The following is a 72,089-nucleotide window of genomic DNA, read 5'->3' on the forward strand; positions in this document are numbered from 1 at the left end:
GCTAGAGCTAAACCACGAGGATTATTAGAGTACGTCATGTGTGAAAGCATCTAGGCCCCTAGTTGGATTTCGGTGATTAATGTCAATACAAGATTACTATGACTAACGTGTGTTTTGCAGAGGCAATTAAGTTAGGTCATGGTAATGGAGATCGATTGGGCAATCGAGGTTGTCATGCCCCTACGATGGAAATCGTTTCGGTTTTCAAAGGATGGACGACAAGGTTAAGGATAACTAGTTCTAAGTGTCGATTGAAGTTGGAGAGACACTTAGAGTAGTTTAGGACTTTGTTTTTTCCTTTGGCCGTACTATGAAGGGGGGTATGAACGGGTAGCTTGACCTAGTTGAGTCTAGTGAGTTAGGTGTGGTGCACACTTGTTAAAACTAGCTCTAGGTAGCTCCTATGAATGCCTAAGATCCTTTGGAGCAAACTTCATTCACATATGTTCGGAAGTTGGAAGTGAATGGAGGGTCAAATACTGACCGGACGCTGGCTCCGGTGCGACCGGACGCTGGCCGCAGGGTCCGGTCAGTTCATTTGACCGAGAAGATCAAGTCTGGTGTGACCGGACGCTGGGAGGTCATGTGACCGGACGCTGAGGGCCAGCGTCCGGTCAACTCCAGTAAGGGTCCAGACTTGGAAAAGTGTGACCGGACGCGTCCGGTCAGTGTGACCGGACCCTGAGTATCCAGCGTCCGGTCGTTTACAGTAAGCATCCAAGAGCGACCGGACGCGTCCGGTCGGTACTGACCGGACCCTGACAGCGTCCGGTCATCACTTGAATGCTGGTTCGCGGGTTGAACTGACCGGAGCGTCCGGTCATCACGACCGGAGCGTCCGGTCATCCCGCAGAAGCTCATAACGGTTAGTTTTTCAGGCTGGCTTATAAATAGAAGCTCCACTCGTGAGTGGAGTATCCTTTGCTCATTCCAACAGCTGAGAAACACGTTTGTGAGTGCCAAGAAGAGCAAGATCCTAGTGAGGTGTTTGTGATTTGAGAATCCAAGAGAGTAGCCTCACTAGCAAATCAAGAGTAGCAAAGTGTGCATCCATCTTCTCATTAGGCTTCGCGTGGTCAAGTGAGAGTTCGTGCTTGTTACTCTTGGTGATCGCCATCACCTAGACGGCTTGGTGGTGATTGGGAGTTTGGTGTTCACCCGGCGGAGCTTGTGGGTGACCCAACTCAAGTTGTGAGCGGCTTTGGGTGATTCGCCGCGACGGAGTGTCGAAGAATCAACCCGTAGAGAGCACTTGATCCTTGCGCGGATCAAGGGGGAGCTACACCCTTGCGCGGGTGCTCCAACGAGGACTAGTGGGGAGTGGCGACTCTCCGATACCTCGGCAAAACATCGCCGCGTTCCTTTCTCTCTCTACTTACTTTGAGCACTTACTTTGAGTATTTACTTTGAGCAATTCAATACTTGTTTTACATCCATAGAATTGCTTGCTAGAGTAAGTTTGGAACATAGGTTGAGAGGTTGTTGTGCATTAGTTTGATATAAACACTTTTCTAGGCACAAGGGGTTAATTGGGCTATCCGTAGGATTTGATTATTGCAAGAGAATTTAGAATTAGCCCAATTCACCCCCCCTCTTGGGCATCTTGATCCTTTCAATTGGTATCAGAGCCTCGTGCTCACGTTTTTAAGCTTAATCGCTTAGAGCAAGATGTCTCACGGGGATGGACCTCCTCCTATCTTTGAGGGAGATGATTTTCCATATTGGAAAATCCGCATGGAGGCATACTTAGAAGCTCTAGATGTTGGAATTCTTAGAGCCGCCTCTCAAGGGTTCCCCGCACCTAGGAATGCCGCACAACTTCAAGGCGATGAAGTGAATTATGAGAAATGGAATGCAAAGGCTCGCAACACCATTTTTAGAGGCCTTTGCAAAGAGGTGTTCAATCGTGTAAGGAACCACAAAGACGCCCATGCTCTATGGTCGGACGTTTGTGCGCTCCATGAGGGAACCAAGAGTGAGCGTGAGGAACGCTATCATCTTGTGATTAAAAAGCTAAATTCTTTTGAGATGTTTCCCAAAGAAAGTGCTAATGAGATGTATTCTCGATTAAATGTTCTTGTAGAGGAAGTCAATGGGCTTGGACTTACTCAAATGTCACCATCCGATGTTGTGAGAAAAATCTTGAGTGTCCTCCCCATTGATAAATATGGGCACATTGTGACCGTGCTACATCAAGGTGATCTTTCCACCGCTACACCGACACAAATCTTGGGAAAGATCAATGCTCATGAGATGTACATGCACATCACACCACAAGATGGCTCATCCTCTACAAAGAAGAAAGAGAAGGACTTAGCATTCAAAGCTAGCCAAGACAAGGGCAAAGCAAGACTTGAGTATGAGAGCTCAAGTGATGAAGATGATGAAGAAAGCCTTGCCCTCATGGTGAAGAAGACCACCAAGATGCTAAAAAGGCTAAACAAGAGTGGCATCAAGTTTGATGGCAAGAAGAAGAAGTTCTTCACAAGCTCAAGAAGAAAGCCAATCTCCGAGATGGATTGCTACAATTGTGGCGAACTTGGCCATCTAGCTCATCAATGCACAAAGCCCAAGAAAGACAAGTTCAAGAACAAGGGCAAGAAAGATGATTCAAGTGATGAAGATGAAAAGAAGAAGAACAAGCCATACAAGAAGAGAGATGGCAAAAAGAGGGACTTCTACAAGAAGAAGAAGAGTGGCAAGGCCTACATTGTCGGTGATTGGCTCACGGACATTGATTCATCAAGTGGATCATCCGATGATGATAGTGACGATGAAAAGGTGGCCGCCATTGCTATTGATCTTGCATCTTCACCGCCACCATCGCCATCATCCTCTACACACCTATGCCTTATGGCCAAAGGTGAACGCAAGGTAACTAAGAGTGATGATAGTAGTGATGATGAACATGCTAGTGATGATGATAGTGATAGCGATGATGATGACTCACCTACATATGATGATCTTGTCAAAATACTAAGAAAATATACTAAGATCATTAGAAAGAGTAGAGCTACAAATGAAAAACTTGATGCTAAAAATGATTCACTCTTAGCTAAGTGTGATACATTAGAAAAGGCTAATGATGAGCTCAAAGAAACAAATGATTCTATATCATCCAAACTCAAGGAGCTCAAATCTTCTAAGAAAGAGCTTAAAGATAAAAATGATAAACTTGAGTGGGTGCACAATGAGCTTGTCACTAGTCACCATAAGCTAAAAGATGAATATACAACTCTAAAGATCAATTATGATACCCTTATTATTGCACAAGAATTCTTACCAAATGAGCCACATGATGCTACTAACCATGTTGTTAAGATTGATATAGCTACCTCATGTGATGATTTAATTGATGAAAGCATTGAGCATGGATCTAGTAGCAAGGGCAAGCAAGTGGTTGAGTGCAATGACTATGATGAGTATGTCAAGCTCAAGAGTGACAATGAGAAGCTCATGAAAGATCTTGAAGAGATGAAAAGTCACAACACCATTGTGCTAGAAACTCTTGATCATGACAAAGAGGTGATCCTTGAGAATGAGAAGCTAAAAGAAGAAATCAAGAAACTCAAGGAGGAGAAGAACAATGATATTCTCAAGGAAGAGAACAAGAAGCTCAAGATGGAGAAAGAGCATCTCAAAGTGGGATTGAGCAAGTTTGCTAGAGGCAAGCATCTCCAAAGTGAGCTACTCATGAATACCGTCATGAAGATGGATAGAAGTGGCATTGGATATATGGCAAGTGTAGAGAAGAAGAAGGCTCAAGCTCAACACCAACAATCAAAGCCAAAGCCAAAGCCAAAGAGATGTTTTGAGTGTGGACAAGAAGGTCACTTTGCTCATGAGTGTCAAACTCCACCACCACAACCCTTGCCCAAGCATGCTAGACCCTTTGCTTTCAATGCTCACTACATGCTTAGAAAAGATTCGAGTGGAAAGATGAAAGTCATGTTCTTAGGTCCCCCCAACAAGAGTAGGCCTAAGAAAGTTTGGGTGGCTAAGTCACTTGTTGAGAAGGTGAAGGGCCCTCAACAAGCTTGGATCCCTAAAGCTTGAATCTCTTGTGTGTAGGTGAACTACAAGACCGGTGGAAGTCATTGGGTTATTGATAGTGGTTGCACTCAACATATGACCGGTGATCCTCGTATGTTCACCTCACTAGATGAAGAGGTAGATGGACAAGAGAAAATAACATTTGGAGATAATTCAAAGGGCAAGGTTAAAGGATTGGGCAAAGTGGCAATATCAAATGATCATTCCATCTCCAATGTGCTCTATGTTGCTTCATTGAGCTTCAACTTGCTATCCGTTGGGCAATTGTGTGATCTTGGCTTTCAATGCTTATTCACCGAGAAGGAGGTGGTTGTATCCAAGGTAGATGACAATCAAGTGATATTCAATGGATTTAGATACAACAACTTATATCTAGTTGACTTCACCTCCGAAGATGCAAACTTGAAGACTTGCCTATTCACCAAAACAACACTTGGGTGGCTATGGCATAGAAGACTTGCTCATGTTGGGATGAGCTCACTCAAGAAGCTTATGAAGAATGATTTGGTGAGAGGGTTGAAGGATGTGAAGTTTGAGAAGGACAAGCTTTGTAGTGCATGTCAAGCCGGCAAGCAAGTTGCAAACACTCATCCAACCAAAGCTTTCATGTCAACCACAAGAGTGCTAGAACTCCTACACATGGATTTATTTGGACCAACAACATACAAGAGTTTGGGAGGAAATCTCTATTGTCTTGTGATTGTGGATGACTATTCAAGATATACATGGGTGTTCTTCCTTCATGACAAATCCGAAGTTGCATCTTGTTTCAAGAAGTTTGCCAAGAGAGCTCAAAATGAATTTGAAGTGAAGCTCAAGAAGATAAGAAGTGACAATGGCAAAGAGTTTGACAACACAAATATAGAAGCTTATTGTGATGAAGTTGGAATCAAACATGAAGTCTCCGCAACCTATACTCCTCAACAAAATGGTGTAGTTGAGAGGAAGAACCGGACTTTGATCACTCTTGCAAGGACAATGCTAGATGAGTACAACACCCCCGAAGCTCTATGGGCGGAAGCAATCAACACCGCATGTTATGCATCCAACCGCCTATTTCTTCAAAAGTTCCTTGTCAAGACTCCATATGAGTTGCTCAATGGGAAGAAGCCGGACGTCTCCTTCTTTAGGGTGTTTGGTTGCAAGTGCTACATCTACAAGAAGCGGCAACACCTAGGGAAGTTTCAAAGGCGTTGTGATATAGGTTTTCTTGTTGGTTACTCATTGAAGTCCAAAGCATATAGAGTATTTAATCATGCCACCGGCTTGGTTGAAGAAACATATGATGTGGAATTTGATGAATCTAACGGCTCCCAAGGAGCACATGAGAATCTTGATGATGTAGGTGATGAACCATTGAGGGAGGCTATGAAGAATATTCCGGTGGGAGACATCAAGCCAAAAGATGATGAAGATGATGTACAAGTCATTAATCAACCCTCTTCATCAAATGTACCACAAGATGGTGAAAAAGTTGGGAGAGTAGAAAATGAAGATACTCATATCTCCCATGAGCAAATGGTGGTACAAGCACAAGATGTTGATGCTCCACAACCTCCTCCTCAAGTGGTCAATAGAAGAAATACACCTCTCCTACAAGATCATCCACAAGATCTCATCATAGGGAGTCCAACAAAGGGGGTGATGACTCGATCTCAAAAGCTTACTTCATTTATTGCTCATCACTCTTTTGTCTCTTGCTATGAGCCTACCAAGGTAGAAGATGCTCTTAAAGATCCGGATTGGATCAATGCCATGCATGAAGAGTTGAACAACTTCACTCGCAATGAAGTTTGGAATCTTGAAGAGCGACCAAAAGATGCAAGAGTCATTGGAACAAAGTGGGTGTTCCGCAACAAGCAAGATGATCAAGGTGTTGTTGTGAGGAACAAGGCAAGACTAGTGGCAAAGGGGTTCTCTCAAGTTGAAGGTTTAGATTTTGGAGAAACCTTTGCACCGGTTGCAAGATTAGAAGCCATCCGTATCCTTCTTGCATATGCATCACATCATGAAATGAAACTATATCAAATGGATGTGAAAAGTGCATTCTTAAATGGCTTTATTAATGAACTAGTCTATGTTGATCAACCTCCCGGGTTTGAAGACCCTAGATATCCTAATCATGTTTATAGGTTGTCCAAGGCACTATATGGGCTTAAGCAAGCCCCAAGAGCTTGGTATGAGCGCCTTCGGGACTTCCTTATTGAGAAGGGCTTCACCATTGGGAAGGTCGACACCACACTATTCACCAAGAAGCTTGATGGGCATATCTTCATTTGTCAAGTATATGTTGATGATATCATCTTTGGATCATCAAATGAAGACTCATGCAAAGAATTTGGTGAATTGATGTCTAAGGAGTTCGAGATGTCAATGATTGGTGAGCTTACATTCTTTCTTGGTTTTCAAGTCAAGCAAATGAAAGAAGGCATATTCATCTCTCAAGAGAAATACACAAAAGATCTTCTCAAGAGATTCAAGATGGATGAATGTAAGCCAATCAAGACCCCAATGCCTACCAATGGACATCTCGACCTAGATGAGGGAGGTAACTCGGTTGATCAAACTCTCTACCGTTCTATGATTGGTAGCTTGTTATATTTAACCGCATCTAGGCCCGACATCATGTTTAGTGTGTGTATGTGTGCTAGATTTCAAGCTAGTCCTAAGGAAACACATTTAATTGCCGTAAAAAGAATCCTTAGGTATCTTAAGCACACACCAAGCATTGGCCTTTGGTATCCCAAAGGAGCTTTATTTGAATTAATTGGCTATTCCGATTCGGACTACGCCGGATGCAAAGTTGATAGAAAGAGCACATCCGGAGGGTGCCATTTGCTTGGTAGATCACTTGTGTCTTGGTCCTCCAAGAAACAAAATAGTGTGGCTTTGTCCACCGCCGAAGCGGAATACATTGCCGCGGGTGCTTGTTGTGCACAAATATTATACATGAAACAAACTTTACTAGACTATGGAGTAGTTCTAGAGAAAGTACCTCTTTTGTGCGACAATGAAAGTGCGGTAAAACTTGCAAATAATCCGGTTCAACACTCTCGCACCAAGCATATAGATATCCGCCATCACTTTCTAAGAGATCATGTAGCTAAAAATGATATATCACTAGAAGGTGTAAGATCCGAAGATCAATTAGCGGATATCTTCACTAAACCGCTAGATGAAGCTACATTTTGTAGATTGCGGAACTGAGCTCAATGTACTTGATTTTAGTAACTTCACTAAAAATTGAGCTTGTGTTGTCCCTTGCATTCATTGTAATATACAACATGTTTAATTTGTAGGCAATGCATATAGGGCTTGTCTAACATGGTTAAGATAACCGCCGAAAAGCGTGTGAAGAAGCTTAACCTTGGATCAAACTTGACAAGCAACTAGATTTACTTACAAGCATTACATATGCATGAATGTTGTTTTGTCGTTTTGTTCCATTTGCCCTCTTGTTGCCTATTTTCTTAAAAAGAATTATAGCCTAAGGCAAAATATTTTGAAAAATATGAGGGTTTGAGAGAGGTCACTCACATCAGTCCCAATTGGTGTTTATTTGGATCTTATTCAAGTTGGGACTTGATTGGGAACAGGCAGCGCGAAGGAAGGTTGAAGGATTGCTGTAAAAGGTGCACCGGACGCTGCACCGGACGCTGCTGTCCAGCGTCCGGTCAGTTCACAGGAGGTGAACTACTGATTGAAGGAGTGACCGGACGCTGCGTCTGTGCGTCCGGTCAGGAAGGGTTCTGCGTCCGGTCGATCGAAGGAAGGACAAGCAGTACTGACCGGACCCTGCCTGCGTCCGGTCATGGACCACCGGACGCGTCCGGTCGCGATTTCAGAGGATTCGGACCTCTCTGGAATCGACCGGACGCTGGGTGGTAGCGTCCGGTCGCTACCACCGGAGCGTCCGGTCAGTGGATCTCGCGCATCTTAAGGACTCTTTTCCCCGTTTCCTTTTCTGTCACGTTCTTGGGGGTTACTTAACCGCGTCCTCTGTCACCCGCCGTGACCTAGCCCAAGCCGCCGCCGTGCCCTAGCCCGAGCAGCCGCGCCGCCGCAGCCTCGCCGAGTCGCCGCCGTCCCTCGCGCCACCGCGCTCGGTCCCCTCGCCAAGCCGCGCCGCCGTCCCGCGGGCCTCCGCGCCTGCTCAGTGCCGCGCCTCTGCAGCGCCCCAGGGCCCGCTGCCGAGCTGCGCGCCCCGGCCTCGCGCGTCACCGAGCCCCGCGCCTGCTCGCCTCCACGCCGTGCTCCAGGCTTCTCGCGCCCTAGCTCGTCGCTCCATCGTTGCCTCTTGCGCCGATCTGTTGATCATCAATTTGTGAGCCCTAGCCCTACTATCTCCTTTGTTTAGTACGAAATTTTTTTTTCTCAATCTTGATCTATACAATGGTGACCTAGATCAATTTGTAGTCTCTGATTCACCATTACATTCAGGACTTTCACCCTAACCCTAGCCCGGTTCCGAGGATCCCCCGCGTGACATCTTACCTCTTCTCGGTTCGCTGATCGTCAGGTAGAAAGCCATTCGATTCAATTTCGCATCTACATTGCTTTCTCTGCTAGGTTTTCGCATCTATTAGACATATGGTATTTATTTGTATATCCATCTATTCTATCGTGCAGCGAGTCGGTTCCGTTGTGGTTCAATTGGCAGTTGGCAGTCAACTCGGAGCCAAGCTCGCGAGTAAGGATCGAGGCCAAGCCTCGAAAGCGACAGTTTGACAGTTGATCTTCATCAGCGTCAGTTCACCATCTTGTCAGTTCAGATGGCTCGCACCAAGAATGTTGGTGGTGGCCCAGGTGATGATGATCGGAGGCCCCCGCCTCGTCAGCCAGCCGGATCCAAGGGCAAATCAACCAAGCAAGTAACATCCAAGAAGCGGAAGTACCCCGACGCAGAGACAGCCAGAGCAGCAGCTGTTGCAGAGGCCGCAGAGCGTGCCGAGAGAGGTGGCACCCGCAGCGGAATTGTCATTGCAGATCAGCCAGTTTCACCCGCAGTCAGAGCTGCGATTGAGGAGGTTGAGCGTCGTCATGGTAGTCCAGCTAGGGACTGCCACGTTTGCAGGACGACGGGTTGCCATTGAGGAGGGTCCGTCAGCACAGCAGCAGCCTCCACCAGCAGAGCCTCAGCTAGCCCAGGAGACTCAGGAGAGTCAGGAGACCGAGCCGGCACCTCAGCTACGCCGCTCGAGTCGTACCAGTGCTGCAGTTCCACCGAGGCCAGCTACACGGCGCAGGGGTTCACGCCCTCCGCCCAGACCACAGGGTCCGCCTCCAGTGGTTCACCTCGACTTGAGGGCCGCTACAGCCAGGCAGGTTCAGCAGCTGCGGTTTGTTGAGTTTGAGGTTTGGTTCCCTCCGAGGAGGGATGAGAGAGCAGCTGAGGGGTTCTACACGCCACTGCAGGAGGATTTCTACAATGCATATCTAAACAGTGGGGCAGTGTTCAGATCACAGAGGGTCTGTCCGATAGAGTCCATTGTGGCAGCAGCCGGAGAGGGCATTCGGCAATACTTGTCATATTTGCCAGGACTGTCAGATCTGATTGGACGGACAGGGATATATGTACCTTCTTGGGTTCGTCAGTTTTATGCCTCGCTCTACATCGATCCTCATCACAGATTCATTCACTTTGCCTTCAACGGCAAAGACTATAGAGTGACGAGTAGCAGGGCCAGAGAGATACTGAGACTACAGGAGCAGCCTGTAAGGATGCATGAGGTTTGCTATGGACATCAGGAGCCTCCCAGGCGTCCTCATGGAGGGTTGGTGCCCCCTACAGACTTAGTGCGCCATTGCTTCAAGGAGCCGTTTGGTGAGGGGTCGAGCAGGAACCCCAGTGACTTGACTCCTACAGCGAGGATACTAGAGGCCATCATCAGGAGGACACTGCTTCCCAGGTTGGGATACAGGGAGGGCCTGACTCGCTTACAGCTCTGGCTTCTCAATGCCATCATGCAGATGACAGTGTTTGACATCTGGGACCTCCTTCTTTCAGAGATGGAGGATACTATAGCTGAGGGATTCAAGGGTCGCAGGCAGCTTCCCTATGCTCACTGGATCACTGTTCCTCATCCGCAGAGTTGTGATTGATAAGCCCCCTGGCATGATGGATGAGTATACAGGTGCCACTACAGAGTTCCCAGCTTACAACCTGTCACAGAGGATCAGACACGCCACTCCTCAGGCACCCAGTCAGCCTAGCCATCGCCCCGATGTGCCAGAGTCTGCAGCTCAGCAGGACGAGATCATCAGAGGGATTGCAGCCACTGAGGAGGAGGAGCTAGAGGCACAGCAGGGAGTGAGTGAGTACAGTGACAGCTCTGACGACGACTACCAGCCTATACCTCAGATGCCTCCACGCAGACACGATGCAGAGGCCGGTAGCTCCAGTTCTGCTCCACCTGCTCCACAGACAGACCCCGCTCTCATTGCTATTCTTGAGCGGATGCAGCAGGATCAGACACGACAGGCACAGGAGACAGCTACAAACTTCGCTCAGTTTCAGGCTCGTCAGGACGAGTTTCAGCGGCAGCAGCAGCTCCTTCAGCACCAGCAGTTACTTATGCAGCAGCAGCTCATGGGATTCATGCAGCATGTAGTGACAGCCATTGGGATTCCACTGCCACAGACTTCGCCCCAGCTTGCACAGCCTCCTACCACTTCGACGACTCCAGCAGTACAGCCCATCGGGCTTCAGAGTCAGGGACAGCCTCCAGCTCAGTTTACTTCACCTCCTGTACAGGTGTCCCAGTGGTTAGCTTCACCTGGTGTAGCCCCGCAGTTCACTCCTTATCACACGGGTTTCTCACCAGAGCAGACTTCCTCGCTATTCGTGCCTGAGTCGTCAGTCTCCAGGAGTCTTGGAGCATCATTCAGCGAGTTGACCGGCATGCCTACTCCGCCTCACATGCATACTGCCGGTCCGTCTACAGCAGCTCCAGCTATCATGACTACTCAGAGGCTCCCCTCGTCTGTCGCCTCGTCAGATCCTACGACAGACATACTTGCAGCTTCACAGGCAGCACCAGCCCCAGCTCAGACCCAGACCGCTTCAGCGACACTTCCTGCTTCAGAGGGTCAGTCAGTTCAGAGCTCAGGGTCAGATGATGATGGCGCCCAGTTCCACCTTGCTCCACGTACTTCAGCGCCCGACTCGTCCGCTGCAGCCCCGCCGACCGACCCTTAGGTTTTGGTGTTTGACGCCAAAGGGGGAGAGGGTTTGAGTATGTAGACTTAGGGGGAGCGAGTTTTAGGGGGAGCTAGTTATCTAGTATTAGCTTATTATATACATTTGGAGTTTTATTTGTGTGATACACTATTACTTATGCATTCGTGTGTTTTCTTTCATGCATACTATTATATATACATGTGATAGTGCTATCTACATGATTGTGATATTTGACATATGTGATTTCTACTTTGCTTTATCTATATGTCATATCACTTGTGGAATGCTCATTTGCTTTTGCTTCCGCGTTTTTACTTCGAAGCAAATGAGCTTTGTTATTTGTACTCATGCTTAATTCATATCCTTTGAGTACATTGTGTTGGCTTGGGTCATATAAGCTTGACTAACTCTTTTGTTCTTATTGACAAAAGCTTATATGAACCAAGCCCGTCAAAAACCTCACTCCATAACATACTCGAGGTGGTATTGTCATCAATCACCAAAAAGGGGGAGATTGAAAGCATCTAGGCCCCTAGTTGGATTTCGGTGATTAATGTCAATACAAGATTACTATGACTAACGTGTGTTTTGCAGAGGCAATTAAGTTAGGTCATGGTAATGGAGATCGATTGGGCAATCGAGGTTGTCATGCCCCTACGATGGAAATCGTTTCGGTTTTCAAAGGATGGACGACAAGGTTAAGGATAACTAGTTCTAAGTGTCGATTGAAGTTGGAGAGACACTTAGAGTAGTTTAGGACTTTGTTTTTTCCTTTGGCCGTACTATGAAGGGGGGTATGAACGGGTAGCTTGACCTAGTTGAGTCTAGTGAGTTAGGTGTGGTGCACACTTGTTAAAACTAGCTCTAGGTAGCTCCTATGAATGCCTAAGATCCTTTGGAGCAAACTTCATTCACATATGTTCGGAAGTTGGAAGTGAATGGAGGGTCAAATACTGACCGGACGCTGGCTCCGGTGCGACCGGACGCTGGCCGCAGGGTCCGGTCAGTTCATTTGACCGAGAAGATCAAGTCTGGTGTGACCGGACGCTGGGAGGTCATGTGACCGGACGCTGAGGGCCAGCGTCCGGTCAACTCCAGTAAGGGTCCAGACTTGGAAAAGTGTGACCGGACGCGTCCGGTCAGTATGACCGGACCCTGAGTATCCATGCGTCCGGTCGTTTACAGTAAGCATCCAAGAGCGACCGGACGCGTCCGGTCGGTACTGACCGGACCCTGACAGCGTCCGGTCATCACTTGAATGCTGGTTCGCGGGTTGAACTGACCGGAGCGTCCGGTCATCACGACCGGAGCGTCCGGTCATCCCGCAGAAGCTCATAACGGTTAGTTTTTCAGGCTGGCTTATAAATAGAAGCTCCACTCGTGAGTGGAGCATCCTTTGCTCATTCCAACAGCTGAGAAACACGTTTGTGAGTGCCAAGAAGAGCAAGATCCTAGTGAGGTGTTTGTGATTTGAGAATCCAAGAGAGTAGCCTCACTAGCAAATCAAGAGTAGCAAAGTGTGCATCCATCTTCTCATTAGGCTTCGCGTGGTCAAGTGAGAGTTCGTGCTTGTTACTCTTGGTGATCGCCATCACCTAGACGGCTTGGTGGTGATTGGGAGTTTGGTGTTCACCCGGCGGAGTTTGTGGGTGACCCAACTCAAGTTGTGAGCGGCTTTGGGTGATTCGCCGCGACGGAGTGTCGAAGAATCAACCCGTAGAGAGCACTTGATCCTTGCGCGGATCAAGGGGGAGCTACACCCTTGCGCGGGTGCTCCAACGAGGACTAGTGGGGAGTGGCGACTCTCCGATACCTCGGCAAAACATCGCCGCGTTCCTTTCTCTCTCTACTTACTTTGAGCACTTACTTTGAGTATTTACTTTGAGCAATTCAATACTTGTTTTACATCCATAGAATTGCTTGCTAAAGTAAGTTTGGAACATAGGTTGAGAGGTTGTTGTGCATTAGTTTGATATAAACACTTTTCTAGGCACAAGGGGTTAATTGGGCTATCCGTAGGATTTGATTATTGCAAGAGAATTTAAAATTAGCCCAATTCACCCCCCCTCTTGGGCATCTTGATCCTTTCACATGGGACCGAGCTAGCTATGAGTGGAAGAAACTTTGTTTTATGTATACATTATTAGCGTGTGATGACTTTGGTAGACTACAACAAATATTGCTTTTTTCATGCGGCAGATTTATGTCAACCGCCTATACTAAAAAAGTTACACTGGCGGCTGACTTAAACGAACCGTCAGTGAAAATTCTTTAACACTGGTGGATTGTTTACTTCAACAGCCAGTGTAAATATTATTATCACTGACGGTTGTTTTAGAGGAACCGCAGGTACAAATATATTAATACAAGCGCATCTTAACTAACCGTCAGTAGTATTTTTGTTTTCCACTGGCGTTTTCACATTGGCGGTGGGTTCAAACCATAGTAGAAATGCCTCTGGAACCACCGGTGCTCCAGTGTACTAGTGTACGGTCAGCTGTGAACATCAAATATTAGTTTATATAAGATTTGTCTATGTCGACAATATTATATAATAGATAGCCACCCTGTGCCATATCCATATACCATAACATCTATAGTCCATGTGAGGTTAACATGAGTGTTAGATGCCGCAAAATAGTAGTTGGCTTTTATCTTTCCTCGTGTTTTCTCTACTACCATACAAGAAAACTTATAATATAGACAGAGTTTTTTAGTTAGGTGATCTGTATTGTTAGAGCCTCTCTGTCACATAAGAGGAAAAGAAAAGGACAATTAGACGGCAACAGGATAATAGATCGTGGTGGGTGGGATAGGGATAACGACAATTAGGGTCCCTATCCAAATGTGTGGACGTTGTCGAGGGATCGCAATTCACAACTGCACAACACGAGCAATGAGCAGCATGCAGCAACTGTACTTGGTAAATGAATCAATTTTTCCCCACGGTTGAATCTGTCCTATAAACAGGGAGGGTCCTGGCACTGGCTGTGGCGGGGCAAAGGTGACCGGCCGGAAGCACACACGGCACTGAAGCAAGACTGCTTGCACGGAGAGATCGAGCAGTTATGGGAGGCAACAAGGGCAGCCGCAGCGCACTTGCTGTGCTCCTGGTCCTGGTGGTGGCCTTGGGCTTCTTCGCCGGGCAGTCCTCGGCACGTAGCTGGATTGACTTCGCCAGTCTCATCCAAGGAGGTATCATCTCTAAGCATTGATCCACATCTTCACAAAACAAAAATGCTGATCCATCTGCCGATCTATTCAGTCTTCTGAAACGCTTTCCTTTGTCATACGTGTTGGCCAGGAGCGGCGGCGGAATCGCAGGACGAACTCTGCAAGGAGTGCGACTGTCCCTTAACCGGTGGCTGCGTGTGCTACGACACCTTTGCTTCGTGCCCCAGCTTCTGCTCTGGTTGCTGGTGCTCCAAGCAGAAGAGTGAATGCCAATGCGTTAACTATGTCGAGAAGAATTGGTGTGCATCACCAACGCCAACGGTGCAGAAGAAACCGGTCACCTATGCCCTCTACTGACCAGCGCGTTCCTCCCGGCCGGCCACCTAGCGACCTAGCGTTGCGCCCGGCTGGGCTGTACGCCCGTGTCGACTGGATGCCGAGCGAAGTTAGTACACGTGTACTTTTGCTTTGGTTTTGGTCATAAATAAACAGCTTCAGCTCATCCATCATGTGCGTCTGTGTTGTTCTTGAGAGTGGAGGGTTCAATAAAGCATGCATCATGTGTATCTCTCCGATCCTCTAGTCTATGCTAATCTTATTCAGACCGCTAGCATAGTGATATAGTATTATCCTAAATGATAAATGATAAGTAGTTTGTCGCTTACCATTTAGCTATTATTCAGCCTAAGCAGACACTTAAAGCGACAAAACGGTTGTTTAGATGGGATAAATAACCTATTACAAAGAAACAACGGATCACTGTGTAGCATTTAAAAGGTACACAAACAAGCTAAACGATTGTTTAGGCGAACATCGACGTAAAGTAAAACCGATGCAGTACTCCTCAATACATGTGTGTATGCAAGGAAGAAAAACTGAAAATTGCTTAGTGTTCAGTTTCTGTGTTAAGGAAGAAACTTTTTTTTTTGTTTCTTTTAAGCACGCACACAAACTATCGCGTGATAGCTGTAGCTCGTGCTCGTGGCAGAGCGCGCGACCTTTCAGGACCTGCCATCTGCGTGCGGATGGACTAAGATCCTGTTTGGGAGGACTTCTGTGGTTCCGGCTCCGCGCTACAACAACCGGCGAAGCCGAAGTTAAAGACAAATTCAGCTCCACGTTGGTTTGAGGAAGAGATAGAAAAGTGGCTCCATACTATAGTGCTCGATATAGTGAATTTGGAGCCGGACCGAAGCACTGATGAGCCAATGCCAAATGACCCCTAATTAGCGTGGTTCAACGTTGGTTTATTAGGGCACTCCTAATGCATCGTTTCTTTGCCATTAATTACTCTGCAACGTTGGCATTTTTATGACACAGGTCGCGCTGCAATTCGCGGCCTAGTCATGGCCTCAGCATGTTGCTGCATCCATGCACGCACCACACCATGTGTCGTTGGCTGCCAAGGCCACGCATTTGCACGACCACACATCAACAATCCCCGAGTGCCACGCATGCGAGAACAAGCACCAGCACGACGTAGACTGCCACGAGATGTCGAGGTGGCGGACTCTTCTATCAAACGCTCAGTGAAGTGGGACTACTTTGAAGTGTGTGCTCCTCGGCCCAAAACCAACGCTACCTGAATATTGCAAGGAAACGCTTCTCGAAGGCCGTCCGTTCGTCCGGACGGATCCCGCACTTGTCCACGCCGTCCCCGCCCACGTAGCCCGTTCGTTTTGCCCGTGGGATAGACCCCGCCCTCGTCCATGCCGCTCCCGCTTACGCCCCCATAGCCCGCCTGCGCTGCGCACAGCGCGCTCGACGCGCTAGACGCTCGCTAGCTCGCTCCCGGACTTGCGCCTCCCATCGCGGCTGCGCTCCATCCGTATGCCTCTGCCTCTGTCGAGGTCCGTACCGTCGACGGGCTTCACATCGGCGACCTCCGCGCCACTCTGCAGCTTCGAGCTCTGCGCCGCGTCAACGAGCCTCCATTCGTCCAACAAGCAAGCAGATGCTACGCTGAAAGCGCATGTTGCACTAGTATGTTTCAAGTGTTTCTGATGTTTCAGAGCTATGTTGCAAGTGTTGTATATCGATGTTGCAAAAGTAAATCGGGATGTTGCACATGTTGTAATGGCTATACACGTATATTTCAAGTGTATGTTCCAAATGTTTTATCTGTTCCAGACGAATGTTGTAAGTGTTTTGTCTTGCAAAAGTAGATATGGATGTTGCATACGCATGCACATTGCAGACATATGTTTCAGTGTGTTCTCAGGTGTTTCATATGTATGTTTGCAACTGTTTTGTCTGGATGTTGCATATGTTGTAATGGTTTCAAATATTTTTCAGGCGTTTTCGTAAGTGTTTCAGACACTCGTTTCAAAGTGTTTCATCTATCTTCATTTGTATGCTGCAACTGTTACATTTGGATGTTTTAAAAGTAGATCGAAGATTGCACATGGAATGCTCGTGAGAAACGATCAACGGACGACATCCAAGGCGGTGTGGACAACGTCTAGACGGCGCTAGCTCATTGCTGGTGCGCTCCCTCACGAGCTCGATGCGGTAGGCGCTCCTTCAATGGGGAGCGTCCGGATGGCAGCGGTCTGATCGGACGTCCGGAGTAGGCGTGGGGTGGTAGTAGGGATGAAAACGGTACAGATATTTTCCGACCGTATTCGAAACCGAATCCGTTTAGAGGAGTTGAGATCTGTCTATATCCGAGCCCGGATATCCAACATCCGATACCATATGCGTATTCGAATACTCAAATCGCATATTTATAATGTCAATATCCAATCGTATCCTATCCGATATAGTTGACACTATCCGTATTCGAATCCGAATCCGAATCCGGACAGAAATACAAAAACAAATATAATATGAGTGATATCCATTCGTATCCGATTTCATCCTCAGGTGGTAGACGCGTCGCTGGGCTCGGACCAGCCGTAGGCTAACCCGCCACGGAGACGACGCGCTCTTGCGTTGCACGTGCGGTCCGGGATCGAAAACAATTACCGGGCCTTCCAAGATGGGCCTAATTCGAGAATGGTATGGGCCCGGTCAATGCCAACTTTGCCAGGTCCAGTTCAAACGGAAACACGAGCAGAAGAGAGTTTGGCAGGAGGCCGGGGAGCTTCTCGTGAAGCACGGGTCCTGTCAGCTGTGTTGTGTCCGTACCCCCTAGTTCCAGCGAACCGCGGAACATTCCGGACCATTTTGGACGTCAGATCGAATTCAGTCAAATGGAACCGGTAAATCGTTGTGCACCGTATCTTTGATTTTTCTTGAGCCGTTTCTGGGGGTTTCTGGTCGAGGACTCGGCCACCTATTAAAGATAGAGATGCTCCCGTGCAGCGGTCCAGCTTTGCATTGCATATCCCTATCCTTCGCTTTGGTGCTTACCTTGCTCTCCTGACTAGTACTACTTGCTTCGACAGATCATAGCTCTGGTCAGTGATCTCGGGTGCGAAGCTTGCTGTAAGCCTGTACAGCTCGAGAGCGAATGTCGCCGCTGGCGCCGCCGACGTCGCCGGAGCCGGAACCGCCGTTCCGGCCGCGGGAGAAGATCCTGGAGAAGCAGAGGTACTTCCAGAGCGTCCACAAGCCGACGTACCTCAAGGGCCAGTACGACGTGATCACCTCCGTCGCCATCCCGCTCGCCCTCGCAGTCTCCAGCATGTACCTCGTTGTAAGTAGCGCGCCGCACTAGCCGCTAATACCCATCCCGCGTTCTCGACCTCGCCTCTCATTATCTGGATGCCAAGAACAAAGAAAAAAAATTGTTGCATTTTGGAGGACTCTTGCATGTATCTGTGCTGATCGACCGACGTCTTGATGTTTGGTGCAGGGGCGAGGCATCTACAACATGTCCCACGGCATAGGGAAGAAGGAGTGAGCTCTCGTACATGCATGAAATGGCGGTCGCGCTTCATCGGTGAACTGTTGTCTCTGGTATTACTGTATATACTGTAAATATAGTGAGTACTCGAATGTGATTTGGAAAGAAAGAAAAAAACACTGTGTGAAACACTCGAAGGCCGTGTGTCCTGTGTCCAAGTCCGAGAGTGATGCCTTTGACAGAGGAGTTTGATTGCAACAGGAGCTTGTATTGATCAGATTAAGAAGAATCTAAGCCGTTGAGCGAATAATTGAAGCATAAGACCTTGTTAACGATCGAGTGACCAATCACGCATAACTTAATCTCGACAGATCACATGACACTAACGGGATTCTACCAATTGTTCTGTATCTGCCAGAGCAGCCAGACATAATCCAATGTGTTTGTTGATTGCGACGAACTCCGGAACTCGCGATCCGCTAATCATACTGAGACGAAGCAGATTAGATTTGCGCAGATTAGAGAATTAGACTATTTATTAATCCACATTCAATAGCATAAGAAAAACAAGAGACGAAACATCGGTGGGTGGGTGTAAATTGTAATCGGTGCCCCTAGAATCAGTAGTTCAGCACCTCCGCCGGAGGTCGACGACGACGACGCTAACGTTATCCGTGCTCCGGCGCGCGAGCGCGACCTTTACAAGCAGCAGGGCCGCGTCGGAGCACGCCCTGTCGGAGTCGACCTTGTCCACGCCCTTCACCGCGCTGGCACCGTCGCCTTCCCGCCCTGCACGCCGTTCGGCCGCGCGCCAGGCGGCGACGGTGGGCCGTTGCTACGGAAGCAGGCCCGGACGACGTCGCACGCCATCTCGTTGGTCACCACGTCCCACAGCCCGTCGCTCGCCAGGATCAGGCACTCGTCGTCGTCCGTGCGCTCCGTCACCGTCACCTCAGGCTCCGCCGTCACGAACGGCTTCAGGTAGCCGTCACCTGCGCGCCCAAACAGTTTCAAACTAAGCACGGCCGTCCGAATGGCAAATTGCATTCTTAGCGATTGTTTGGACAGAGAGCTCAGGTTTCGAAGAAAAGCGCGCGACGCTCACCGATGGCTCGAGACATGGCAAGGACGCCAAGCACTCTTGCGCCGTCCCAGTAGATGACGCGGCCACCCGCCTCCTGGATGCGCTCTAGCTCGTCGTGCCGGTCAGGCTGAAGCAAACGGATAAGGTAAGAAGAACACGAAACAGCAGGCGATCGAGCAAGGCGGTGCCCGGTGAGGTGAGACGACAAGTGTCGTACTCGTGCGAGCAATTAAGGATGCAAAAGCTTACTTTGTGGTCGACCGATAGGGGCACGGGGACGCCGGCGTGGGAAAGGACAGCGCGGGAGTCGCCGGCGTTGGCGACGACTACGCTGGTGGGGCTGACAACCGCGATGACAGCGGTTTAGCCCGCGTGGTTGCACCGCGCGGGCTTCTGCAGCTCACAGCGGCAGGCGAGGCCGCAGTTGCTGCTGCGGCTCGCGGCTTCATCATCCATCCGCGCGAACCCCTTCTTCATCACCTCTTCCCAGGCCGGCTCCGCCGCTGCCGCCGTGGCACTGTTGCCGGAGCCCGCCTTCTTGTACTCGTCCGCGACCAGCGCGTGCATCCTGTCCTGGCACATCCAGGCCACCTGATGGGCACAAGAACACCACCCGCTCAGCAGTCAGCACCACTTGACACGCATTCGCTTATGAGTTATGACACGAGGTGGGCGCCATACATGGCAGCAACCGTGACCGTCAAAGACGCCGTAGAAATGGTGCTTGCCAGAGGAGGGGTCGGCGGCGCCGTGCAGGAAGTCCGGCCTGATGGACACGGCATCCTCCATCTCGCGACGGAGGCCACAGACGGAGGTGACGCCGTACCTCGGCCGCCAAGTCGAGCCGAACCCCGTCGCCCGGGGTCTCTGGCACGAGCGCGCGGGCGCCGCGCACGCCACCCTCCGCCGCTTGCCGCACCGTGTGGTCGTGCCACTGGCACCGCCACCACCCTCGTCCGCGGGCGGCGTGGAGCTTTCTATAAATAATAATAATAAAAACTTCCAAGTGATGAGCGCTTAAAAAAAATAGATTCACAGTGGCTACAGACCTCGTTATTCCGACTTCAGAACATCTTTTCACATAGATCGAGAAAACCTCTAGTCCTATCTCACCTATACACGGTGGCATGGTACCTCTGTAAGATGAGCTGATCACAAACTTTGTTTTGGATGTGGGTAGATGAGGGAATTTTTTTCTCCACCAGGTAGCTGTGGCCGAAGCCACGAGAGTAAGTACGTCAAGACTCAAACTCTGACCACCCCGGTAGAGGTACTTGAGCCTGCGCAGACCATTAGATCAATGAGCCATTCCCAAGCGCTTAAAAAAACTCCATCATCATGAGACCACTATTTTTATAAAAAAAAGTGATATGAAAGCAAGCATATATACCGGGACATGAGAGAGAATGCATATAGGGCATGTTTGGTTGCAACCCTAGATCATTTGCTTGGGACAGGATGCTGCCTGCATGTTGCCTGTGAATGCTTTTGCTTTTCCCTGGTCAGGCAGCTAGAAGGATGGTTGTTTGGTTCAAACGTGTTGCCTGGAGAGTAGGACCGTGGGCCCCCTAGCTCATTAATAGAGAGTAGTCATCTATATATAAGAACTTTAATTTTGAGGGGTGTCACATCTCGTGCACTGTTCATCACCATTCTCACAGACTCAGATTCCTGTTGGTCAACAGTATCGGGCGTGCTACTGTTCACCCGGCGCCCGATGAGTTTCTTTTTTTTCCTTTTTCCCGAAAAACGAACAATGTCAACCCCATAAAAAAATTCCCCATTTTTTCCCCACCTCCTTACCATGCGAAGCATGGGCACCCACGCTAGTATTAATTGAAGCCCAAGCAAACGCATGCAACACCAGGCGATCGATTTTGGTTGCCGTGTAGGAGAAGGAGTTGCCTGGTGGAGGCTAATGTCCAGGACACCGACCAAACAACTTCCAGGCAGGGTACAAGCAACAACCAGTTCAGACAAAATTGATTCAGGGTTGGAACCAAACATGCCTATACTTGGCCAAACGGGCCGTCCGGCATGGTATGGGCACGGGCACGGGCATGGTCAGACACGGCACGGCTAGGCACGGCACTACGCGACACGGTAGGTTAGCCGTGCCGTGCCTATTAGTGCCGCCGTGCCGAAGTATCGATCCAGACACGACACTATAAGTGCTTAGGCGTGCCGTGCTATGCCACTGAGCACGACGGCACTGCAGTGCTCGTGCCGGCACGGGCACTAAAGTGTCTGACCCCTCAATTGACTCAGAATGAGCACATGACTTCAACAAAATTGAGATAGACAAGCAGATATGTCACTTTATTTATTGAATTGAGATCAAACTTACAATAAACATCACATAACTTGCATTCCACAGCACAGTTAACACAAACACAGACAGAGATAACAAAATAACAGTTTATAGGGAGCTTTAGTGCAATGGCTGCCTCATTAAAAATTTGTCTAGGTAAAACTCACCATTGTGAGAAACCCTGGACAGAGAAAAAGAGTACAGCCCAGGTCCAATTATAAAGTTTATTGTCCTTACATCAAAGTCCAGTCCATAATATTACAGTCCCATTACATAAATGATAAATATTCAAGATAAAGTTCTTCAAATGCTTCTTCAAGCTCCTTGTCCTCCACCATGTGTTGCAGCCTTGCTTCTGCAACCTCCCGATCTTTGATGCAGGTCAGCATCTCCACCATTTTAGGCTTTAGCTTCCTCCGTCGCTCCTCGATGATCCTGGCAGTCATACTAAAAGTGGATTATGAAGATATGATGGACACAGAAACAGTTAAAAACATCTTTAGCCATGATTGACAGCACTGGATATGTGAATTTGTGCTTATGCCACCAGTTCAAGATGTTAAAATCATCATCTAACTAGTTCATAGTGTCACAGTCCAAGTAAGAAACAAGTTCAGAAGCATTAGAAGCTGAAGAACTTGCAGCATGCAGGAGGGCAGTTGCAGAGGTATCTCTAGCCATGCTTAGAGTAGCACCTAGAGGATGCATACCACCAGCAGAACCACAAACATCATCATCATCATCATAAATTTCATCCCAAGTAGATCTTTTCTTACTAGATAGGTTAGGAGGGGCAGTCCTCCTCAACCTAACAGATCCATATTTCTCCTCATACTTATTGTAGACATCAGTAAGTCGAGCTCTAGTATCCAACTGGTAAGTAGTATAATCTGTACTAGTAAGGTTACCCAACCTCCTAAGCACTCTATTAAAACCTTTCATTTTAGCTCTAGGGTCCAGGATGAATGCAAAAGAATAAAGCAAAGGTATGTCCCTCTAGTATTTATTATATTTGTCTATCATAGGTTGAACCATAGGTCTGATGTGACTATCATTAGCATAATTCTTTAGGTGTATAGCAATCTTAATAAGATAATGAATCATAAGTGAAGATATAGAATAGTACACACCAGATAATGCAACTGTAGAATCATAAAACAGTTCAAGAAATTTAAGCACTTTTTTTGCCATAGCCCAATGGTCATCAGTTAAAAGCAACTGATCACCTTCAGCCCTAGGATATTTAGCATGCATGAAAGTAGTGAATGGGGCCTTATGAGGAAACAAATGCTTAAGCATTAGATATATAGAATTCCACCTAACTTCTATGTCCAACTGAAACTTTCTAGGCCTAACACCAGTGGCAATGCAGTAACTTTTATATGCAGCAATTCCTTGGTTAGATGAGTTTAAAAATTATATTGTAGTTCTAAATGTTTCAATCAAAGGCTTAAGAGCCTCAAGTGCCTCCTTAACAATCAGATTGATAATATGACATGCACAACACTGATGCAAGAACATTGAATTAACTGTAGTAAGGGATGATACATTGTCTGATTGTGATTCAACAGGATCATCTACAACCTCAATACCAAGATATTTAGACAGCACAGGTCTAAGTTTACGCATGGCCGATACATTAGATGATGCATTGTCCAAAGTAACAGCAAACACTTTTTCAGTCAAACCATAATCAGCAAGCACAGATGCAACACGATCAGCAATGTTTTGTCTATTATGGGAACAATCAATAAGCCTAAGACCAAGCACTCTCTTCTCTAGTTGCCAATTAGAGTTTATGTAGTGAGCAACAACACTAAGGTAGTCCTTTTTGGCATTACCGGACCAAATATCAGAGGTTAGACACACACAATTAACACCAGTAGAACTAACAGTCTCAACAAGCTTAGCCTTGCAATTAGTGAAGTATTTTAGCATCTCTAGTGGTGGTTTTCCTAGAGACTAGAACATATTTAGGATTATGAGCAGTTTTAATGTACTCTTCAAATGCATCAGATTCTCCTAAAGAGACATGAACATCAAGCCTAGCAAGCAATTGAACTAGTTGAGTATGAGCAACAATAGGACAGTACTCCCAATTACACATACTACCATCAGGATTAAAAGAGATCTATGACTAAGACATGCGAGTTTTTTCACGCCTCCTAGGGCATTTATCCCTATGCCGGGTGAGGTGACCAGTGCCACCACTAGAGAGCGCAGAGTATTCCTTAGAGCAATGGATGCACTTAGCTCCATACCTGACTTTCTTACCATTCACTTTTTTGAAGAGCTTCTTAAAATTTAGCCACACTACCGAGGTAGACGGACATGAGCGCTTGGCGCTATTCTCATCCCCGTCCCCTTCCCCGACGTTTGCTGGCCTGCCTTCTTGATCAACGCCAACATCGATGGGAGCTTGAATGCTATGGCCAAATAGCTCCTAGGGATCCTCGCGTAGGTCATCCTCGTCATCATCTCCGGCCAACTAGCACAACCACCTCTCTTGGTTGGTACCGACCTCAACCGTGTCATCGTCGGATCCAGCCATCGTCACGCGTCGGTGCCCCGGTTCCTCAATGGCTTTAGAAAAACAAAGAGGTAGTACAGATCTAGTGTTAGGGTTAGGGTTAGTCATACCTTCATAGCCGGAGCACTAGAATCGCCGGCGACGTCGATGAAGCACGGATTCGGTGAGGTCGACGACGGTGACGACTGTTGACATGGAGATGACTAGTAGGATGAGGCTACAATGATGAAGCAAGATCAAGAAGAGGGGTATACATGGTTGTGCCATGTGCCAGTGCCGATTAGCGGTGGCTCAAGAGGCCACCGGAGGGTGAGAACAAGAGAGGAGGTTGGAGGCAAGAGAGGAGAGGAGAGTCACCATCGCTGTGTCGCAGACACAGAGGAGAGAGCGAGAGAGGAGAGAAACACAAGAGAGAGAGAGAGAGAGCGCTGGTGAAAAATGAATTAGGGTTTGGGTGGATACGGGGCAATGGAGGCGAGGCCGATTATATACCCCTCTCCCTCCAATGGGCAGATCCAACGGTGGACAGGAGCGGGGGAGGGGCATCAACGGCTCAGAGGCAGTCGTGCCACAGCCATGCCTTGCCTTTAACCGTGCTATGCCTAGGCCAGCACTGCGGGCCAACATTGTGGCCTAGGCACATCACTACAACTGGGCTGTACCAAGCATGAGAACGATTGGAGTGGGCCGGGCTTCTTAGTTCCATGCCTGGGCCGACCTGTAGTGCCCATGCCAGATGGCCATCTATAGGGACGCATCAAACCCGCAAGGGACTTGCTAGTGCTCGGACATTCAATTCGGGCGCTAGCGTCCGGACGATGCCCGTATAGGGAGCAAGCGAGCGCCTAGCGCATCGAGCTCGTGACGGAGCGCAATAGCAGTGGGTGTAGGGTCGAGATGGTAGACTAGAGGGGGGGTGAATAGTCCTTTCTAAAAATAATTGTGTTGGCTAACCGAGATAAATACAGAATTAAAACTATTAGTCTAGCCAAGACTACACCCTTCTATCTAAGTTTCAAGCATCTTACAAAGATCCTAAATAGGCAACAAAGGTGCCGGGCTAGCTAGAGCTCACCTAGCAATCCTAGCTTGCAAGGTCAAACAAACCTATGCAACTAGTACTTCAAGCAACCAGGGGAGCTCCTATACAATCTAGTAAGCAAAGGCACAAAGCTCCTAACAAGGTTACTAAAACCAAATTAGTTATGCAAGGGAGCTACTTTTATGCTACACAAGCAAGAAGGTAACTAGCAAGCTACACAAGCTAATAACTAATTACAAGAGCAACTACACAATCACAATGTATATGAAAGTAATTACAAGCTTGTGTAAAGGGACTGCAAACCAACAGGAAGAATAAAGTTGACACGATGATTTTATCCCAAGGTTCACGTACTTGCCAACACGCTAGTCCTCATTGAGACAAGCTCCAAGGTTGCCCGCAAGTCACACTCTCCCACGTGGAGTGCTTACCACAAGCTCTAGCACTTGACACGGACGAACCACATTTTGCCCTTCGCGTCTCGCTCTACTAGAGTTGCTTTTCATGGCTCCCATGGGGTGAACATAATCCCCCTCACAATCACTTCTCTAGAGCACTGCACAATCTTCTATGTGTACTTTAATGGAGACCACCACCAAGCCGTCTAGGAGGTGGCAACCTCCAAGAGTAACAAGCACCATTGGCTTACAACACGATCACCGAGTGCCACTCAATGCAATCACACTAGAATCACTCACTAGCTCTTGATTCGCAATCTAGGAAGCACAAGTGAGTTGGAGGGCTCCCAAGCACTCTCAAGCATGTACACAAAGTCCCCCTAGGTGCTCAACCTCAGCCATGGCTAGGACACCCCTATATTTATAGCGCAAAGGCCAAAAATAGCCGTTACACCCTTTTGCGCATCGACCGGACGCACATGCGCAGAGACCGGACGCGTACGGTCGCATGCGTCCGGTCGCTCCAACACTGCCACATGTCACAACTGTTTAAAAATAGCCATTGCCACCCAACGGTTCTCTTTGTGCAAGCTTGCACACATGATTAGACGCGCATGCAAGTCATGATCGGACGCGCATGCCACAACGTCCGGTCGTGGTCCAAAACCACACCGAGAGCTCCCAAACATGACAGGACGCGTCCGGTCACCCATGACCGGATGCGCCACCATGTCTGCTCGCCGCCATGTGCCTGTGCCATCCCATGAACAATGTTTAGCGCGTGTCCAATCGCCTGGTCGAGCCAGCGTCCGGTTGCTTGCAGCCACTGCCTTCGCTTCGGGTCACTTGACCGGATGCGTCCAGTCATCCCAAACCCAGCGTTCGGTCACCACGACTACTCATTTCTTTCACTTCACGCGGTGCCTTCTTTCACTTGGTCAACAAAGCAAGCATGCAGCCACACACTTCCTCTCTTTGGCTTAGAGTGCATGCAATGCTTGTCTATTTTTACCCTTCTCAAAGTGCATGCAATGAAAGAGAAGCCAAGCACACACAAGGCTCCCTCTCTCTCTTTGTAATGCATGTGTGCTCTCCTCCAATCATTTTAGCACACTTTTCTTCTCTATTTTCATCTCCTTTACAAATGTGCCAACACTACCAAGTGTACACCATCATTTGCAAGCGTGTTAGCATTTTCACAACCATTTTTAAGGAGTTAATCACTTAATTCACCACGGCACTCGATCCTAGCAATGATGCAAAGTTAGATCACTCGAGTGACACTAGATGACCGATATATAAACAAGTTTGCCCCTCTTGATAGTATGGCCATCTATCCTAAATTCGGTCATAAACTTATCTACACACCTATGACCGGTGAAATGAAATACCCTAGGTTATACCTTTGCCTTGCGCATTCCATTTCATCTCCTCCAATGTTGATGCAACACATGCACCAACCAATCACAAATGATATGATCCACTTCATATCATCATGTGACCATATTAGTTCATCGATCTTGACTTCACTTGCTCTTCACCGTTGCTTCGGTCCATCGGCGCCAAGTCATCACTCAACTTGCCCTTCACACTTGCAACCAGTCTATCGAGCCAAGCCTTGTCTTGATCTTCTCCACCTTAGTCACATGACTCAATGTCATGTCTCATATGCAATGAGCTCCTTCATCACATATGTGAGCCTTGCAACAAATCCAAGCCATCTTCACCATCATGGCATGAGTTGCTCACACAAGTATACCTATGGACTAATCACCTGTGTATCTCACATTAAACACAATTAGTCCACCTAGGTTGTCACTCAATTACTAAAATCAAACAAGGACCTTTCAATCTCTCCCTTTTTTATAATTGATGACAACTCTACAAAGATATGAAAATTAATCTCAAATGGATTCATGTTGCTTGCCCAAGCAATTTTACCATGTGTAAATGATTTTGGACAAGTACCACAAACCCGAAGTGATAGTATTAGCTCCCCCTACATATGTGCTAGAGTGTTTGGTTTGAAGCTCGCACATATGCATAAATTGGAATTGTAGGAGAGTAACTACTACCAAATGATGCTAATGTATATAGAATAAACCTTTAAAGCGTGATACCAATCAGAGTTGCACTTTTAACACCATCCTTAGCACCATGAGTAGCTAGACAACATAAACACTAGAGACCTCATGAGATCAACATTATAAGCAAGGTTCTAGTACCACATGTAGAAATACAAGTCTAACTATCATCCTATGCATGCTAGTTATCAAATCATCATTTAAGTTCAACAACTAGCATACACCACACAAACATGCATATCAAATTTGAAACTTATGCAATGCAAGCAAGCATATGACTATGCTCATATCAAATGCAATCAATCAAAAGTTCATCAGCCTGCTCTCCCTACATGTGTGCTTCTCTTATCCAAGAATTTTGATCCTTCTTCATTCTTCAATGTTGCTCCCTCTTTGTCCATTGTCTATGTCCAACTTCTACTCCATCCCATGATGCATTTACATATCTTTGTTCCAACTTCTCCCCCTTTGTCATCAATTTCCATAAAAGGTGTGCTTCTTATTGATGCAAAGACTTGCATTGGTGTAGATGGTTGAGGCTTGAATCTTGTATTTTTGATGGACACTTCCAAATATTGGAATGACACCACTTGTATAGCTCTTAAGATACCACATATAGGATCTTTGACCTTGATACCAATTGGTGGGGCACCTCTCCCTATGTCATAGCATGGGTCATCCAATAATCTTGAGCTCTTGTGGATGAGGAAAGCATTCTTCATTTGATGATCACTTAAGGTTGAGGATCACTTGTGGAACCACCATCTTGCATGATTGACACCATGTGTAGAAATGTGATACCACATGTATAATTGATTTGTCAATAAAAATTATTTCTTGAACATTTGCTATCTTCATAAGTACCACTTGTAGGATATCACTTATGAGTTGTTCTATACACCACTTGTGAATACTTGATGATATATTTGAGTCTAGATACCACTTGAAAAACTACATATCCATTTGCATTGTTGTCTTATGTTTGTACTCTTGTCACTTATCATGAGCTTCTCAGTTGACTTGAACTAAAATGGTTTGCCTAGGCTTCCAAGTCTGGTTTGAACCCTCTCTAAGCTTCTTCACACTTATTTGGAGGTTATCTTATCGAGGTTGTACTTGTCACTTGTTGGCAATCCAAATTAAATCAACTACTTGGGTTCACTAGCTCGTGAACAAACTCATACTCGTACCACTAGATCAATTAACCATTCAAGAAATAGTGGTAGGCTATGAATTTTAAAATTTCATTTGTCATGCATGATCCTAACAAGCATGTTCTATATGCACTAACCACATACTAGTAAGGGATGAAATGATCATGCGCATTACAATGATACATTTGCTATCTTGGAGTAGAGGATAGTCATATAGATTCTAATTCATTACTTTATTAGCAATGTGAAGTCTAATTTATAGCTTGGTGAAGACCAATCATCATAGATAGAGTCCATTCTTCACCCATATGATTTAAGAACCACTAATGATCAAGTGCACTTTCTTGTTGTGGTTGGCTTACTTCTTCATTTCATCTTTGCTTGTATGAGAGCATCAATGTGAGAATACCACTTGAAATATTATGACTAGCTCTCTTTTGGGTTTTGCTTGCTTTTCTTGATCAACCATTTTGATTGCTTCAACTAATCATCTCAAATGTTCATCAGAACACCACTTCCATGTTAGTCTTCCAAGCACCACATTTGATTTACCTACAAAAGGCGGCGCGTCCTTACACTAGGGAGAAGTTACTTCTTTCCAAAGAACCATTCTTGACACTCACTTGAAATATCTTGATTGATTGATCCAAGTGAAGGACTTAACTGGATGATTAACCTTGAATCCTTCTTTTAAGTCCTTTTCTTTTCACTTGTTTAAGTCATTTTCTTTCTATCAAATGATTTCCAATTGTCACTAGAACTTAAACTTCATCTTCATCTTGAGTTTGATCTTAATCTTCCAATTTGAGTACTAAATGTGTGCCAAGTACACTCCATAATCAAATGGCCTTGTACTATTTGCTTGTCAAGCTTCTAGCTCATCTCAAAATCAAGCTTAGGCTCCTCAACCACTTATAAACATGTTTCCAACTTAAGGACCTTTCAATCAAAGTGATTCTTGATTAATTCAATAGTTGTCACTTTTCTGATAGATTCTGTTCCCTTTAAATAAAAATACATATCTCCCAATCTACAAACCCAAATGCCACAAAATTTGGTGGAGATGTGCTTTACTAAGTCATCTAGTGTTTGTAAAAATTTGGGATTCATTTGACTTCTAAATTACTACCAGATTTTAATTCTTCCACCACTGCTACATGCTAAAAACTGCGGCACTATGGCTAACAAGATCCACTCCAAAACCAAAGCATCTCTTATCTAATTCTCATGAAATTTGTACATAATTTAATACCTTAAGTCACAGAATGCATACCAAATTTCAAGCCAATCCAAATAGATTTGATCACTCAAACTTAGACTTGATCTCAGCTAGCTCAGATTTTCAATAAATAACAGATTTCAACACTTGAGATATTCTTCAACAAATGTGAATCAAACTTGAAACTAGCTTGTTTGAATACTTTCACAAGACATATATCCATTCAATCCACTTACTAATTGTCATATTATGAACTTATCCAACACAAATCAATCCAAACTTGATTAATAATCATTTAATCCATTCAATCATCTCATAGCATGCAACATTTGCATATTTATCCAATTCAATCAACTTATATGCACCCAAATGAAATAGATCAATTAGAGGTGTACCTTTATAGGTCATGATCATCCACTAGCATGCTTCAACTCAAATATGCAAGCCATCAAATATTTTCAATAAATCACCACAACTTGAATTATAGCACATGTATGTTGTAGCACTTGGACTTCACTCAATTTTCATTTGGCATTGGGTTTGGATGTGCACTAAGCTTCATAACTTGATTTAATACATGATGGACAATAAGAAACCCATTGAATCAAGCCTCCAATGCCATGGTACCTACAAACATTTATTCATTTTTTATGGTACCCAAACTTATTTGGGTCCTCTCAAAGTTAGGAGTAACATACTTAGACATAGCCTTATTATGAGTGGCGGGATGTTTTGCAATAGCAACTATAGAGATACCATTACCATCTTTTCTAAGCACAATATTATCATCAATTGAAATAGGCTTAGAATTATTACCTAGGGGACATGAATTACCCATGTGTTCCCTTTCCCGACATGAGTAGCAAACTCCCTTTGATTGAGCCTTTTCTTCTTGCTCATGTGTTGCTTCTCATTGTCTTGCCTCTCATGGGTTGCTTGAACCTTCTACTCAAGTTTGGTAGGACACTTTGAGGCAAAGTGTCCCATAACTTCTCATTTTGATTCTTGCTCATCATCTTGGCATCTTGAATAAGCATTGGATGCCTTGCTCTTCCACCTCTTCTTGTTTTCTTTTTCTTCATCATCAAGTCACCACCATCTTCATGGTTGATCTTGATTTGCTCTTGGGGTGTCTTTTCTTGCTCAACTTGTGGCTTTAGTTGAGGCTTCACTTGTTGCTTCACCAGTTTCTTGGTTGGGCACATTGAGTTGAGATGTCCCCATGTGTGGCACTTGAAGCACTTGACATGCTTTAGCCTCTCTTCTTCTTTCTTCAACTTGAGTTTCTCTTCATTGGGGTAACCATTTGCAAGATGTCCCACTTCATGGTATTTGAAGCACTTAAAATGAGATAGCCTATTTTGTTCTTGCTTCTTCATCTTTCTTTCTCTTTTTTCTTTCCCCCTTGGTCATGCTCTTGTTGAATCCAATGTCACTCATTTCACCATAGCTTCTTTTGTTGTTCAACATATGCTCAAAGGTGATTTTGGTGTTATAGCACCTCTCTAGCTTCTTGCTCAATTTCTTCACTTCACTTTTGAGCTCATTGTTCTCCTTCAAAAGGTTAGTCTCACAAGACATGAAAGTAGAACGAGCATCTATAATTGAAGAACATGGCAAATCAAATAAATTATCACAAGAGGTGGATACATGCTTCTTGCATACATCACAAGGGTTAGCAACAATATGTGATTGATCAATTGACCCATGTGATAAGCTCTCACTAGTTTTAGATTTTTCATTTGAAAGCTCTATAGTGAGAAAAGCATGGTCTTATACCAAGTTATCATGAGCAACACTAAGTTCCTCATGAGCCAATTTTAGCTCCTCATGTGAACAAGTAGTAACATAAAGTAGATACTTTTGTTGTTCACATGTTTTCTTTAGAAAAGAGCTTTCATTTTTCAATTTCTTAGTTTTAGCCATCTCTTTTTCTAAAACTTTGATCATGCAACCATATCTATCTAGAAGCTCCTCATATGAATCAAGATCAATCATATTTGCATTAGATACCTTAGTATCACCTTGTGACATGAAGCAATGTGATGTAGTTAGAGAGCTTGAAGAAACATTACTCTCATAGCCCAAGCATGATCCATCATCATCACCATCAATCTTGTTAAGTGATCTTGTGGTAGAATCATCATCATCATAATCATCACATGACCATGAGGTGGAGCAATATTCCACAATCACCAAATCATGGTCATGCTCAACACACTCATGCATCTCCTCCTTGGTCTCATCCTCATCGTCGGAGACCGTCCCATATTTCTCATTGAGATAACTCCATATCTCATGGGCGGTCTTCGTGTCAATGATCTCTCCGAATATGCTATCATCCAAAGATTTATACATGATGTCAATAGCTTAGGTGTTGAGATCTAGATATTTCTCTTGTGCTTGAGTTAGATTCTCTTCATCCAACACATGAGAAAAGCCTACATTTACCATCCACCATATTTAAGGGTAAATAAACTTTAAATTGCATATCATCCAATTTTTGCACCGTGCAAAGTGTGTGCCATAAAAAATATATGGACAATCAACATCTAGCCCACAAGTCGCCATCCTTTCGGGTCGGTGAAGACCACAAATGAGAGACCTAGCTCCGATACCACATATAGGGTCGAGACGATGGACTAGAGGAGGGGTGAATAGTCCTTTCTAAAAATAATCACGTTGGCTAACCGAGATAAATACGGAATTAAAACTATCAGTCTAGCCAAGACTACACCCCTCTATCGAAGTTTTAAGCACCTTACAAAGATCCTAAATAGGCAACAAAGGTGCCGGGCTAGCTAGAGCTCACCTAACAATTCTAGCTTGCAAGGTCACATAAACCTATGCAACTAGTACTTCAAGCAACCAGGAGAGCTCCTACACAATCTAGTAAGCAAAAGTACAAAGCTCCTAAGCTCACTAGCAATGCTCAATAATAAGGCTACATAAGCCAAATTAGAGAGCGCAAATCACTTAGCTACACAAACTAAGCAATGTAACTAACAATGTTACTAAAACCAAATTAGTTATGCAAGGGAGCTACTTCGATGCTACACAAGCAAGAAGGTAACTAGCAAACTACACAAGCTAATAACTAATTACAAGAGCAACTACACAAGCACAATGTATATGAAAGTAATTGCAAGCTTGTGTAAAGGGATTGCAAACCAATGGGAAGAACAAGGTTGACACAATGATTTTATCCTGAGGTTCACGTGCTTGCCAACACGTTAGTCCCCGTTGAGACAAGCTCCAAGGTTGTTGTCGGTCCTCTTGCTAGTGGTGACCCACAAGTCACACTCTCCCACGTGGAGTGCTTACCACAAGCTCTAGCATTTTACATGGTCAAACCACTTGTCGCTCTTCGCGTCTCGCTCTACTAGAATTGCTCTTTCGTGGCTCCCGCGGGGTGAGCACAATCACTTCTCTGGAGCACCGCACAATCTTCTTTGCATGCTTCGACGAAGACCACCACCAAGCCATCTAGGAGGTGGCAACCTCTAAGAGTAACAAGCACCACCGGCTTGCAACATGATCACCTAGTACCACTCAATTCAATCTCTCAATGCAATCACACTAGAATCCTCACTAGCTCTTGATTCACAATCTAACAAGCACAACTGAGTTGGAGAGCTCCCAAGCACTCTCAAGCATGGCCACAAAGTCCCCCTAGGTTCTCAACCTCAGCCATGGCTGAGACACCCCTCTATTTATATCCCAAAGGCCAAAAATAGTCGTTACACCTTTTTGCGCATTGACCGAACGCACATGCACAGAGACCGAACACGTCCGGTCGCCCTAATGCCACCATGTGTCACGACCGTTTAAAAATAGCCATTGCTACCCAACGGTTCTCTTCATGCATGCTTGCACACATGATTGAATGCGCATGCAAGTCATGACTGGACTCACATGCCACAGCGTCCGGTCATGGTCCAAAACCACACCGAGAGCTCCCAGACACGACCGGTCACATCTGGTCACCCATGACCAGACATGCCACTATGTCCGCTCACCGCCATGCGCTTGTGCCATCCTATGAATAGTGTTTGGCATGCGTCTGATCACCTGGTCGAGCCAGCATTTGGTCGCATGTAGCCACTGCCTTCACATTGGGTCACTTGATCGGACGCGTCCGGTCATCCCGAACTAAAAGTGCATTTGCCCCCTATGTGGGTTTGGGTGTATTGATGACATCCAAATTAGAGACTAATGTGATCTTAATGAGATATGTCACAACAATTAGTCCCATGAAAGATTCAAAGAGTTGATAAAGATGAAATGGTATCCCTCAATTCTTGAAGTGGTAAAAGGCGTCGAACTCAAAGCGGATCTTCAAGTTTACATTTTATGCTTTTGAGTTTAGGTATGTCGTACTATAAAGAAGGATGCAAACTTAGTTGGTCTGAGGAAGATAGAGTTTTCAAGTATAAAAATAAAATCAAAAGAGAGACACTCTAGCACTTCATGAGCACGTAGAATAGTTTTTGGTGACTTTTGATGTTGGAAGTCCCGACGTAAGTTGGAACTCCCGACCGTCGAAAGTCATGACTCTCACCAGAAGTCCTGACACTAGTTACTTAGCCTATGTGGTGACTGTGGCCGTCGAAAGCCTGACGTGAGTCAGGAGTCCCGACACCTAGACAATTGGCTGCCCTTTAGACTGCGCGCGTCGGAAGTCCCGACGTACGTCGGGAGTTCTGACCATCAGAAGTCCCGATGTACACCAGGAGTTCCGACGTTGACGTGTTCGTAATGACTTTGACCTTGCATGAATAGTGTTTTCTTCAGAGGTCGAAAGTCCCGTATCTGCATCGGAAGTCACGATGTAGATCTGAACGGTTAGATTTCTACTATGAGTATAAATAGTCCTCTCCTCTTTTCTAACCGTTACTCACTCATTCATTGCAAGATTCTCATGTACAAAACAGCTCTCAAGCATTCCAAGCTCCCCTCTACTCTCCCCTTTGCTCCTAACTTCGATTCCCCAAGGTTTTGAGTGATAGAAGAGTAGAGTGAGTGAGAAAATCACTTTGGCAAGCTTGAACACTCGATTTCTTCAAGCCAGATGGATTTGCGTCTATTAGTCTTGGGGCTTTGCCTCTAGCCGGCTAGGCATCGCCCAAGAGCTTCCATCTTATGGAAGAGCCTTGGAAAGTTTGTATTACCCTCGATTTCTTAGTGGAAACCTCGAGTGATCTTTGTGGTTGCTTTGAGAGAGGCAAGGAGGTAAAAGAGACTTCGACCTTTGTGGTCACCTCAACAATGAGGATGTAAGAGCTCCTTTGTGGGGTTGCCAAACCTTAGGATAAATCCTTGTGTTCTGTGTGCTTGTTGTTGTTGAGACTTGTGCTATCACTTTTGTTCTTGTGTGTCTCTCCCTCCCCAAAGATTTTCTTAGGGTTTGGACTCGATCTACGGAGTCATGACCTTTTGGTGTCAAATGAGCAACCCCAATGTGTTACCTTACCACTAGGAAGTGGGGTTGTAAGTTATTGAAGTCACAAAGTTCATTTTAGCACTTGTAGTACATTTCTCGTAGGCGTCGGGACTTCTGCCAGTTTACGCCGGAACTTCTGACTACGTTAGGAGTTCCGACCCAAACTGTCGGGACTTCCGACAGTTGCTGACAAGTGACCTTGTGTTTTGTGTAGAATTTTTTAGATACGTCTATTCACCTCCCCCCTCTAGGCATTGTTTAGATCCTTACTATTAGTATCAGAGCAAGGTCTTCTTTTAGCGCTTCACCACGTGAGAAGAAACAATGTCGGAGTCTGACAAGATGCAAGTCGATGCCGATGAGATGGCCAAGAAGATAGCTGAAGAGTTAATGGCTGCTCAAGTCAAGTTTTTCCAAGATGAAATGAAGAAAATGCAAGATGAGATGAGCAAGATGAAGGAAGAATTAAGCAAGAAGGTAGATGATGCAAAAAGTGGAAAGAATGATGCAACAAGTGGCAAGAATGAAGCAAACAAAGATGTCGCTAGTGATGTTGGAGCCGGTGAGCATGCTCATGGAAAGGGAATATATTCAAACATGAACTTTAACTATGGACAACTCATCAAAGGTTCACCTCTACATAGTCCTTTCGTCAACATTGGCAAGCCACCTCACTTTGATGGAACAAGATACACCGATTGGTCTTACAAGATGAAGATGCATCTCATCACCGCAAGACTTTGGGAAGTTGTGGATGTTGGTGTGATGATTCCTACCAATGAAGATAGAGAGATAACTCTGAAAGAAGTGCACAATCTCCATCAAAATGCACAAGTCATAGCATTGCTTGTGTCAAGTCTAGGTTCGGATGAGTTTAGAAAGGTGAATGGAATGGAAAGTGCAAAGCAAATTTGGGATATTTTGAAAGTGTCATTTGACGGAGATAAGAGTGTGAGAAAAACAAACATTGAGCTACTTCATGGTGAATTGGAAATATTTATGTTCTTGCAAAATGAAACAACACAATCCATGTTTGATAGGCTGATGGCATTGGTCAACCGCATAAGAGCTCTTGAAAGCACCGAATGGGATGACAACAAGGTTGCTAGAAAGATGTTGAGAACCTATAGAGCCAAGAACAACATGCTAGCGTCCGTGATCGTGGAAAGGCCTGGTTATGATGAGATGACACCCAAGAAGTTCTTTCAAAGCACAAGCATCATGAGTGTCCAGATGAAGATGCATTCAATGCTCACAATCAAAATCCTAATGCAATGGGATACAACAAGAATGCAGTAGTTTACACCAAAATTTAGAGAGAAAAGCACGGGAGCTTGAAACTTCCAAAAGCATGCCAATCAAGGAATCGATTATATAAGAATCGATATCACCTGATTCAGATAAGACTCTAGAGTCGGATCTCTTTGGATGATGTCAGTAGATAGCGATGATGAGCTACGATTGGCGCCAAGAAACTACATATCAAACTCTACAAAAAGGGAAAGATTAGGGTTATCTTAAATTAGGAATGTTTTCTTCTATGCCGAAGATTGTAATGAGTCGTGCTCGAGTAGGATTCATGTTTAGGCTCCGGGTATAAATATCAAACCCCGACTATTGTATAGGACACAATCAATCAAATACAAGTTACTTACTTTTTTCAGCTCCGACCACCCCTTAGGAGTAGGAGTAGAGTAGATCTCGGTGAGTTCTTCAGCAAGTACGGCTGCATCAATCCGGTCGACCTCCACTGCTTGTCTGTAAGTACCGTCATGGTTTATACTTCTGTTCATACGGCTGCATCAATCCGGTCGACCTCCATTGTGACTCTAGTATAAGCTAGTTATCGACTCTTGTCTAGTTCAAGTAAGGCTGCATCGATCCGGTTGACCTCCACTGCTCGAACTAGATTAAGGTCAAGTTATCGGCTCTATCCAATGGTGGCGTTCCTTCAGATAGATTCATTAAGTTACCGATATTACTTATTGCTTTCATTATTTATTTAATTATAGCAATATCACTTCGCCCAGTTGGGATTGATCTAGATCGGCCTTATATCCTTTTTAACCCATCGTTTGTTAATCCAAATTTGATCTAATCTGCACTCTAAATGATGAGTTATGTTTTATCGGCTGTTTTATGTCAATCTTCATCACGCATAGCGTGCGGTTAAGGCGTGTTTTGTCTTGAGTAGATCTATTGGCTAATGAAAACCGTTTCATGGCCCGTTATCATGGCCTGTGTGATTCTACCTCACACCTCACTGTTAGCACCATAGAGTGGGGATTGTTACTCAGTAGATTTGTTCCTAATTGGGCATGACCTTAACTATGCGCTATGCCTGAATCTGCTGTTTTAGCCGATATTGAGTGCTTTCACGAACAGTTCACGTCATGAGACCATTGAAGTAAAGATAGGTTGAAAGATGTGTTAGCCCCATGATCTTGTTATTGTATTACGGCCTACATGATTCTGCCTCATGCCCCACTGATATTAGTAATAAGTTAGGGTCATCAAATCTAGTGTTGTTTCTACGGCCTGCATGATTCTGCCTCATGCCCCACTGGACATAGCGATAGATAAGATCTAATATGTTCATTAGATTTATATTTATTAAATGGTTAAATGATGATAAACTATTTCTTTTATATAAAGAGGGATTCGGTTACTTGTTGTCATTGGCTTAGCATAAATTAATCATTATTGACATCCTTTTGCCATTGACTAATGTTTGTCTAAATAATGAGATGTATCCTAAGCGATAATCGATTTACCTTCCATAATTTCATGAGCCTTAATCAATTTATTCTTATGAGTATGCTGGAATCAACTCTTTAGTCGATTTCCTTCTATATCGGCTCTCAGAGCCGCACATTCGCAACTGTCTGGCAACACCGATATGTTCTGCCTTAAATTACTGATTAGCTTTCTCTCTTTGTCAATTGTAGGGTCAAATTGACTAGCATGTCTCAGGAGGAGTGCATAGGATCGACCATCCCTGTGCTGAAGCTAGGCGGATCTCCAGCTCTATTGAGCGGACCCTTCTAGCTTGCTCGTGTGCCCTCGGCATGGGATGAAATTTCATGTTGACACACGTTCTTGGCACGCTCGGTGTGACCCCATAATCATCATGGAGGTTCACAACAACAATGACATCCTTATGGTACATTATGAAGATCTACCTGATGGAGATAAAGATGTCATCGGTAAAGCTATAGAAGAATTTTAGAACAAGTGTTTGTTGTCCTACATGAAAACACGTGACAACATAATTGTTCAAAAATATCCACTACCAAGAGTTCTATTACATGGGCAGACAGATACAGTTGAAGCTGAAGACAGGCGTTTCTTTACGAAAATTGTAAACAAATCTGTTCATGATGCCAAATCAAGCCATAATGAAGCTTTCTTGGACACATTCCACAATGCCATGAAAGAGGCAATTCATGGGTTTCCAGTTGGTCAAGTTGGATTGGCTTATTACAACATTCCACATCTGTTGACCCAAAGGACTAATCAAGTCGGTACCGGCCATCAAGAAGCAGCACCAGCTGGTAATGATGATGTCTAGGCAGTTTAGGGTTCATCTGAACAAGCTCAAGGTACTACTATGAATCAGACACAGTATAATCCTAGATCGTCAGTGCAACATGTGCAATAGCCGATGGGGTAAGGTCAGAACTAGATGATTAATTTTAGCACATCTGGCCACATACCGTCGTCGGCTCAAAAAATAGCACTATCAATTCAAAAGAGTCGTAGAGATATAGATCCTCATGTCTACAATCAGAGACTTCAAGCAACAAACTAGCAAAGGACCTAGCAGATAGAGATTCCACAAGGGTATCATTATGGCACAGATTATAATACCCTTCATATGATTCCGAATCTAGGGTATCAAGGCACATGGGATTTCAATCCATAGATGGGTCAGCAGGTGTAGAGAAATCCAAATTCACATGCTGACGAGTTGCTGCTAAAGGTGATCGAGATGATGAAGAACTAGTTCGGTCTGAAGCCAAAAGGGCTAACCTTTTTATACCAACGCCCATAACCAGAATGGTATGATTTGGTCGCTCTTCCTATAAATTATAGGCTTCTAGAGTTTGCTAAGTTCACTGGCCAAGACAGTACAAGCACAATAGAACATGTCAGTCGGTATCTTACACAATTGGGCAAGGCATCAGTTGAGGAGGCCCATCGAGTTTGTTTTTTCTCCCTATCACTGTCAGGACCAGCCTTCACTTGGTTTTCATCGCTGCCAGTCAACTCCATTGCCAATTGGACTGACCTGGAGATAAAATTTCATACATATTTTTATACTAGGACTGAAGAAAAGAAGATTACCGATTTAACAACTATAAGACAGAAGACTAATGAATTGGGCACTGAGTTTCTTCAGAGGTTCCGAGAGACTAGAAATTTATGCTTCTCATTAAACTTGGCTGATGATCAGCTAGCTGCTTTAGCCGTTCAAGGAATGCTGCCAATGTGAAAAGAAAAACTGCTGGGACAAGAATTTGACAACTTAGGTCAATTGGCTCAACGAGTGACAGCGCTCAATAGCCAATTTCAAAGTATGCATAGAGATACCCAATTCCAGAAGAGTACCACAGTGGTCGAAGCTTATAATCCATACTCAGTCGATGACGGCTATGAAGATAAAGAAGAAGAGGTTGCTATGGCTGAATGGAATTGGGGCAAAAAGACAGTAATGGTGTCAAATCCTTAGGGAAGAGGAGTCGAAGAGAGCTATGACTTTGATGTCACCAAATCAGACAAACTCTTTGATTTTTTGCTTGAGAAGGGACAGATCAAGTTGCCCAATAATCATGTTATGTTGCCCCCTAATCAATTGAAGAATAAGAAGTTATGCAAGTTTCATAACGCTACTTCTCATTCCGCTAATGAATGTAGAATTTTCTGGCAGCATATACAGAGGGCTATTTAGCAAGGAATGCTCAAATTTGATACGCCTTGAAAAATGAAAGTTGATGATAATCCTTTCCTAGGAGATCAAAACATGGTCGATGCTAGGCTGCTCAAAGGAAAGACTAAGGTCCTAACATCAACCAAATCAAGGAAAGCTGGAACAATCGATCCTAAGATGCAAATATCGACTAACGAGTATAGAGAGATTAGAAAACGTCATGACAAGCAAAAGAGTCAATATGAGCAGGAAGAAACATCAAAAGAAGGGGCGACAAAGCCGTGAGTTATATATCGAATTCTATTGAATAAATGGTAGCGACAGAAGGGAAAGGATTATCAGCGTTGGTTGGAAAAACAAGAATACCAGCGTCAATAGGAAAAAGAGAGGTACGAAAGAAAGCAAACTAAATTGCATTGGAATTATCCTTTCTTCAGACATTGCTGGAGCGAAGGTTTGAAGTTGCCTACCAGGAGTAACTGTCCAGAGTGTAGCGATCAGTATTGGGAGTTTAGGCAATCTCAAGCCAACCACTGGTCTATCCATGCTCAAGATACATATCACCATAATAACATGGATCGGCGCATAAAAAATAGAAGTGTTCATAATCGGATGGGGAAAAGAGTTGTCGATCAAGATTGGGCTGATTATGAAGAAAAAGGCAACAAGAGAGAATATGTTTGGCAGGAAGGCCAATGGTGTCCAAAAGGTTTGACAAGAAGCCAGAAGAGAAGGGTGCAATGCCTAAGGAACAGAGAATTGGAACAGACTCAGGCATCTGGTAAACCTCAAGTATGGCGTACTAAGCAAACAACCGATGGAAATCAACCATCTACTAATATTCAAATGGCTTTTCTGTTGCCATCAAAATTCAGAGCTCCGGTAGATCAAGAAGTTTATTTGAATTTCGATGAATCAGAGTATGAGAAGATAGTTGCCAAGTTGATGGTTATACAGCGAGCGATATTTGATAAACCAGTCAAGCATCGGTACTTAAAAGCTTTATATGTGAAAGGTTTTATTAATGGGAAGCCGATGAACAAGATGTTGGTGGACGGAGGTGCTTCTGTCAATCTCATGTCTTACACCACTTTTCATAAACTTGGCAAGGGACCAGGAGATCTGATGGAGACTGACATGATGCTTAAAATTTTTGGAGGTAATACATCTAAGACCCGAGGGCAATAAACATTGAACTAACAATCGGGAGTAAGACTCTGCTCACCACATTCTTCGTCATCGATGGAAAAGGGTCATATAGTTTGCTCCTTGGTCATGATTAGATTCATACGAACTATTGTGTACCATCAACCATGCATCAGTGTCTGATTCAATGGCATGGAGATGATGTCGAGCTAGTTCGCGCTGATGAATCTGTGAGCATCGCAACAGCCGATCCAGTCTTTTGGGAACTAGGAGATTTCGAATGCTTTTCTAGCAAGTTATGGGAAGGAGGCTACATTAAAATCAGCAATGAAAGCCAACAGCCGATGCAAGCAATCGGCGTTGAGAGTTTGTTTTAGTAAACAGTCATGGCTCCACGTTGGCCATTGGATTAAGGAAGAATAAGCACTGGTCCTAGAGATGGGCTTAGGCCGACGTATGTGAACGCTAAGTCGAGTCGTAAGTGCAATTCAGAGTTGATAGATCTATTAAAGGAAGTTTTGTTTCGCTTAATGGGATGCTCGACTTGGGTCGATCAATCATTTAACCTTTGGTATGAAAAGTTCTACGACAGAAAATATTTAAAGGAATATTATACTAGCATTTGATCAACACTTGACAACCGATTTGTTTAGTCATCGGCTCTAATAGCTAGTACCGGAAAGGTATCGCCTCTAGTTCAAAAATGAAGAAACTTAAAAGATATAAAAGTCGATACGATATGTATCGCCTCCAGAGCAAAGAATAAAACAAAAACATTCATGACACATACAGGGGTACTGCACTAAGACACATTCATGAAAGAACAGGAGTCTTTATTCATTGGTTTACCCTAAGTACAAATTAATCGAAGACCTTGTTCACTACATCCTGAGCGGATATAATGTCCATAATGGCCTCCACGGCAACGATGAATTCTTCGAGCAGGTCCTCATGTTCCTCAAGGCTATCGCCCATTAGGAAGCCGGTCTCCATGGCGTGAAGCTCATACCTAGTCTAGACTTGCACCGTGGTTAGCGCCATTGACGCGCCATGACGAACGCCATGGAGGGCATTCTCCTGAATGTGGGCCGGTATGTCTTGGAGGCGAGCATTGATGAGGGAACCCCGAGCGTTAACGGCATCCGTGGCCACGTTCACCGCTAGTAGGAGAGACTCTGACTGCACCGTCAAGGCTGGCGATCATAGAAAATTATCAAGATAAAGAAAGTGGGAATCAAAATAGAAGCGTTCATGGAACTCATCTTACCTACCACCGCGGCATCAGACTCAGCCAGCCGCGCTCGAACGGCACTAGCGTCCCCCTCAGCCGCATTAAGGGCCGCTTTGAAGACCCCTAGACGGATCTCAAGCTGGCCGTTTTTCTGAATCGCCTCGAAATAACAGTCCTTGGTTGCCCTCCATTCTCGGAAGAAGCGCCGGGCATCATCGCTATTATATGAGTTGAAAGAATCCGACGACGAAGCCAGCGTGGAAGATGCAGCATCAGAGGGCTTATTGGCCCTAGGGAGAAGACGAAGACTGTCAATCACAATGAACCTATAGGCAAGTCAGAATAGTTCATCGTCACAAGCAAAAGATGTTGATCTCACCTTATGCGTCGGAGGCGCTGATTCACCAGCATGTTCTCCTCCAGAACCTCCTCCACCATGCGCTTGCCGCGATTCTCCTCACCAGCCATGAAGTTGATTAGATCTATAGGAAAAGAGAAAGGCCACTACAAAGTTCTGCGAGGGTGGAGAAAAGCAAAGGAACAGGAACGGTTGCAAGTGCGGATGTGTTTGAGGCCAGAGCCCTCGGCTGGTATTTGAAGCTACGAAACAAAGGGGTGGATGCCTCGAGACGTGCTAAAGGCAACCACAATTAATAGGAGGCGAAGTGTCACCTCGCTAATACTGAGGAGAATACGGTGCCGGATGACTAAGGATAGAAGATCGAAGGCTTCTCTTAATAAAGGCCATGTTTTTAGACCCAAATGAGATTAAGATCAAAAGTTTGGAATTGGCTATTTTCAAAATTAGCTCATTAGCTGGAACAAAGAAAAACACTGTGAGACAACGGAAAGTATGGTCATCATTTGTTCTACGCAAAACATATGTTGGTACATGAATTACAAGTCTAAAATATCCTGGATCGCTTTCAACACTTCTAGCTAAATAGCATCAGCTTTTGCAATCTATTGCTCATCTTCTTCGGCTGATCTAGGAATGCTCTTGAGGCTGCTTTTGGATGGCTCTGCCTTGTCTAACCTTGGGCAGTAGTTCCTATTTCTTTTGTTGGATGGCATCAGGTATTTGAGCCAGGGTGGACTTACGACGATCAATGGCAACCTTCACATTTTCCAGCTCCTTCTCAAGTTCTACACGCCTAGCTTCCAGTTGAGATAATTCTAGATCAATACTGAGGAAGGAGTTCTTCATATGATCAATCGACTGTGACAGTTCTTTAGGCTCTTGCCTGTTAGAGTTCCCCTTGGCCAATAAAGTTTCATGATCAAACAGATTCCTCTGAGCCTATTTCACCTTCAGGACCTGATCTTCAAAGACAGAGAAAGGAGACAAGACTCTGGAGAGAGCTGGAGATGGATTACCCTTGATGGTCAAGAAGACTATGCATTGGATCAGTGTCTTGGACCAAATCGGCTATGTTCTTCTCAAACATTGGCAGAACATCTCTTAGCTGATTTTTGGTTTCTTTTGGCAAGGCTTCCTTGGAGGAAGTGGCTGACAACCTAATTTCATCCTCATCAAAATATTCCTCAAGATTGAAAGAATAACTCAGTGGAAGATTGAGTACCTGTATATATGGAAATCTTGATTAGGAGGTTTGAATCAATTTATAACAAATAAATGGGAAAGAGGATACAGTACCTTCTCTGCAGTAGCCTCTATTTGAAGAGAAGGAACAACTGATGGTGCACCAATAGCATCTGGTTGAATCGGCTCTGAGCTTTCAACATTGGTATCTGCAATGTCAAATTTTTGTTCATAATTGTTGCAGAAGAATAAAGGGGACGTTTAACTATCTTACCATCAGTTGCATGTTGAGCTGGTGAATCAACAGGATCACATTCGACGCTGGCAGGATCCTTAAGTCAATTGTCAGGCTCCTACTCTTGTGTGGGTGTTTCCTCAGGAAGTAGCTGGCATGGTAAAAAGCCAAATGAAGAATGGAAGCTGAATAGATCAAGAGTTAAAAAATGCTTTGACAAGCATCAAGGATAAAACTCACATTTTCTGTTGATATGGAAGCATCGGTTATTTCAACCGAAATCGGCTCCTCTTGAGGATCAGCCGATGGGGGTTCAGTTAGTGCTGAGTCAAATGCCTAGATAGCAGTCCTGCACCTAGAGCAGGTTGGGACGCAATGCTCGATAGCTGTGAAAGAGCGAGATCAGCAGTTCAATAACATTTTTAAGAAAAAGACAAATTGTTTACCTGAGCAGCTGATGGTCTCGTTCTGCGGAGTCTCTTCCTAGTAGTAGTTTTCTGGGTTGTCTCTTGAGCTGCCTTGCGCTTTGAAGATTGATATGTCATGATAGGGGACGCAGCATGAGTTTTCATCAACTTCTTTAGCGATGGTGCAGCCGATCCCATTCTTGAAACTGGACACAGTGGTTGGTAATCTATAGGATGCCCCTTCCTATCCAAGCTCAGAGGATCAAATTCAGCATCCTAAAAAAGTCAATTAGAACAGTTGGCAGGAGAATTCACCAAGTAATTTCTCTAAAAAGGGAATAAAGAGTTACCTCGCTATCAGAAGCAAATTCTCCATCTAGGGCTATGCACAAAGGGTGAACTAGTCCACAGAAGAGGTGGGAGCGCCATTCTTGCCACTAGAAATAAAAAAGAGTGGAAGATAAGATAGCTCTGATCTAGTCATGCAAATGAAGGGAAGGAAGATCTGATCCTAAGTGAAAGACTCTGGAGGCTTCCATCGCCTTATTGATATCTTCCCGTGGCTTCAGTGTGTTCTTGAAGAACAGTTGAAGAGTCAATTGACCAAGGCTAAACTGACGAGCCACAAATGAAGGGTTATAGAACTCATAAGTTGGAAGGTTGCCTAGGGTGAAGGAACATGTAGCCATTTTGCCATGGCCATGATGAAATTCGGCTAGAAGGACGCAGGGCTTGATAAAAGAATTAAAGATTGCAGCCGCCGTCTCATCTGAATAGCCTGATTCAAATCAGAATTTAAATGGAAAGATCAACTCATTGTTTTCATCTTCATCGTATGGTAGCCAAGTCAAGACTTCTACATCAAACCCTCTATAAATTTTTTTAAAGAGATGGCCCACATCGACATCATTTACTATGGCCGATGTAGCCTCGCCGTAGCTCGAGCACTGGCAGGTTCTTCCTTCTTCACCCTTATATTCCTCATCAAAGTTGGAGGAAGAAAAGCTGAGGTTTCTGAGACCAGACCTTACAATATTGTGCATATATAGGTTCAACCATAGCTGTATCAACCACTAAGGGCCACTGATAGTATGCACTGGTTCGTTCTTCAGTAATTGGACAGTTACCTGATACATCAGAGATAAGCAGCACCTAGCAGATACTTTTCAAGAGGGACTTCCTTGCCTACTGTCAGATGCTCTGCCATAAGCTTATGATTATAAGTTGGGCCACAAGACAACCCACAAAAGACGAATCTCTCTAGCCACATATTCAAAAAAGCTACATATTCCCTCTCACTGATAGTTGATTCGTCTCCAATACGGTTCATAATATAACTAGCCCATCCTAAGCAATCTGATATTTTGGCTAATCTCTTGGAACCAGCGCTTAGGTACTTATAAGGCTGCATTGATCTAGTTATTCTAAGGCTGGTCAACATATACACACCAGCCAGGGTAATGGTCATCGGGCCATGACCAAAAATGAAGGTCTTCAGGGCATTGGACCAGAAATAAATGCCGAAATCAAGAGTGAATCATTCCTCTCCATCCTAGACAACGAGAGTGTCAAACATTGATTTAAATCATATACCTCCCAATCTCCGCCCTTTTTCTTGGATACCCTACAGAACCAATCTCTCCACCCCTTGGACATTTTAAGCCAATTTCTAAAGGGAGTTTTGGTATTCCAAGAGGACAAATCCACTATAGACTGTTTGAAGGGGATTTGGTTGGTTTCTTGACAGACGAAATCAGATGGATCAGGGTCACCCATAGGCCCAAGAAAATAAACATTGGAAGCAACAGCTGATGGAATCAAGATTTCGTTCCTCATTTCCTAGAAATCGAATAAAATGAATTTAAGGACAAAGGAAATACAGGATAGCAACCAACATTTCAAGAATAGGAATTTGAAAGTGTACCTCGGGGACATGGTTGATGGTCGCCATCAAAGCCAAAGTAGATTTGAATATGAGGAAGGCTGCTTGAATAAGGGCCTGACAGGGCGAAAGATTTGCTAGGGTTGAAGCTTTGGCAATGGTGGCGGCGGCTGTTGAGATTTCCTCAAGAAAGAAGGGGAAAGCAAACAGGTCAAGTAAGTCGAAAAAGATACTATTGGGACATTATATAAGACTCGGCCTGGGAAGTCAGGAGCCGTGCGTATATCTCAGAGAGAAATGGTTGCGGCGTGGAAAACAAATAAATAGGAATTTTAGAATAAAATCACTTTTATCCCAAAATTGGGGGGCATGTGTTTACACCAAAATTTGGAGAGAAAAGCGCGGGAGCTTGAAACTTCCAAAATCATGCCAATCAAGGAATCGATTGCATAAGGATCGATATCAGCTGATTCAGATACGACTCTAGAGTCAGATCTCTTTGGATGACATCAGCAGATAGCGATGATAAGCTACGATTGGCGCTAGGAAACTACATATCGGACTCTACAAAAAGGGAAAGATTAGGGTCCAAGTTATCTTAAATTACGAATGTTTTCTTCTATGCCGAAGATTGTAATGAGTCGTGCTCGAGTAGGATTCATGTTTAGGCTCCGGGTATAAATATCAAACCCCAGCTATTGTAAAGGACACAATCAATCAAATACAAGTTACTTACTTTTTTGGCTCCGAGCACCCCTTAGGAGTAGGAGTAGAGTAGATCTCGGCGAGTTCTTCAGCAAGTACGGTTGCATCAATCCGATCGACCTCCACTGCTTGTCTGTAAGTACCGTCATGGCTTATACTTCTATTCGTACGGCTACATCGATCCGATCAACCTCCACTACGACTCTGGTATAAGCTAGTTATCGACTCTTGTCTAATTCAAGTAAGGCTGCATCGATCCGATCGACCTCCACTGCTCAAACTAGATTAAGGTCAAGTTATCGGCTCTATCTAAGGGTAGTGTTCCTTCATATAGATTCATTAAGTTACCGATATTGCTTATTGCTTCCATTATTTATTTAATTACAGCAATATCACTTCACCCGATTGGGATTGATCTAGATCGGCCTTATATCTTTTTTAACTCATCGTTTGTTAATCCGAATTTGATCTAATCCGCACTCTAAACGATGAGTTATGTTTTATCGGTCGTTTTATGTCAATCTTGATCGCGCATAGTGTGCGGTTAAGGTGTGTTTTGTCTTGAGTAGATCTGTTGGCTAATGAAAACTGTTTCATGGCCTGTTATCACGGCCTATGTGATTCTACCTCACACCCCACTGTTAGCATCGTGGAGTGGGGATCGTTACTCAGTAGATTTGTTCCTGATAGGGCATGACCTTAACTATGCGCTATGCCTGAATCGACTGTTTTAGCCGATATCGAGTGCTTTCACAAATAGTTTACGTCACGAGACCGTTGAAGTAAAGATAGGTTGAAAGATGTGTTAGCCCCATGATCTTGTATTGTATTATGGCCTGCATGATTCTACCTCATGCTCCACTGATATTAGTAATAAGTTAGGGTCGTCAAATCTAGTGTTGTTTCTACGGCCTGCATGATTCTGTCTCATGCCCCACTGGTCATAGCGATAGATGAGATCTAATATGTTCATTAGATTTATCTTTATTAAATGGTTAAATGATGATGAGTTGTTTCTTTTATATAAAAAGGGATTTGGTTACTTGCTGTCATTGACTTAGCATAAATTAATCATTGTTGATATCCTTTTGCCATTGACTAATGTTTGTCTAAATAACGAGATCTATCCTAAGCGATAACCAATTTACCTTCCATAATTTCATGAGCCTTAATTGATTTATTCTTATGAGTATGCTGGAATCGACTCTTTAGCCGATTTCCTTCCATATCGGCTCTCAGAGCCGCACATTCGGGACTATCTAGCAACACCGGCATGTTCCATCTTAAATTACTGATTAGCTTTCTCTCCTTGTCAATTGCAGGGTCAAATTGACTGGCATGTCTTGGGAGGAGTTTGTAGGATCGACCATCCCTGCGTTGAAGCTAGGCGGATCTCCAACTCCATCGAGCGGACCCTTCTGGCTTGCTCGTGTGCCCTCGGCACGGGATGAAATTTCATGCCCTCGACATGGGACGAAATTTCGTGCCGACAGCAGCCCTAAAGGCAACTCAAGCTCATGAAGGCAAATCTTCTAGTCAAGAGAAGAAGAAAGTGAAGGATGATTCCTCAAGTGAAGAAGAAGAAGAGTCCGATGAAGAAGGTGCACTCATCATTAGAAACTTTAGAAAGTTCATAAAAAAGAAGAGCAAATGCAAGACTTACGATGATGGGAAGAGAAGGAACAAGAAGAGGTTTTGCTATGGTTGTGGGCAAACTGGTAACTTCATAGCCAATTGTCCTAATGAGAAGAAGAAGCACAAGCACGACAAGGATGAAGACAAGAAGAACAAAGGCTAGAAGAGAGGTGAAGCTCATCTTGGTGAAGAGTGGGAGTCAAATGATAGTGACTCAAGTGATGATGAGAAAAAGAAGAAGGGAGATGCAAACATTGACATCCACCACTCCTCGTCACCAACCATGATCTTCCCCGACTTGACTTCACCACCAAAACTCTTCCCCAACTTATCTTCATCACCGAGGCTCTTCTCCAACCTCATCAACAATGACTGCTACACTCCAACTTGCATCATGGCTAAGGGGGAGAAGGTACATGTCTCATCCGATCCCTCTAGTGATGAGTATGATAGTTGTGATGAGAACATATAAGAACTTGAAGCAACCATGATAAAGAAATTTGGTAGAAAGTTCTACACTAAAATAAAAAATGCTAATGAAGAAATTAGAGAAGAGGGATAGATGCTTGGAGATGTAAGGAGACATAATCAATCAAGAGAGAGACAAGAACCTTACACTTGAAGCATCTATCGCCGAGGAAAAGATAAAGGTTGAAAAGTTAATCATTGAATTGTCTTTAACCAATGACCCAATTGGGAAATTGACTAGAAATTGACTAAGGAACATTTCTCGGTTAATGATCTAGTAGCTAGCCTCGAGAATGAGAAGAGTATAGCTCAAGAAAGCCTCACAAGCTTGGAAGAAAAATACTGAAATCTTGAGCTAAACTATAGTCCTCTTTGGGCTAGCACTTCAACTTCTCCTAAGGCACCCGAAGACTCTAATGTCTCCACTAGTAATGGTTGTAAAAGATGCTATAAAATTGATGTAAATACATATGCAACTAACCTTGTTGAGATAGAGAAGAAAGACAAGGAGATTCATAGGTTGAAGATGATCTTGAAGAATGGGTGCAAGTGTCAAGAGAAATCCAACAAGACTATATATAAGTCATCAAGGCACCTATCAAACAAGGAATGCATTGGCTACAATAGGTATGATGGAAGGACCAATGGAAGGAACATGATCAATGGTGTGTCTTGTGTGAAGTTCAACAAGGGTGTTGCTCTTGATGAGCTTATGTGCAAGGCCAACAACAAGGTCTACATTACCAAGATCCAACCTACAAGTAACAAGACAATCAAGACAAAGCAATCCGAGTCCCCCAAGCTACAAGCACCACTTCCACGATGCTATGCTAGTGATTACATGTGTTGTTGGGGCAAGAATGGCAAGATCATGGTGAAGTATGTTGGTGCCCAAAAGAGAAGGACATGTTCACATCATTTTAACCTAGTCATGACCAAAGTGGAAACATTGTGTTTGGTAACAATGGAAAAGGTGAAGTTCTTGGTTTGGGTAAAATTGCTATCTCAAATGATAATTCCATTTCCAATGTTTTACTAGTGAATTCATTGAGATACAATTTGTTGTCCATTTCGCAACTTTGTGAGATGGGATACAATTGTCTCTTTACAGATAAGGGTGTGGAAGTCTATAGAAGAGAGAATTCATCTATTGCATTTATGGGTCATTTAAAAGGGAAACTCTATCTAGTTGATTTCACATCAAATAGAGTAAATCATGAGACTTGTTTAATGGCAAAATCTAGCAAGGGTTGGTTATGGCATCATCAACTTGCCCATGTTGGGATGAGGAACTAGGCCAAACTTTAAAAAGGCGAACACATCATTGGACTAACAAATGTTTCTTTTGAGAAAGATAGGATTTGTAGCTCATGCCAAGCGGGAAAACAAGTTGGAGCTAAACATTCCGTCAAGAATATTGTAACTACCGAAAGACCATTGGAGTAGCTTCACATGGACATATTTGGACCCATCGCTTATATAAGCATTGGTGGTAACAAAGTTCATTTTAGCACTTGTAGTACATTTCCCATAGGCGTAGGGACTTTTGACGGTTTGCGCCGGAACTTCTGACGACGTCGGGAGTTCTGACCCAAACTGTCGAGACTTCCGACAGTTGCTGACAAGTGACCTTGAGTTTTGTGTAGAATTTTTTAGATACGCCTATTCACCCCCTCTAGGCATTGTTTAGATCCTTTCACAAACCCAGCGTCCGGTCACCACGACCACTCATTTCTTTCACTTCACACGGTGCCTTCTTTCACTAGGTCAACAAAGCAAGCATGCAGCCCCACACTTCCTTTCTTTGGCTTAGAGTGCATGCAATGCTTGTCTATTTTTACCCTTCTCAAAGTGCATGCAATGAAAGAGAAGCCGAGCACACACAAGGCTCCCTCTCTCTCTCTCTTTGCAATGCATGTGTGCTCTCCTCCAATCATTTTAGCACACTTTTCTTCTCTATTTTCATCTCCTTTACAAATGTGCCAACACCACCAAGTGTACACCATCATCTGCAAAGCGTGTTAGCATTTTCACAACCATTTTTAAGGAGTTAATCACTCAATTCACCACGCCACTCGATCCTAGCAACGATGCAAAGTTAGATCACTCGAGTGGCACTAGATGACCGATATGCAAACAAGTTTACCCCTCTTGATAGTACGGCCATCTATCCTAAATCTGGCCATAAACTTCTCTACACACCTATGACCGATGAAATGAAATACCCTAGGTTATACCTTTGCCTTGCGCATTCCATTCCATCTCCTCCAATATTGATGCAACACATGCACCAACCAATCACAAATGATATGATCCACTTCATATCATCGCGTGACTGTATTGGTTCATCGGTCTTGACTTCACTTTCTCTTCACCGTTGCTTCGGTCCATCGGCGCCAAGTCATCACTCAACTTGCCATTCACATTTACAACCAGTCCGTCGAGCCAAGCCTTGTCATGATCTTCTCCACCTTAGTCACATGACTCAATGTCATATCTCATATGCAATAAGCTCCTTCATCACATATGTGAGCCTTGCAACAAATCCAAGCCATCTTCACCGTCATGGCATGAGTTGCTCACACAAGTATATCTGTGGACTAATCACCTGTATATCTCACATTAAACATAATTAGTCCACCTAGATTGTCACTCAATTACTAAAACCAAACAAGGACCTTTCAGTGGGCCCGCGCCGTCCCTGGACGTCATCAGCGCCACCAGCCACTTTCCACGCGCATCTCATGTCCAACACTTAATCTACTTTTGAAACATCTAGATGCAAAAGTTACAACATACAAAAGAAGACAGATGAAACACTTGAAACAAGCGTCTAAAACACTTGCGAAAACGCCTGAAAAACACTTAAAAACCATTACAAACATATACAACATCCAAATAAAACACTTGCAAACATACTTACATACGTATGAAACACCTAAAAATACTTGAAATATATGCTTGCAACATGCATCTATATATGCAACATCTAAATAAAAACTTGCAACATTCGTCTGGAACAGATGAAATATTTAGAACATACACTTGAAACATACGAGTATAGCTATTACAACATGTGCAACATCCCAGTCTACTTTTGCAACATCCGTATAAAACACTATCTAAAACAACTAAAACACTTGAAACATAAGCTTACAACATGTCTGAAAACGCTTGAAAACACTTGAAAAATACAGCGTTGTCGACGGCCACGACCTACCTGATGGGGAAACTACAGTGGCACAAACCTCCCCTTCCTGCCGACGACGTGAGGTGGATGGGGGCACAGGCGCAGGCATAGGCCTCCTCAGGCGCAGCAAGTCTCCCCAAGCACAGGCCTCCACTTCCGCGACGAGCAAGGTGAGTGGGAGCGCGGCGCTAAATGGTGGTGCGTTGTTGACGTGCAGAGCAACAAAGGAAGGGGTCGGGTGCCTCGTAGGAAGGAACAGCACAGAAAGGGCCAATTACGAGGGAGAGATGCCAGAGCCAGTGCTTCATGTTCGGAAGATAGTGGGGAAGAGAGAGCGCCCTACTGCAGGACCTTGCGGCGGCTCGGTCGGCCAGAGGTGCAGTGCTGTGAGAAGCTTGAAACAGTTGAAAAGGACACCACAGCCCAAGTGATATTTTTTTTCTTTTTTTTAGAGGCAGATCCGCTAAGCAGGAGGAAGGCATGACAGGGAGCCGCGTCCTACAGGAGGTACGCCCGTGGCCGAGAGTTTCCGAACCCGCAAAGCGCAGGCAGTCCACAGGGAGCAACACTTCGAAATAGTATTACATGAGGTGCATTCTCGGATTGCCTGCAAAGCGCAGGCAGTCCACAGGGAGCAACACTTCGAAATATTACATGAGGTGCATTCTCGGATTGCTTCATGGTACGTACATCTCATGAGATTGTTGGCTGAAGCTACACGACCCTGCCGATCCGGGTGTCAACAATGAGAGTCGGCTTTGAAGGTTCTGAAAACTCTAGAGCTTGTGCTAGTGTTAGCCTACGGTTCCTCCAAGCATCTTCTGCCCATTGCTTCATCCGTTCACCTTCCGCCTTCCTGTTAGACTGAATTAATAACAGCTCTGCGTACTCACCTGCAAGTTAAGGTTAGTTTGAGTATTGTCTCAAAATCTTAAGAATGAGCCAAAAGGTTACAATTCGCATAAGCAATATTGAATTATTGATATACACAAGAACTGGTACCAAAGATAGCTTATATTTAAATTGATGCAGTTGTCAGATTTGTCAGAACCCGGCAAATGCAAGGCTTATTAAAGATCAATGGGAGACAAGAATGGGCATAGAATAATCAACGGATAGACATGGATCTGCTCTAGATCAATTAACTGAAAAATTAGTTAATTGAGGGCTAACACCTATAGCAAATAATGGAACTCAGTATTAAAATGATTAGAAATCATTATTTCCCACAGTTAGCTCGTATGAGGGTACAATGCAAACCTGTTGGACTAGAATATAAAGGTACGGTGGAATAAGGTTCTTAAGACAGAATGTATGAAGATGCAGTTCTGTATTCAAATGCAACTGATTGTAGTGACACCTGATTATAAACAGTATGCCACCTGTTGCAACCTGCAACAGGTAGTTTGCTTTATAACAGCTTGATAGCAAACTCAAATACTGAACTAATCATCATTACAGATCACAAACAACATAGCATCATCATTACTGTGCTAACTACTAAGTAACCTGATGTTAAGAGTTTCATGGACTAATTCCTAATATAAGAGCATTAGTGTAGAAGATACTAAAAAAAATTAGATAATAATAGTTCAAATTTAAAAATATAACCTCTAGCCAGGGAGATGATATCTCCCCATTCGACCTGCTTGCAGGTACCTGCAAAATAAAAATAATGTCAATATGTCAAAAGGAACCTTGTCATCGATAGAAGATCATTGTTTTTACCCTCAGAATTAATAGCAGGAGCTTTCAATACTTCTAGGGCCTTCCTGTACAATCCCTGCAACCAAACAGCTGATTAGATATATTGTGTTCATGTATAGGTCACATAGATAGAATAAAGTTCCTCACAAGTACGAGCAGGGAGAAGAGAGAATTAAGGATAAATGTTATTCATAATGATTTGGAGTGAACACAAACTGTTCAAAGAGTGAAGGATTTACAGACCTCCTGGACCATAATTGAAGTAGAACCTTCCGATTTTGCCTTCAGCTTGTACATTCTAGCTATACAGGTCAATATAATACCGACCTTTGGGTGGTTTGCACCTACATGGATTAAAGGTTATATGATTATTCAATTGTGGTCAAGTACTTGAATGCAACTATGTTCTTATATTCACTTTAACAAACTTATTGTGACAAACCAAATTGTTCTTCAGCCTTCTGTAGAGCTCTTGTGAGATAATCCTCTGCCTCATCAAACTTCCTGGATTAAAATGAAAAGGTGAGCCCCCATAAAAGGGATGATATCAATCCAAAAGGTGAATGATCTCTGTGGGTTCATAAATCAAATATTGGGATTAATCTATAATATATAACAAAAGAATAATGGTCGAGATGATTCTATTTCTCACCCAGAGTGAGATAAAAGCTGGCCATATGAGCAAGTGGCCCCAAGAGAAGCCTCCTCAGGAACCATGGCCATATGAGCAAGTGGCCCCAAGAGAAGCCTCCTCAGGAACCATGTTTCCAGCTGCTAAAAGGCTTCCAGACATATCATCCATGCAAAATGCCTCAAGAATTTTCTCATACACTTGTGCTGCCATTTGAAAATCCCCAACACAATGCAAATATTCACCATATGAAATGGCAGCATTTTCTGAGGAAAGGACATCAATGAGACTCAAGTATTCACTATGGAAAAGAAAAATGTGAATATTCTGTTTCAAAGATAGTTATACGTGTTTGGTTTTCGCCTCCAGAGAAGTCTCTGCACCAATCAACAAACAGCTGGGCAGCTGATAAAGAGCAAATGTAAGCCAAATTTTGTAGTCTGATCTAACGACAACATTCATGACATCAAAAAGAACCTGATTCAGTTTCTCCATTCAGGAGTGCAACAAGTCCTCTGATAGCATTAACCCGAAATTTAAGATGGTCCTGATCAGACCATTTGCTATCATCTTTGATTGACAGATCAACTGAATCATCTGGGGAAATCAAGTAGGACATCTCCTGTATTCAAAATACTTTAAAACCTCACATAAGGACACTGAAGACTAAATGAGCTTCTAGTACCAAACCTGCTCTGCCTCCATGTGTAATCCCATTAGTGCTTCCCACGCTGTAACTGCACAATCAATTAACAATCCCCATCAGAAATGTCATTCAAAGAGTTTTGACTATATTAATAACCCCAACTCTATCTCTTGAAGACCTAAAACTTGTTCACTTCTATTTTCGGGCAACTTCCTCAGAGACATCTCTAGTGATGTGTTTCTTTTTTTGGCACATGAAAGCCAAAGGATCATCATCCACTAAATAAGAATACTTGAGTATCTATAGCATTTGTTTCTTATTTATACCAATACCAAAAAAACATAAGATACTGTAGTACTTATGTTATGACCGGCACCCATTATACAAGGTGTAGGCCCATGTTATGGCAAGTGGAGCTGGCCCAGGGGCCACGTGGTACTGTAGCCCGCGGTACTGTAGCGCGTGAAGATTAGATTGGTTTGTTAGGAAAGAGATATGTTAGATTGATTCGGTTATGATATTTCCTTAGGGGTCAAGTCAGTCATCTCTATAAAAAAAAAGAACCATGTATCAGTTATAATCAAGCAGAAACAAGAATTGTTTCCGGCTTCCCGAAGGGAGCCGGGATTTCCTAACCCTAGCCGCCTCCTGCTCTGTCTCGCGTGAACAGTGCCGCTGCTACTGTAGCCCCGCGGGAATTCTAGGGCTACAGCAGCAGCCGCCGCGCTCACGCCGGACGAGCAACTGGAGCGGCGTCGACAAGGGCTTTGCTTCAACTGTGATGAGCCCTACGTCTGCGGCCACGTGTGCCCACGGCTCTTCTACCTCGAATCGGACGACTACATCGATGACGGGCTGGGGGATGCCGCGGCGATGGATGACGTCGCCAACCCCGCGGCTCCGGACGCCCAGGAGCCTGCGGCCGCTAATGCTTTCGTGGTCTCTCTACACGCACTTGCAGGGATGCGCACGGACAATACGATGCTACTCCTGGTGATGGTTAAAGGGGAGCGGCTGTTGGCGCTACTCGACACTGGCTCCACGCACAACTTCCTCCATGGCGCGACGATGCGCCGCCTACGGCTTGCCCCGACGGGCGGTGAGCAGCTCCGTGTCACCGTGGCCGACGGCGACCGGCTCCCTTGCGAGGGCATTGCTCGCCACGTGCCCATCCGCATCGGCTCGGAGTCCTTTTCCATCACGTGCGTCGGATTGGACTTGGGCTGTTTCGACTTCATCCTCGGCGTCGACTACCTACGGACCTTGGGTCCCATCTTGTGGGATTTCGAGGCCATGACGCTGTCCTTCTGGCGTGAGGGCAGACGCGTCCTTTGGCAGGGCGTGCGCAGCCTCGACGCGGCGGCTCCACAGCAGCACCTCGCTGCACTCTCCGCCGACGCCCATCAGCCGCTGATGGACTTGTTGCTGCAGCAGCAGAGCGCGGTCTTCGACGAGCCCACAGGGCTCCCACCGCACGGCACAGTCCCTCGTCGACGAGTTCCGCACCCTCTACCCTGCCTTCCAGCTCGAGGACGAGCTGTTTGCGCAGGCAGGGAAAGATGTTATGACCGGCACCCATTATACAAGGTGTAGGCCCATGTTATGGCAAGTGGAGCCGGCCCAGGGGCCACGCGGTACTGTAGCCGCGGTACTGTAGCGCGTGAAGATTAGATTGGTTTGTTAGGAAAGAGATACGTTAGATTGATTCGGTTAGGATATTTTCTTAGGGGTCAAGTCAGTCATCTCTATAAAAAGAGAACCATGTATCAGTTATAATCAAGCAGAAACAAGAATTGTTTCCGGCTTCCTGAAGGGAGCCGGGATTTCCTAACCTTAGCCGCCTCCTGCTGTGTCTCGCATGAACAGTGCCGCCGCTACTGTAGCCCCGCGGGAATTCTAGGGCTGCAGCAGCAGCCGCCGCGCTCTCGCCGCCACGGCCCCTCGCCGGCGTCGAGAGTACAGACCACGTCCTCCTCTCTTCCACCCCTATAACCTACGCAGTAACTCTAGGGCGTCAAGCCCTAACAACTTACAATCTATTTGTATTGAATGTTTAAACAATAAGCATCTACAGTCTGTACAAACCACCCAATATACAGAATTACCCTTATATAAACGTAGAATTGTGAAATCACCTCTGAAAGCTGCAGAAGGGGCAACTTGTTGGGTTGCTTTGAGCTTTTCCATTGCATCTTGGCGTCTTCCACTGCACAAAGAAAACATGAGTTTACTGAAATAACTCAACTCTGCTCAAGATGGATGATCTAACTGGAAAACAAATCAAGGATCCAGTTGGGGGTTTTATATATATTGCTAAAAGCTCAACCTAATTACACCACATGAAAGCAGTAACTATCCAAAACAGATTGATCATATTAGGTAGTTGTAATGTTAAAGCAAAACATCTATAAAAGGTATATCCTCCATTGATTTATCCTCCAGATTCAGATTACCTCATGAACCAATACATAAGCAATAGCCCAATTTGCACTCTGGTCTCTGGAAGACACATCCACTCATCCTCTGTTCTTTACATAATGTGTGCTATGCCTAAATCCTTCCTGAATGCCGCAGATATATAAATCTAACAACTTAGGCCAAATTGACCCAAAAATAAGAGCCCAAACCACCATATTACAGGGTTAGCGAAAGCTGTCAAAATTTTGATTGGATTTAAAGCCAAAGTGCAAAATAAGAGCCGTTGATGTATCATCAGGACTATCACCATGCACCAATACATTGCCAATATGCAAACCAGTAGACACACACTCTAGCAGGGGCGAAGCTACATATAACTGAGGGGATTATGCAGTGGTGGAGCCACAAACTTTTAGCAGCCCAAAAAATGCAGCGTTCCTATTTAATAGGAATAAATTTTTCCTTCACATCGCGCAGAGGAGCCTGGCCAGCCGACCAGGGTGGCCAGGCAGTGGCTCCTCCCTTGGGGCTATGCACACCCTCCAATTTGCTCTAGCTTCGCCACCACACTCTAGTATCATACTATCATATATGCCCAAAATCATCCTAACTGCTGCACCTATACAAAGCTAAAACTCTAGAACTAGCCGCCCAGATCAAGATCAATTGGCCCAAGCCGGATCCACCAAGTTGCAGCCTTACAGAGTCCGCGAAATTTGTAAAAAAAAAATTGTTCGCAAAAATGAGTGGTGCAGCGCACCGTACCTCCGGTAGAGCAGCGTGGACATAGCGAGCATGAGCAGGCCCACAGCCTCGGCGCTGCCCTCGCCTCCGCCCTGCAGGTTCGAGGCGCCTTGCTCCAGTATCCGCATCGCCTCCTCTGGCACACCAGCGACAGCAGTCCAGGGCACATGAGCGAGTTCCTCAAAACCCTAATGCAGACTAGCTCAAATCGAGGGTGGGCGAAGGGGGAACCTGGCGAGCTCCGGTGCACGGCGCCGCCGAGGGCGTAGCGGACCATCTCCGCCGCCACCCTCTCGGTCTGCGTCTCGCCGGCGGCGGCGGTGGCAGCAAACTGGCGGGAGCCCCGCGGCTTCGGAGCGATGAGGGCCCTCCTGAGAGCCGATCGGATCCAGCTCATCGCCATGGCTGCGCGCCGGCGCCGCGTACTGAAGCGCTAAAAGCGGCGGAGAGCCTGGTGGAGTACCAAAGGACCCTTGGCAAGGGTGACGTGTTCAGCTTGGACGATGCATAAACCCTGAAGAAGTAGCAAAGCGGTGAGCCTGTGACACGCGGCTCTTCGACGAGTTTCGAGAACAACGGATTTGGATTATGGAGGGCGGTTTAGCTCGTTTCTCCTGTATACAAATTAACAAGGGATATGCTGTTGTGCAGTGACATAGACGACTTTATATGAGTTGAAATGTTTATGTTATAGCTTGTAGTTTATTAGCATATTTTTCTACAATTTGGTGAAGCCACGTCACCGAGGGGCCCACTTCTCGCACACACCGTCCACCCAGGAATGCACCTTTGCCTCACGTCGAGGAGTGTCTCCCCATCCCTGTCTCCGTGGGGAAAAAATTCCCCATCCCCATCCCGTCAAGTGCCACGGGGGAGACTTTCTCCCCATCCCCATCCCCGTGGGGAATTAGTCCCCGTGGGGATCTCCATGGGCCGTAGGTATTTCATCGTCATCTACAAAGTTTGCACTTTAAACTTTATTTAAGTACCACATATATGTTCTATAGCATTTTCGCTTAATAAAAATTGGTCAAAAACTCTAAGTGATATAACGGGACTATGAAATGTAACTTTCGTTTCGCGTTTTCGTTGATCGTTTCGACAGGAGCTAGGGTTGCAACATTGCTTATATATCACAGGTATTGGACATTGCCAGTATATGAGCCTTTGGAATCGGGTCCTCGCGGGGAGCGGGGACGGGGGCCTGCATACCATCCCCGCTCCCATGATCTCCGACGGGGATAACTTCAGCCCCGTTTAATCTCCCGTTGGGATAGAATTCATACCATCCCCATTCCCTAGTGGGTGAATTTCCCGCGGTAACGGCCCCCGTTGACATCTATACCTCCGCCTGTTGTCCTTCACGTGAACGCAAGCATCAATCCGCCTGTTCTATTGCTGCGCAGATGACCCATGGTCTCCGGTGGACTCATGCGCTACCCAATTCTCCTTCACGTCTTGCCGTTTGCCATTTCTCCTTCCTAGCTGCATCCACATGCAAACCGCTGCACCCAATCCACTCGCAGCAATCAATGCACCGGGAACTGCAGGCAATTGAGCGGTCGACTCATAGTTGTATTTATATCCCTTCATGCATCTGTTGGTCACAATTTGCATGGCATGAGCCATTCACCTCCCCTCTCCAAGCTCTCCTTTTCCACATCTCGATTGCTTTGCTTTTCTACGGATGAAGTAATTTTTGTTTGATCGGGTGATATGCATGATCCAGATGCAGATGGAGCTGAACTTCAGTTCCATGATGGGGTTCAGCATGACGACCCGTACAAGGCGCCGGCGGCCTGGCGCAGAAGGCCATATATATATTTACTATCATTAAGCCGGCGACTTTGGCCGCCAACCAGGGTGGCCACATCGTCCGAAACTCACATGCCCGTCCGATTATCCGATCGACGGTCCGTGTTGCCTCCGTCGCTCGCTACAGCCCGCGCCCGCCCGCTACGAAGCCCTCGGCGGCTCTCACCGGCCCCGACGCCCTCCTCCTCTCCGCTCTCTCTCGCTCTCTCTCCCTCCCTCGCTCCTCGCTCGCGAAGCGGCTCAGACGACGGCGCGGGACGGCCTCGGCGGTGGCCCGCCCTCCGCGCGGCGGCAGCCTCCCTCCTTCTCCTCCTCCTCCTCCTCCTCCTCCTCCTCCTCCTCCTCCACCACCACCGCCACCACGCCACTTCCTCCTCGCGACGTAGCGTGGCGGGTCGCGCGGCCTAGGGTTTTGCCCCTCCGTCGCCGGTCGTCCCCACGGCCGCGCGGCCAGCCAGCGGACGCCCTGACGCGCCGGAGGCCTCTGGCGGTGGAGGAAACTCCGTGCTGGCCATGCATGACGACGGGAAGGTCACGTCAGCAACATCGGCGGTGGATCTGGAGCGGCCGCTCGCGGGACCCCTCTCGGCGGCCGATCTGAGGCTGGAGCACGGCGTCGACCTCGCGCACCCAACGGAGGCGGTGGATTTGCGCCGAGCAGGCGGATCCAGCGCGAGCCCTCCCCGTCTCCATCGCCCGCCCGCTGCGACCGGTCCGCGGCGGCGGCGGCGGCCATCCTGGTCCTCCTCCTCCTCCTCTGCCCTCTCTCCCCTTCCCTCCCGAGGCGGCGGTGAGCACGAGGGAACGCCGCCCCCTGCGGCCACCGCACCGGCGTGGGTGGGGCCCAGTCGCGTCCTTCCTCTCCCCCATCCTCCGCACGGCCTCCTCAATGCCTTCTCCAGTCGGGGAGTGTGAGCTCCTTTGCTCGGCGAAACCCTAGGTATGGGCCAAACCCTAAACTGCAGCATGCGCTCTCTCCCCTCCTCCCTCCCCTTCCCTAAACTCCCTCTCCTCTATGTGACTCACGGCGTAAGCTACTGGAACTGCAATTCAAATTTTCTTGTATAGCAAATGAGACGACATATTTATTTGCGCGACTTTTTTTTGCCCTCAAGTCCTACACGAAAACCACATCATACCCACCAAAGTTGTAGAAACCATGAACCTTCTTGTCAAACATAAAAAGAAAAGAGTGATCTATATACGTGTCAGAATCGAACAATAATTCGATTAGTTCACTGATATGCATATTCTTTGTTTATGCCTTTCAGGTCATATAAATAATCAGTACAATACCTGCTTCTGGATGTTGGTGAAGTCTGCAAAAAGTGAACAAGAGCTTCAGCTAGCTTTGAAGGTAGTACAAATTTTCTTGAGTTGGTGACCTTTCTATCACAATGGTATAAATGTTTTAGTTCAAGTTTTGTTTTTCTACAGAACATTTGCAAAAGACAAGAATGGGCTGCTTGCTCAACAATTCCAAATGAACTATGATGATGAACCGGCTATGTTCCGCAAAGGATGTAGTGTTTACCGAGAGAAGGTGATGCTGCAAATGTTACCAGTCATGCAAGACAACATCTTTCTTATAATGTATTGCGTATAACTGTAGGTACAAACAGCTGTGAAGATTGATGACTATGGGGAACCCGTAAAAAGACCAAGATTGCAAGTTACAGCTGCGCATGTTGATATCATAGGGCCTGAGTTTTGGGAAAACCATCAACACATTCTTCGAGAAGGTCGGTTTGAATTATTCACCTGTCCTTTCTACTACAGATCAAGCTATGTGTGTGTATAGCATTAGCTTAATTGATTATTTGGGGAACAGGAAAAAATTTGCGTTGGTTTGTAAAGAAATCTGGCATCAAACACATCTTTTGTCCTTGTAATTGGATTGTTGTTCGCACCAATGCTTGCCAATTTGATCAGTGAGGATCTTTCTTTTTATTTATCAAAAGCATGCATGTTCTCTTTAGGATTAGCTTGATTGCCTTATTAACTGGGTAAGGTAAATGGCATTTCCTCACTTCTTCTAATTTCTAGTCTCTATGTGACTCTAGACAAAAAAAAAACATCAATGCTCATGCTTGATGGTCAGTGTGAAAACTGAAGCTTTAGAAGCTTTAGAATATTTCTCATGCAGTGTGAAGACCTGGCCTTCTCTGTATTTGCTAGGAAATGTGATCTACCACATCAAGCATTTCATATTTAGAATTCTGAATAGTTTTAACGTATTAAATCTAAAAAGAGCTCCAATCTGTGTATGATGTATCTATATTAGACTCCTAATATTGTTTCCGTGTAGGTATTAAACATATTTTTTACCTACATCTTAACCGGGTGATTTGTCGCCGCGTGATGACGCGTGTGATGAACTAGTGTGTGTGTGTATATATATGTGTGTGTGTGTCGCGGCACTTCCGATGCCTCAAGGATGCCATCGCGTCACAGCTGCAGAATATGTCCGAGCTGCTGGGCGAGAAGGACACTGGCAGCATGGCACCATCTCGGGGCTCAAGGGCGACCCCGTGTATGCGCGTCATCGAGCAAAGCCTCCGGCAGCAGCGCGCCTTCCACCACATGGACATGATGGAGCAGGAGGCCTGGCGCCCCAGCGCGGCCTCCTCGAGCACTACATCAACAGGCTCCTGGCTCCTTAGGCACTTCTTCCACGAGTACATGCTGGTCTCATTTCACATGGCGCGCGTACAGGGTGCGTATAGTATTGGCATCGATCATTATGACCTGTGCGCAAGTGAGCGTCCTCGACAATGCCGTGTTCGGCTGGCTTGTTCCGCCACTCCCAAAATCACTTTTTATGTCCTGCGTGAACAGTATTTTTCTCTCAAAACAATCAATCGAAACAGTATTTTTCAGTCCTGCCAAACAGGCCTTGCGCGTCTCCTCCCTTCCCATCCCTTCCCTTGCGCGTCTCCTCCCTCTCATGTGGCTGCCGCTCTCCACACTCCTGGAGTCCTGGTCCTGGGGCTCCAAACCTCGCGTAAACCCCAACTGCCACGCGCATAGCCGAAGTGGTTTGCCTTGCCGGATGAAGACGAGGTCGCAGACAGCGCCGAAGCCTCTCAAGACGGTGGCGATGGCTCCCAGACCGAGCAGCCCCAAGCGGAAGCCGAGGCCCAAGCCGGCGGGGAAGGGCGACCCCCGCGCACCCAAGAAGCCACCCACCGCCTTCTTCTACTTCATGTATGTTCCGTGTTGTCCCCTTCCCTGTTAATTTGCCTGCTACGGGTTTCGTGTCTGCTGGGTGTTACTGCTCTGAACTCGGCTAAGCGATTGATTGGTTAGGGGTTCCAGTATGCAGCTCTCACCTATCAGGAAATTCAGTGATTGTATCATCTATCATTATGACCTGTGCGCAAGTGAGCGTCCTCGACATGAAATCAGTCAGCATATTCGTTTTTGGCTGAAACGATCGTGGATTATTACTGCTGGCTGGTTTGATATGAGAGAAAAATATTGTTCTAGTTTATAATCCACGATCGTTTATGACCAAACGAACAGGCACACTGTATGGACATGGTGGAGGTGTATGGTGGGCTGGAGGTGGTGCAGTGTGGCAGTGGCATGGCGACTGGGAAGCTATGCGTGCTTGGTGCTAGAGAAGTCGCTGCTGCCGAGATTTTGTGCTGAAGGATTATCCTTTGATGCAACTTACTACTAATTATTAGTTTTGAGGCATAAGTGTAACCATGGTTTATGAGTTATGACATTTTTCTAATTTACTAATTAATTTCCGCCCTCAAATATTTTTTAACTAAATCATACTTTTTTTTGTCCTGTCACTTTAGTAAGATTGCACTACCATATTTTAACATGATTTTTCAACACAAAAGTCTGTCTTTCTGACCCCCATGAGTTTTTATCTAAAACAATCTATAAACTTCTCGCAGCAACGCGCGGGGTATCATCTAGTTTATCTTAGAGTCGAACTTTATAGTTATAGCTTCTAATAACTCGTAGGAGCACGAGAGTCTGGGTCCGCTTCACTAAAAATTCTAATTTCTTGTTGTTATTATCTTAACATCGTCATTAGGGATTCCTACGAGATTTATCTACGTTGTTGTTGATATGGTTCAAATATGTACTATACTCAGAATATCATTTAAATTTAAAGATCCGATAATTACTACGCATAACCACGGTATCAGATTCTAGCATCCTTATAAACAACTTATTCACCTTGTAATAGTTTTAGACGACACCCCCGCGCTTCTACCCACTCCTTCCACCAGGTGCGGAGACAGGGGGGGGGGGGCCTGGACCCCCCTAATGATGCACAATTTTCATTAGTACCTCTCATTAGTTCTTACTGATCACTAGAAATTAAATAAACAAGCCTTCTTAGTCAATTCTAAAATGTTTTTTTTCAAATAAATCTCTTAATTGTCTAATGTTAAGTGTCTAAATATAGTAAATATGATGTGTATCGTTGACCTATGAACAACCTTTTTATTTTCAATTTAGTCATTTAGCATTTCTCTAAATAAAAAGATTAATAACATCTCTATGAATTTGGTATAGTTTACTTGCAAAACTAATAGATCTAGCAAGTTAAATCCTGGCGATTTATTGTATTTTTTTAAGCCAACATCAAAATGATAATTTTTAAACTGACATCAAGATTTGATAGTGGTACCATATATTTTCTGTGGCCAGTCGATGACTCAGCCCCTCCTGTATCTAAATCCTGGCTCCGCCCCAGCCTTCCACTTTCTTATTCCGTTTCTCCATTTCTCATAAAAAAATGTTCCATTTGTCATTTGGTCATAAAGATAATTGGCCTTGTTTGCTTGAATTTATCAGCCCGATTTATCAGTCATGGTACAATGTTTTTCTCTTACAACAAAACAGCATCAACCGGCTTATCGGACGCAAAATCCATCAGCCGAGAACAGCTCGAAACAAATGGAAGGTAGTACTCAAAAACAACGATTATCAGTTTCATAATTTTACAACAGTGACTTATGTCTGTCTCGATGTGTGACTTCTGCTTCCTTCTTGTTTATTACCTCGTCCAGAAGAAAGCAATCATCATCCCTTTCACCTCGAATGACCTGCACATAAGCATTGATTAACTAGAGCCTGTGTGTACCTGTTAATTCTGGGTCCAATCTAGAATTAAATCAATCCTCAGCAGCTTCTGTTGATTTGACAATTGTATATAACAACAATATCTGTGCGTTAGAGAAAAACAATTGTAGAACACGCGAGAAGCGCTGCCTTTCAAATTGCAGGGCTACTGCGGACAGGCCAAATATCGCAGAACTACTTGTCCGCTTGATTTGCAGAAACTAGGAAGAGCATGGATGAGTGTTTACCTGGAGGGATAAACTGTTTAGTTCATTCTAAAACAGTTTATATTGAATCTACTGCAGTAGAAACCTAGATTTGGATGGGGAAAAAAACATGCTCCTACTATTTGGGTAGCAGCAGAGCAGAGCTTAACAAGAAGATAACTGTAGTGGTGATAACTGATGAGGTAAGAACTCTCAAAAAACAATATTTTTTATTGTATAGAGTAATCCATAAGTTAAAAGTATCAACCAACAGTTTGTTTTATCAAACTATACCAGCCCTGACAATTGTCGAATTATTTGCGAGTACCTGTTTCCAGTTTTCCATAAATTGTTATTAGAACTGTTCCTCCTTCTCAATCAACCACCAGGAATCATATTGAACTGAGGTCTGTAAAACGAGTAGTCATTATTTATTTATTTTTGAGGGGAACGAGTAGCCATTATTAATCCTCAAGAATATTCTTTTTTATTTGTAAAAGGTATTGATTTCTTTTGTTTAAATAAAATATCCATAAGTATCGACCAACCGTCCTGTTATCAAGCTATACTAAATCAACGTTCTTTCTGTTGCTTGAGAGTAACCATTTTCACAGATTGTTTACCAGAATTGTTGGTCTCACTCCATCGGACAGCAGGTGTTTATGTAATCGAAAGCAACTGTGACTATAATAGGGATCGGTTTATGATTCCAAACCAACAAACTTTCTGTGAGACGACCAGTTTAATGCAGTCTGTTACTTGTCACAGCATTATTACCGGAGAGATCGGTGGAAGGCGGCAGCTCCGTTTCCGTTTTCGCGTTTCACATCACGGCCGACGGCGATGGACGCGTCATGTCAGCTCAGGTGTAGCGTCCAGGACTCCGTAGAAACTGCGATGTCTGTTAACCCAGGGGTCTTTTCAGAGGTATTAAGAACGACACTAACATGTGTTGACAGCTGAACCGAAGTACTATTGAAAATTACTGACGGGCAGTATAATCCAAATACGTAATAGCATAGCATCTCCATTAGTTTTGTAAAACAACTCCGTATTTTAACTTTAAAAAAAAGATAAAAAGTGTCCTCCAGTTTGATAAAAAGAGCTCTTTAAAAATAAAAAGTTACCAAATATCATCTCCAACTCGTAAGTTTTCGTAGTGAACAGGAACTCCATATCATCCTACATTTTTCTCGGAAGATCAAAGTAAACTGGACACATGTGCAAATTAAGAAAACAAAGAATTTCATATGAAAAAACAATAAGAGACAAAGAAATTATTAAAAAAGATTTGGTTGGTTATAAATAGTTTGGGGTTCCCTATGAAAAAATATTTAGAAAGTTATTATAGGAGACTGTTGGAGAAGTAGAAAATTCAATGTTGTTATTTTTTGTTAACTTACTAGTTCTATTAGTTTAGCAAGTAAACTATACGAAACTTCCAAAGATGCTCTAAGAGCATCTATGGGAGTTTACGTAAAACAACTCTCTATTTTAGTCTTTTAGAAAAAAAGAAAAAAAATGTCCTTTAACAGTTTGGTAAAAGAGTTTTGTCGGTGTTTTGGACCGACGGGTCCTCAACCAACTAGTGAAAATGTACTGCGTGCCTCTAATCCCGGATGATGATGCAAAGAAACACAAGGTTTATACTGGTTCGGGCAATGGGTGCCCTACGTCCAGTCTGGGAGATCGATCTTGTATTCCTTGCACCGAGGTGCTTGTAGTAGGGGGTTACAAGCAGGGCGTGAGAGGGAGTTAGTCCCAAGTCTCTGCGTGGAGCGATGTGACTTGCTTGAGATGTTGATCTCAGGCCGCGGGAAAGCGTGCGTGTTACAGAGTGTTGCTTGCGCGTGAGTGAGTGAGTTCGTCTATTCTTCTTCCTATGCGTGTTTGTCTATCTCATGAGCTCGTCTATGCCTGAGTGTCTGTGAGCGTCAGAGTCAGTCTGCCCTCGCCTAGAAACGGCCCCGATCCCTCCCTTTTATAGTTGAAGGGGGGACAGGGGTGATACATGTGTTAGCTACGTGGCGTCGTGCGAACAGAGGCGGCATGTCCGAGCCCTGTAGCCTGTTACTGTGGCGGCATAGTCGATGGAGTGGTCCTACCCTTGGAGTGTTGGAGCAACACGCCGGTCACGTCCGATCCTGTGCGACGTGGGAGCTCCAGTGATAGCTTGACGCAGGGCCTGGCGGGCGACGTGCCGGTCGCTGTGTGTTGACCGCGTGAAGAGCCGAGGCTCAGTTGGTGCCGAGGCTGAGCCATCGTGGGGGGCTCGGCAGGCGTGAATCCCGAGGTTGCCAAGACTCTGAAGTAGTTTGCCGAGGCGTGGAGGGAGCAGTTGGTCCTGTACACTGATTCCGAGGTTATAGTGACCCGGACTTGACTCCCCACGCCGCGTTGTTCCTGGTGCAGGGGTTAGGTAGCACAGTGCAGTGCGGGCACCGGTCGTGGACACAGTATCGAGCACAGCGGTCGGTAACCCCTGCCCTGTCCTGTCCTGTCCCGGACGGTATGGTGCTGATGCGACTTCCTGTCTCGTTGGCTGCTCTGCTGTGTCGAGCCGTCATCCGTCTGATATTGCGGGAGTGGTTGGTCGCATTAACTAGACGTGACGCTCTATTGGAGAGATCGATCAAGGCAGAGGCGACAGGGTTATTGCCGAGCCGGCCTCGAGCGAGACGGAGAATCGACATCTTGTCCGAGGCTTTACGCGCGGGGCCTCGGGCGAGACGGAGAATCGGTTCCCCGTCCGAGGCCTTTCGTGCGAGGCCTTGAGCGAGGCGGAGATTCGGTAGGCCGTCCGAGGCCTTTCGTGCGAGGCCTCGAGCAAGGCGGAGAGTCGGTGGCCTCGGTCAAGGCCGGGGGTTAGCCAATAGTTTGTCTCTTGGTATTGATTTTGATGGGGTCTAAGCGATTTTTTTGGTTGTTGCTTTGGGGACCTCTTTCTATGGTACTCGACAGTAGCCCTCGAGCCTCAGGGAGAGTGTGAGCGCTCTTCCTGAGGTTTTGACGAGACTCGGCTCCCGGCAGTTCCTGGCGGGATGGTGTTTCGTACTCGAGGCCTCGGTGGGTGCACGCGAGCGCACCCACCAGGTGTAGCCCCCGAGGCCTTGGAGGAATGGATTGATTCCTTCAGGGGCTTTTCTTATGTCGTGCGAGGGGTTTTATTGCGTTTGTCGAGCCCATGAGTGCGAGTTCGGGTCGCTGAGCCTCGATTTGGTTGCAGAAAGAGCCCCCGAGCCTCTGCTCGGAGCAAGAGGGCGATCAGGGGTTTCCCTATCTTTTTTGTGCAGCCCTCACGCATCCTTTTCTTTTGGAAGGAGGGGTGGAGGGTGCCATGCTACCCTCGGTGGGCGCGAGCAGTGACACCTCCGGTGAGCTGTTATCAGGTAAGTCTATAACACCCCAGGTGTTTGCCACCAGTTAAGTAATGGGTTTGAGCTAAAACATGGTATATTAAGTGATGATGAAGATGTCAAGGTCAAACCTATAGAAACGAGCCCCAACCTAAACTTGGATATTGCACCTTTGCTCGCCTATAGACCCCTTTTCAAGATATATGCTTGGGTGGTGTGATTGGGATATCTTCATGTGTCTCACATCAATACCCATCTATATTGGGCACTCGAAAAGTTTCATGAAGTTTGGAATCAAAAAGTCACATGAAATGATGAGTTATGTCCTTGCTTGAATTAATTTATAAAGTGAATGGAATTCTCGATCGTCAACCAAATCTTGCAACTATGCCCAAATGACTCTAGATGAACTCTACAACAAAAGTCATGAAAGGTTCATGTTGGGCAAATGCCAAGAAAATGCTCCAATGGATCAAAAAGGATAATTTAAGCTTCATCGTGATCCTACTTTGGTCAAAGTAGAACAGTAGGATCTATACCAGTTTTGAGGTTGGACATTAAATGAAAGTTGTAGTCCATATCATGTAGAACAAACTTTGTTTTTGGATGAAGAGCTAGATCATCTTAGAAGTAAGTCAAATCGAGGTCACAAGATCGAATTTGCTGCTGATTTCAGCACTTAGAAATATTCTAAGTCTAGAAATTCATCGCCATCGGCATTGACGTCTCGCGTTCTCTAAATTTTGTTAAGCAACTCAATTTGGTCCAAAGATAAAAGTTGGAGTGTACATGATGGCGAAGAGCATGTATAAAGATGGCACTCAGTTGACTTCATTTTGGCTATCAATTTTTGGAAGTTGTTAATCGTCGTTAATGCAGTGACAATGCTGTCTTGGAGTGTCATTAACCACTAATATGCTGCCCTAATGGCTATGGACCCTGAATCAAGTTTGTAGAGCATCAGAAGGAGAATAATTTTGCTTCAAGGCCCATAGCCCAGTTCGGAGCAGAGATGGCCCAAAAATGGACTCCAAGGCGGGCACAGTGATGCTCACCATGTGTTCGACGAAAGGGCACCGTGGCAGCCATGCAGCAGAGCGCGTGCTTCATTGCCGCCGCACGTCCGAGCTCCGCGCCACGCGCTGCCCTGCTCCCTGTGCCTCCAAGTGCAGATGCCCGAGCTGCCCTGGCATCCCGCACTCGCTTCCTCTGGCCTCCCTCGCTCTCCCAGCGCGCTCGCTCGCCCTACTGCCACGCGGCTGCTCGCCATGGCCATGGCCGCCATTGCCAAGCGACAGAGCTCCTCCCAACCACCGCCTTGCCCCTCTGCTGTGCCATGCCTTGCTGCTCACTCCACCCGCCGCTCCCTTCTCCTTTCCCACCTCCCACAGAGCCTCTGGCCACCGGTGTCGCCTGCTCTGTTTGCCGCCGCCGCCGAGCTTGCAGCGCCGCTGTGCCCCCTCGCCTCTGCGCTCCACCGCTCCTCGCTAAAAGTGGCACATCCTTGCGCAGCTCACACCGCGCCTCTGGACCTCCTTGACCGGCGCCATTGGCCGCTGTTGCTCCCGCCGTCGGAGCAGCTGCCGTCGCCGCCTCGGCTACTGTGGCCGCGCCACCACAGGCCGCGTCGGGCCAAGTTGGGCAGCCTAGCGTGTGCGCGCGGGACCCCTGGTCCTCCCCGCCACTCCACCGCCATCGTCGACGCCCACAGCCGGCCGGAGCCGCGAGCCGGCCGATCCTCTGCTCCAAATTCGCGTCAGGGACCTTGTACAACAATTCGAAGAAGAGCAGGGGCCTTTCTGCAGAAACTATGACTCATGTGAATAGTGCCATAAGGACTGGTTTGTAATTATTTTGCAGGAACTTTGGAAATTCATAGTAAATCGTAGAAAATTTGTAAAATAGTAAATGAGGACTTTTTGGAATCCTTGTGAAATTGTCTATGTAGTGGATCTATAATATGGCATGTTTTAGTTTAAATATTTTGCGGTAAAAATAGATTTGTGCAGTAAGGTTGTAATGCTAGTTGAATTTGTTATTTTTCATAACTGTAGATCTAGGGCTCCAAATGAAGTGAAATTTTTGTGGCATGCTACTTATGTGATAGTTGATATGTGGTAAAAATTTCATGAGTATTGGGTGAAGTATGAGTGAGTTATTGGTTTATCTCGCTCTCACATGAATTCTTGCTTTAGCAACTTGTTCTTTTCATAGAGGTTGCTATACATATTCAAATGGAGTAAAATTTGTACATTAGACTATTGAGAGTATATGTGAGCCACTTTAATTTTTGTAGAAGTTATTGTGCACTTTTGGTATATGTTCATTAAGTCACCTTGTTATCTAAAATAAATTAAGAAATGCATTAAAAGAATTTATTTAGTCATGGACACTAGGTTTTTTGGTGTTCTTTAGTCATGTGTGAAATGTTGGTAAAGTTGGTTTTGCCCAATTATGTATTTGCAACATAAGTTAATAATTATTTTCTTGCCGATGTGGTTTATGGATAAATCTGGGAACTTAGCAAAGTTTTTCATGATAATTTGCTTTGTTGTGAAACTTGTTTATACAAAAGTTGTAGATAATTCATGTATCTAGCTTCTATTAAAATTTGGTGTCATTTGGCCAAGTAGTTTAA

At 45.3% G+C, this 72,089-nt stretch overlaps 2 protein-coding genes and 2 pseudogenes across 2 annotated transcripts; 2 read left to right on the forward strand and 2 right to left on the reverse strand.

The window, feature by feature from the left end:
- LOC136515861 (uncharacterized) overlaps positions 1–28 on the forward strand; it is a 2,314-nt pseudogene extending 2,286 nt beyond the window's left edge.
- A 17,709-nt stretch (positions 29–17,737) lies between these two features.
- On the forward strand, positions 17,738–18,508 carry LOC136518998 (uncharacterized). Its single transcript, XM_066512670.1, has 2 exons — positions 17,738–18,047; positions 18,207–18,508. Exons 1-2 carry the CDS (start codon positions 17,862–17,864, stop codon positions 18,252–18,254), a joined length of 234 nt encoding a protein of 77 aa, XP_066368767.1. The 5' UTR covers positions 17,738–17,861; the 3' UTR covers positions 18,255–18,508.
- A 317-nt stretch (positions 18,509–18,825) lies between these two features.
- LOC136515862 (probable protein phosphatase 2C 49) lies at positions 18,826–20,410 on the reverse strand (annotated as a pseudogene).
- A 32,982-nt stretch (positions 20,411–53,392) lies between these two features.
- LOC136517405 (uncharacterized) lies at positions 53,393–59,522 on the reverse strand. The gene is made up of 13 exons (XM_066510960.1): positions 59,212–59,522; positions 59,002–59,116; positions 57,954–58,024; positions 55,863–55,909; positions 55,650–55,794; positions 55,521–55,577; positions 55,290–55,438; positions 55,194–55,243; positions 54,984–55,045; positions 54,785–54,885; positions 54,563–54,617; positions 54,446–54,493; positions 53,393–53,727 (listed from the first exon to the last, which is right to left on the reverse strand). The coding sequence occupies exons 1-13, from the start codon at positions 59,381–59,383 to the stop codon at positions 53,549–53,551; spliced, it is 1,251 nt and encodes a 416-aa protein (XP_066367057.1). The 5' UTR covers positions 59,384–59,522; the 3' UTR covers positions 53,393–53,548.
- Positions 59,523–72,089: the final 12,567 nt, after the last annotated feature.

Source organism: Miscanthus floridulus, chromosome 17 (genome assembly GCF_019320115.1).
Source record: "Miscanthus floridulus cultivar M001 chromosome 17, ASM1932011v1, whole genome shotgun sequence".
Classification (NCBI taxonomy): Eukaryota; Viridiplantae; Streptophyta; class Magnoliopsida; order Poales; family Poaceae; genus Miscanthus; species Miscanthus floridulus.

What these genes read in the sequence shown, in the direction of transcription:
- LOC136517405 (XM_066510960.1), bottom strand. Translation starts at nt 59,383, where the DNA reads ATGGCGATGAGCTGGATCCGATCGGCTCTCAGGAGGGCCCTCATCGCT. An exon ending in CGTGCACCGGAGCTCGCCAG is followed by an intron (nt 59,117 to 59,211) that starts GTTCCCCCTTCG and finishes CTGGTGTGCCAG; the next exon opens with AGGAGGCGATGCGGATACTG. An exon ending in TGGAGGCGAAAACCAAACAC is followed by an intron (nt 55,439 to 55,520) that starts GTATAACTATCT and finishes TCCTTTCCTCAG; the next exon opens with AAAATGCTGCCATTTCATAT.
- LOC136518998 (XM_066512670.1), top strand. Translation starts at nt 17,862, where the DNA reads ATGTCGCCGCTGGCGCCGCCGACGTCGCCGGAGCCGGAACCGCCGTTC. An exon ending in TCTCCAGCATGTACCTCGTT is followed by an intron (nt 18,048 to 18,206) that starts GTAAGTAGCGCG and finishes TGTTTGGTGCAG; the next exon opens with GGGCGAGGCATCTACAACAT.